The 72,089-nt window shown below is 33.2% G+C and overlaps 1 protein-coding gene across 1 annotated transcript; it reads left to right on the top strand.

The window, feature by feature from the left end:
- The first annotated feature begins 18,977 nt into the window (after positions 1-18,977).
- On the top strand, positions 18,978-67,883 carry LOC129231097 (uncharacterized). Its single transcript, XM_054865344.1, has 9 exons — positions 18,978-19,039; positions 21,384-21,624; positions 22,684-22,849; positions 26,634-26,767; positions 28,557-28,699; positions 31,068-31,164; positions 41,524-41,849; positions 63,966-64,131; positions 67,692-67,883. Exons 1-9 carry the CDS (start codon positions 18,978-18,980, stop codon positions 67,881-67,883), a joined length of 1,527 nt encoding a protein of 508 aa, XP_054721319.1.
- Positions 67,884-72,089: the final 4,206 nt, after the last annotated feature.

Raw genomic sequence — 72,089 nt, 5'->3', positions numbered from 1 at the left:
TTAAAAATAGTTTTTTTTTTTTTTTAAATTTAAAGCTGACATATTTTTGTGTGTATATATACACAGTCCAGTCACATTAATGTGACCACCACGTACTTTCCACGTCAGAGTTAAATAACCAATCACAGAAGGCAGGTGGCAGCACAGTGCAGTTGAGCGTATATAAAGGGTGTGTGAAGGCTTCGGAAAACATTTCAATCGTTGGCGTAATGCAAAAACGAAGCGATTTATCCGACTTCCAAAAGGGCATGATCATTGACTTTCGGGCCAAGGGTGGAAGCATTTCCGAAACGGCTGAGTTTGTGAACTGTTCGCGTGCCGCCGTGGTAAAAGTGTACCGTGCATGGCAAAATGGGACTGTCCAAAATCAGCGACGTGGCAAATGTGGTACACCACGGGCCATAGATGACAGAGGCGAACGACGGTTGCGGAGATGCGTTCGAGCAGATAGACGGGCTACCGTTGAGCAACTGACCACCAAAATGAACCAAGGGGCTACCAAAAGTGTCTCCCAAACTACTATTCAGCGAACATTGCTGCGTCTGGGCCTCCGAAGCAGACACCTGATTCGTGCACCTATGCTGACTGCTGTTCATCGACGACGAAGGCTAGAATTTGCACGCCAGTACAGCAGCTGGACGTCCACTGAGTGGCGACAGGTAGCGTTTTCAGATGAATCGCGTTTTATGCTCCATCGGACAGATGGACGTTGGCGTATAAGACGTGAAATCTCTGAAAGGAACCACCTTGCAACCATTGCTGGAACGGTCCAAGCTGGAGGCGGGAGCATTATGGTCTCGGAAATGTTTTCCTGGCATTCTCTGGGTTCACTGATCATTGTGGAAGGCAAGATGGATCAATACAAGTACGCATCTGTCCTTGCGGACCATGTCCACCCCTACATGCGCATTGTTTTTCCTCAGGATGATGGCATCTTCCAGCAGGACAATGCGAGGGGCCATACAGCTGCCAGTATACGTGCGTGGTTCGAAGAGCACCAGGATGAGTTTACCGTCCTCCCCTGACCAGCAAACTCACCTGACTTAAACCCAATCGAACATCTGTGGGACCATCTCGATCGAGTTGTTCGCGCCATGGATCCTCAACCGCGTAATCTAGCGCAGCTGGCCACGGCATTAGAGTCGGCATGGCTCAACATCCCAGAGAACACCTTCAGGGACCTAAGTGACTCTCTTCCTGCACGTCTCGCAGCAGTCCGCTCTGCGAAAGGTCACATTAATGTGACTGGACTGCGTATATACATACACAGGTGGACAATTGCTATGGACGGATGGCAAGGGGCAATGTGGGGCGTAAAAAAGTAAGTGTAATTCGATGCCAAGTGAAATAAACTGCCAAAACTCTAGAACATTGCAATGACGATAATTTACTTTTCTCTGAAATCCAGAAGGCTTTGAAAAATGTTCAAAGGACAAAACGGTCATTTTGGGCTGAATACGTAAAAGTGAATAAATGTAATTACCGCCCCCAGGCGTTCCGGCATAAGGCGTCAATATGGGATATGGCTACCATTTAGAGCGATAAAAGCTTCCACACGTCATGTGATGCTTTACACAACATTATCCAGCAGCTGTTGGGATAATTTATCTCATTCTTCTGTCAATCACAGATAAGGTTGTCCTCGCTTATTGGAGGGCGTTGTCGACCAGCAAGACTGCTCCCCAAAGCATCCCAAACATTTATAATATGATTCAGATCTTTAGAACGTGCTGGCCGTTAATTCGCCAGGGGCGCGAGACTCCATAGTTACGCTACTGTAGTCAACAGTACAGCATTGCAAGTAAAAAAGCCAACAGAGTGCTTAGGTTTATGAATAGATCTATCCTAAACAAATCTAAGAAGGTTCTTCTGCCTCTATATAGGAATTTAGTAAGACCTCATTTGGAATATGCTGCTAAGTTTTGGTCGACTTATCAGAGGAAAGATATTTCTGCATTGGAAAGGGTTCAAATAAAGGTAACTAGACTAGTAAGGGGACTTTCAGATTTACATTATGGTACCAGACTTAATAGGCTTAATATGTATAGCCTGAAGCAAAGAGTCAGATGGGACATGATTTATAGTTATTTAAATTAATCAAAATGAAAGATGTTAACGGATTAATTTTTTGCCCGAAGAGTAGGATGAGGGGTCGTTGTTTAAGCTGTTCAAATCTCAGGCTAACCTGAAAATTAAGAAACATAACTACTTTAATAAGGTCATGGGCACTTGGAACTAAAGCCTTGAATCCTTCTCTTAAGTGGCGACACACTTTGATCCATGCACTGCGCGCCGCTTTCGACTGCGATTGGAGGCGGGCAGTCACGTGGGCTCAGTCCGCCATTTTGTGTCGTTGCCTGTGTGATTTCACTGTGCGAAATACTAGATATTTTCTCTTTGCTATTCGTATTTTTCATCAAACGCTATCTTTAATGTGAAGATGCCTTGGTGTTTTGCATTAAGATGTTCTAAGAGTTCAAAATTACTATATCGAAATACATTGAAAGATTATTTATGTATTTTAAATTTTTTCATCAATACTGCTGTGCAATTTCAGATACTTTTTGAAACTCTTGTTAAAATTGTAATATTTTTTTTACTTTTCATGAAACTGTCTGATGGTTTGTTAATTTTCATGGGATAATTAGGACATTCACTCAAATCATCATAAATAGTTCCTTCAAATATTGTAAAGCTCAATTATGTAACGGCACCTAATAAATTGCTAGCAGTAGTAAAATATTTGCCCTGTTTTTAAAACTGATTTTTCTGAGTTTAAGATAACAAAGTCGTCAAAATTTAAATTTACTAATTATTTTATTTATTTTTAATGAAAATTTTCTATTGTTTAGTTAGTTTTAAAATGTCTCAATAACTGTAGCAAAATTATTTCAAGAACATGTCGTTTTGCTTTTAATTGTGTCATAGCCGTGAGTTTCAGTGTGTTGCCAAGTTAATTATTTATCTATTTTGCGCATTAAAATTAAGATATTAAAAGTATGAAATTATTCATTAAAAAAATTAAGCTTCTTTGAGATTATAGTAACATGTAACTCAAGCCAAGTTATATAATTACGTGAAGATTTTTTTTTTTTTGCCCGGAAAAAATTTGTTTTCGTTTAATTTTTATTTTGATTTGAAAAACTTTTTAATAATACAAATATATATATATGATTTATCCCACTATCTGTTAATTTATAAATTCATTATTACTACTTATAACAGTTCGTCAGAGATGTAATCTGCACTCTTTTATTTGAATTCCTATTGATATCAAATAATTCAATTATTATTATTTTTTAATATTGATTTAAAACTAGTTACATTTTAAAATCAGTTCGTTGAATTTTAAAGAACTAGTAATATCCTTAAAAATCAGGTTTAAATGAAAGGCATTTTTTAATGTAAAATCGTCATGAAAAACAAGAAAGTGTTGGTAAAATGTAAAAAAAACATGGATGAGTCCTGTTAAAAATAAAACCTTATTAGTTAATAGAAAAAGAAATTTTGCAATTTTTTAGAAGTGCATAATTTTCTATAAGAAAACTACACGCATTAGTAATATAAATAATACTGCTTTGCAAGAATAAGTTCAAACTGTTGCCCACAAATAATTTATGACATAATTAATTTAGCTCACTACTGTTGTACTAAGTAGTGGATTTAAGGGGGGAGCAGGCGGAAAAGGATGAATTTAACTATTTTATTCACTATTTTTTAATTGACTTCTCCATTGCATTTTTTTATATAGTTAATTAAACAGAACACAAAACACACATAGAGCATATTTTGAATAATAGCATTTTTGTTTGCTAAAGAAGTCATACTGGAGTCCTAGAGTGGCAGAATACATTTATACATTTCACTCGCTGGTTTTGAATTCAAGGGAACGTAATATCGCGATTCGTCCATTAATTTTTCTTTGATGGAATCAATAACTAACATTCTTCAAAAAATGTGCAGGCGTGCCTAAAAGAATTATTTTGATCCAGGAAGCTATTTGCGAAATAATAGCTTTTTCTTTTTCAGCTTATAAAAAATGCAAAATGAAAGAACTCATATCGTAGTTTCGTGAGAAAACTATGATATTAATGGAGGCGGCATGTAATATTAATATGTTATCTCAACTGTATCATGGCTCCAAAAACAATCAGCAACTGCTTTGAAATCCACACAGAAATTCTCCTGAATTTTTCAGCAAAACTTATATGTTTAATAGCTATGATTTTCTTAATTGAATAATATTTTATAGTTAAAATACTATAAAATAATATTAAAACCTCAAATGAGGTATAGGTATATTTTTTTATTGAATAACCTTAACCTAAAAAAATTTAAAAAAGGACATTTTAAAATAAAATAATGAAAACTTGGTTATGAAACATCGTATGTGGCAGGGGGAAGGAGGAGGTGTTATTCAATTTCCCGGGTCCCCTCCGAGAGATTTTTCTGTATCCGCCCCTGGTTCTACTACATTAACTTTCTAATCATAAAATGCATATTTAAAACACTTCAAGTAATTTGTAACTCAGAAGGTCTATATGGGGGGGGGAGAAATTATTCTTAAAAATGGTCGAAAATTTCTTCGAAACACCTTTTTACTAATATTCGGTTTAATAATAAAAAAAATATTTTACTAAGGTAAAATCCAACATTTTTGTATGTATATTATCAGTTACATAAGTTGCAATTAAAAATCTGTAAACATTCGTTGATAAAAAGATACTTTTCAATGAGCGAAACTCTGTATTTTTCTGCTGTTGAGATAGGGAGAAGACACAAAATGGCGGACGCTGCAGCGTGTCGCCACTTAAGAGACGGATCGAGGGCTTTACTCGGAACAGCTTACCGGAAGAGGCGGTAATGAAACTGACAAGGATGAGCCTAGCTCTGGGTCTAGAGCATGTTGCTAGTCGTCACATTTGCATTTGGTGACAATCTGACAATATGCCGCTAAATTTGGCAGAGCAAGGATCCTTTTGAAAACCGCACTCTTCTCCACAGAGGCGTCTCAGAATAGACCCCACCCCGACTTGACGCAAAACCTGATACTTGAAAGAAAAATCGCTTTCGCAGAAACAATCCTTTTACGAAATTCTCAGCATCTCAGCTAGGGGAAAACAATCTCCTTGAAAGTCTCAGTGTGAACGTGTGTTATGAAAAAGGGGTATCGTTGACAAAATAACGCATGTTTTGAGTATTTCATAAAGAGTGAAAAAGTTCTTGTAACTTGTAACATAATTTCAAAATAACGCTGCCGCAATTAATTTAAATTAGACTAGAGTCGTATTTGCGCTTGGATGGAAAGAAATATTTTTAGGGTAGCAACACTCGAAAACAGCCCAAAGATTCTACCCATGATTCTACCTTTTCCGGCAGGATCGCTGCAAACGTTTGGTAAGGTCATGGGTGTTGCGTAGTACAACCTTTCCTCCCACAGCGTTTTAAAATATTTTAATTTAAAATGCAATTTTTTAAGTCGGTACTCTCTGCTACCCTGTGTGTGAATCTGCAATATGCATAATAGTTATCAGGGCAATCTCATCGAGACCCACGTGATAACAGGCCAGACAACTCCCCTCCCCCCCCCCCCCCCCCGCTTCGTTACGCCACAAGTAGTCGATCTTTGAACTTGGCGCGAAACTTTGAAAGTAGTGCAGTCTACCAGTTAAACAATAGTGCTTCTTGGTCTGGTTGAAATAGATGAAATAGGAAATATTAACTTCGGCTGCACATTTTTGAATACAATACTGTTGGATTTATCTCATCCTTTCCACGTACCGGAATGTAGAGGCAATTAAAATCTATATATATAAAAATCTGGTGTCACGATGTTTGTTCGGGGTAAACTCCGAAACTACTCAACCGATTTTTCTCAAATTTCATATCTATGTGTCGTTTGGTCCAACTTAAAAGATAGGATAGTTTTTATAATTTTTTATTGCAAATTTCATATTAATTATGCAATAATAGTGTGAATTAATTGTTTAGTTCTAAAAATTCTTAATAGATGGCGGTGTAAGATAATTAATCGATATAACTCTAACATCGTATGACTTACTGCTAAAAACACCATGATAAAAAAAACTCAGAAATGTTGCTTAGAATTTCCATACAACGTTTCGGGATATTACAGGTTAATATTCACTTCCTGAGAAAACCAACTATATTTTTCAAAACGTTTCCTTGAATTGCTACAAATTGCAGATTTCACACAGTTGTGAAAAATATTTTTCTCCACCAGTATCAAGATTAACTAAACGTATTTAATAAGTGTATCGGTTTCGGAGCGATTATGGTTCGTCCAGATTGATTCAACACCCAATGAGTGCGAAAAGATATCTGGATTACGAAGCTTTGCAAGAGTTGCAGAGGAGTTACATTCGAGATACATGTTTGAGAGTCTGTCTTCGCGTTGGCAATGCGTGCGTTAATGCTTTGAGAGCTTTCTTAGAAAAGCAGGAAGGTTCCAGGCTATTATGTTAAACCTGCGTTAGGCTTCTCTGAAGGTGCCAGAATCATAAGTGCCTTTAACCAAGAAGTGTACTGAATTCTTCAAAAATATTCCAGGTTAATTTCAGGAAGGTTAATGAATTTAAGCGGAAAACAATTATTTTCTTTATTTGTTTCCCCAAGAATTTTTTAATATCATTAATTCTTGCAAAGATACGTTCGCAACAGAAAATTGCAGTGACAATTGCATCGTCAGGCATTGATGCTACTTTTTTTAGATGGTAGACAAACAGAACATTCAGCTTTAAAGTTGCCTATTAGATATTCATAACAAACAAAACGCAATGTGTAACATTAAAGAAAAAAAAACGTGGAATGGCTGTAGTGTTGCAAGAGAGTGAAATTAAAATTTGGGATAAGTGTACTATGGCTCATGAGTAAAAGCATTCATTCGAAGCACATCATAGGATTGTGCAAGTTTTGAACGGCAACGATAAACTTTTAGGCGAAATTGTCTGAGTACTGTCTGGTTACTCCCGGCAGACATTACCAGTTACTCCGATGAAATCAACGCATGTTTAAAACAATCGTTTTTATAGCGTAATGTCGAGATAATGCGATTGGCCATGATTATGGGAGTATAAACGCAAAATAATCTAATCCTACAAGTATTTTCTAAGCAATTGCTGGGTATTGGAAACAGTGAAATTGAACTGTATCAAAATATACAGTACAACAAACAGCCAGACCATTTCTACACTGTCGTTGAGACGAAAAGTGAACTAATTGAGAGTCTATTCCCAGATAAATTTAATTTTTTAAAAATCATATTTGCCTCTGTAATCGCGCTGGTTTTGTAGCAGTTTTATTTTCGGTAAACATTCCCGAACAGACAGGAATATTTGTGGATCGTCAATTGTCGACTGTCAAATACATATCCTGATGCATGTCGCAAATTGTATTTATTGGTCGTACAAAGTCATTGGGAGTTGACACTTTCTAATACAGGTTTGACATAAGGAGAAACAGTATTTGTCAACTGTTTAAAACAATTTTGACGACATACTATCCAACACACTCATCTTTTTTTAAGGAAAAACTATATAACGTTCACGTTTGAAGACGTATATCATAAAGTTTAACAAACACACAAATATCCAAATCCAGATTTTACACTAGAGATGAATATGAAGCTTTAGTTTTAACTGAAGGTTTTTGCGTTTCAATTTCAAATTTGCCACTTAGTTATTATGATATGCCGTCACTTGATAGTTGGGTCACCGACTTAGTTAACACTGATTTGCAACGTATAACAACAGAGCAATGACGCTGTCTTACCTACAATTATTGCGAATAATGAGCCATTACTGACGGCTGGAAAAAAAAGCTCCCCATTGATGCTGAACAAGCCTATACAGTTGTCGATGAAAACAAAGTAGTAAACATTCCAACTGAATTTTTAAATTCCCTGGATACACCAGGAATGCGACTACATGATTTCCGGTTGAAAATTGGCTCATCAATTTATTCTTTAAACCCACCTAAATTACGCAACGGTACACGTTTCTTCAGCAAAAGTCAACAATTTTGACGGGAAATTTTAAAGGAGAAATGATGGTGTTGCCACGTAATCCATTAATAGCGTCATAATTTTCAAACACATTTGAAAGGCTTCAATTTTTGATTCGTTTAGCTTTTGCAAAGACCATAAATAGATCTCAAGAACAAACAATGTCTTCTTTCGGTTTGGACTTGAAACATAAATATTTCTCTCATGGGCAACCATATATCGCCTACTCACAAGTGAAAAGTTATCATACTTTTCGTATTAGCAAAAGACTGGTTAAGCAAGAACATTGTGCACAACTTAGTGATTAGAGAGTTTTCAGTTTTCAAATAATAGAAACAATAGTTCGAAGTCAATATTATCTACTTCATTGAAAAAAATTAATTTTTATAAGTTTTTAATTTAGTTAGTGTATTTTGTAAAAAAGTTATTGATTACAAACTATAGAGAAAGTAGAGGTGAATAAAATGTAGTGTAGAATCTAAAAGTGTATGATGGTTTACGCTTAGTTTCTACATTCGTTTATTTTACAATCAGTTTCGATATTTACTATCACTTTCAAGTTATTTTTGCTTTTTTTTAGCCAAAGTCATACTTACAAAATTTACTAAGCGTAAGTATAGTGCTTTTTCCATAGAAAATTTAGTTAGTACTTACTGAATTCAATAAGTACTTTCTTCAGCCTGCACTGTAAAAAAAAAAAAAAAAAAAATCCGAAACGTTATTGAGTAAAAATTTTCGATACTTGCTTGCAGTTCTGGCTAAGCTTTGGCTATGTTTGCATAACTGCTTATAGAAGTTCCTTAATAAATCAGAAAGGTGCTAAGCTTTTTTTTTTTATTCCCTTCCTAAGTTTACACTAAAGTTCCAGAAACACGACTAGCTTCAAATGGAAAGATCTTCGAATTTTTCAAGAGGCTTCCGAGATAATTTCAGGAAGGTTATTAACTTTTATCGGAAAACTTTCCGGGTTTTGGCATGACATGTTACTGGCAGAAATTGGCCACATCAGCTGCCCATAATTTTCCAGGAACATTTAAGAATCATTGTTACATTGAATCACTCCCATTATCAATCTCATATGTTTTAAAATCGGCTATGCTATTTTAAGCTCTATTAAAAATATTTATTTGATTCTATCAAAATAATGAGTAAAAGTTTATTTTAATCCAACTTCTTTGCCACAGCAACGCGTGGCTGGGTCAGCTAGTATATATATATATATATAATATAAGTGTCTGCTGAGTGAATTTGAGTCAGCGATTTCCGCTTCCGAACAACCTGCATGTGAAGAAAAAAGCTGGGCGTCTAATGGAATAAATTTTAAAGTTCGGAGGTAAGTACTTTTCTCAGATAAACAAATTTACATTTTATGCAGTTAAGATTACTTACGTTTTCCTCCATTGCACGAACAATTGTCAGTTTCCTTTCTGATATCTTTGTCTGTAATTTGTAATTTCAGTATACTGCTTTAATATTTGAAACGGTTAACTTGCAACTTTTTATTTCTTTATTTTTTTCAACTTTGTACACGCATTTATTCGAAATGGATTTTCCAAGCTGACAATATACATATGTCAAAATTTTCTGCAAATATACTTGTTGCTATCAGAAGCAACGTAACTTGGTGTTGATATTCAGTTAATATGTAAACAAGTTTATTGAAACAGGTTTTTAACTGAACTAATCTTATATTTTCCGTTTCGATTAAATTGTTTCATACGCTAGCATGTGTTATTTTGATCAAAAAACATTCCTTGATGGGCTTCCGTAGTTCTGAGATAGAAGATTAGATTTGAACGCCGGAGGTCGTGGGTCCGATACTCAAACATTTCCCCCCAACTACGCCCCTGCAATGTTATTCAAACAAGCTGGTTCTGTGCGTAAATTAAAAAAATATATACGGTTTTTTTTCACTGTTGTCTTTAAGTTTTATGATATTTATGCACACATTGTGGTTAAGTTAACGGTATTCATAATTTCTGGGCTTGCGAAAGATTAGTTTTGAGCAGTGGATACACAACGTGTTTTTGCCAAATGCTCTGTGCTTGTTTGTTTATGCTTAAAAAGGGCAAAATATCTTGAACTACATATTTTTTGAACTCCTTGGGTTTTCTGTTAATAAGCTTTCAGGAACTCTGAAACTGTAACATAAATTGAATTAAGGGGCTGTCTATAAAGTATTATGCAAACTTTTGAACAAATTCCCCCCCCCCCTCCTCCTTGTTACATGTAACGCTGTTCAACATGAGCATATTGTTATAAACAACGCGTGATGTCACACTTCTTGTTATCCTCTCCCTTCCCCCTGTCACAAAACTGTCACATTGATTTCCTAAAAGAGCATACTCAGCAAAATGTTGATCTAAATTTAACATATATGAGGTTTTAAGTATTAAAAAAAGTTGCTAAAATGGTCATTCTATGAAAAGTTTTTTGAAAAAGGTTACTTTGTCATCAATTAATGCTTTTTAAAATAATTTTTCAAAAGCCTAAAATGATGAACTATTAAAGCCCCCCCCCCACACACAAGAATCATTAGCAGCAGAAAAAGCTGAAAATGGAAAAGTAGCCGAATTCCAAAAAAAAAAAGGCTGTTTAGATATTGAATACATTTTTTGGATGTACAACATACAGTATTCATGATGTTGTATTATAGATTCTTTAATTAACGTTTTTTAAGTTGAATTCCTGTGTAATTTTTCGAGAGTGCCCACCGAAGGGGGGGGGGGGTCGGAATCATAGTCTCATAGTAATGATAGCTTTTCAACGGCTATAGTTATAAATAACTGTGCCCTTGAAATTTTAAGGGAGATGGAGATGTTTTGGGTTTTTTTTTTTTTTTTTTTTTGAAGTTTTCATAATTGAAGGGGGTAGGGCACCGTCTACTTTGGGGGATGGCACCCAAGCATTCACGTCTTTTGAAAAGCATAAATTTGCTCAGCTAAGTTAACATTAATAATATGGTATTATGTACTTTAATTTGATGTTATGTCTTTGAAACATATTGCAGTCATGTTTCCCGTTTTCTTAAGTAAAAATGTTTATTTATTTTTTAAAATTTCATTTAATTCTTATTCAAATACAATAGTAATATTATTTTTTGTTTTGATGTAATTGTAAAATGAAAGTTCATTTATTTATTTGAATACTTCTTAAGACTTAATGTTTCAATACAATTTACGAGTAGTTAAAATGCGATTAGTTAAAAAACAATTTCCAATGAAAAATAAAACTGTGTTTATTTATCACTTTGTTTTAACATGATTGTAAAATAAAATCGTGTTTAGTTATTTGAATACTTTGTAATACTTATAAATGTTTTTATGTCAAATATAATGAATTAAGCTCAGTGTATTTTTTAATGTATGATTATCGGTTCCTTTTTATGTTTTCAAATGAAAAAGTAGAACTTGTAATGCTACTAAAATAACAGAAGTCAATAATAAATAAACCAAATAGTTTTATTTAACCAAAATATTAATCGAAGTGCTCACTTTCCAATATCATTGTGGATCGACAAACGATGACGTCATTTGCTAGTTGGATGGCCTTCCTATCTCGAAGGCCTCGATCTCATACCCAGGCAGGAGTAGCGCCTCCTGGAAAATTTTACATTTTGTTGCTTTACGTAAAAGCTTGGGTGCAAGATTCATACTGAAGTACTGTGCTGCCATCTGTAGTCGAGAAGTTACGCTGAACTATTAAAATTTCCTTTTAAAAACGCTGCTGCCATCTATCGAGAAATAATAACTACCAAGAACTTAATAAATTAAATCTCTGAATTCTTAAAAAAATCGAGGAGTTTACTTTCAAAACGGATTATATCCAGTTTTATATTTTTTTGGTAAAACGAAAAAAAATAAAAAAATGTTTTACGCACAAACACTAACTTAGAATTTCGAATTTCTCACAATGTTTTGGTAGAATAACAAGTGATTATTGGCATAAGTCTAAGAATTTTTCCTCAATTTTATCAGACCTAATTTACCAATTTTATGTTGGATATATCTCTTTTTGGTGCAAAACAATGGATATCATCCCTTTTGCCAAAAAAAAAAAAAAAACACATGTTTTCTGCAGAAATAACTTTATTAGATTGAAACAAAATATTTAACATTTTTTAATATAACTTTTTTTTTTTCACTCTACTTGATTCCTTCCTACTTAATTCTTTTCATTGAACATTGAAAAAAAAAAAAAAAGGCTCTTCGATCTTAATTAAGTATGAACAATTAAACCACCCAAGCCGATTTAAATAACAACGTTATATATTAATGTATCATAATTTTTATCACAATTAATCAATCACAATTTTTTCATAACTATTTAACTTTAATTCAATCATTAATTAATCACAATTTAATAGCAATTTTAATTACTTAATAATAGTGTAGTAATTACAATTTGAGGTCGCGCTTGCCTAACTGATAACAGACTTGAACAAGGCGATAGGTGCTGCGATCTCCAAATATGGACGGAAACTTGATTGGAAGTGTTTCGCTCCCGGCGCTCCGCTATTTTATTAGTAAACTACTTTTTGAATTAGAAGTGGCAAATTCAAATTTGGATATGCGCCCATTTGATATGAAATTGAGAGTGGTTACCCCATTTTGCTGTAAAAAACCTGGCGCGAAATAAGGAGATGGCGGATGGGATATATACACCGTTTAGGTGGTAAAAACAAATGTTTATACATTTTTTTTAACAGTAGATATGAAACACTTCAAAACAGAAAGAAATTCATTGATCGATAGGGCTTATATTAGAGATTCTGAAAAAAAAAAATGTCTTTTTTTTTTTAACTGGATATATAATCCGTTTTTGAAGTAAACTCCTCAGTTATGTTGTTAATATTTTGTTTATTGAGAATATAAGTCTGGGGAGGATCATAACTCATGACCTCCCCTTGACAGTTGGCCATATTATCAATTCAATACTATTGTATACGATCATATACATAATTGCATACAAGATGGATGGATGTAGAATATCGTGAAAACAGTGCCGAATTTAGGGGGAGCAAAGTCAGGGTCATTTCGCCGGCAACTTCTGAGGGAGGAAAATTTACCCTATTTCTGTGTGTGTGTGTGTGTGTGTGTTTTTCTTTGAAACTCAAAATAAATATGAAGTTATGAGATTCCGGGCTGTTGTGCCCCAAACGTATCGACCGCATCTGCGGCCGCCATCTTCAGTGTTTACGTGGTCGAAGCTTTCAGGGAAGCGACTTTCTAGCAACTAATGCAGATTTCGAAGTGTTGTCAATATTGATGTGGGAAGATGCTAGCTTTCCCTTCGTTTCGGATCAGGTTTGGCTGATTAACGTTCGTCCTTGTTTTTGGGTTGGCTGAAACTTGAGCGTTTTTCATTCTGGTTGGAGATTGGCTGCTGGACGTCCGTCGCTGTTTCTGGTTGGCTAAAAGTATCTCTCGGGGTAATCCGTCTAGACGGATTGTTTTGCCAGAATTGTTTTTATTTTTTAACTTTATGTTCATGAAAATATTTGAAAGAATGCTCCCTTTCATTTCTTCTGATATTATTTAATAACGTTTGACAATCTACAGGCGCCTTGTTGTTGGCCGGTTTGGTTCTTTTTATTGACACCCAAACAGTTCCAGACATTTTTCGTACCCAGAATTCCATACTTTTCACCACGACTCGCGCTAAAATTCAAGTCTATATCCGCCCCAAATCTCTGCCCTTAAATACACCACTCGTAACTTGCAGAAATTTTATATTTGTGCTGAGAAAAGATAACGCCTCCGCTGCTTCGCAAATTGTAGAATAAATATGTAGGGGAGCATGTGGGGATACTTGATCCCCCAGGAAACTTATTGCCCCTCCTGAATCTGCTGTAAAGCACAATCTTAATACTGGCAACATAGAGATTTTTTTTTTTTTTTTTTTGGATTTTGGATTAAAAATGTCGCTAGTTTTTTTTTTTTTTTTTTTTGAAGGAGCTAAACAGTGCATACATTATTTGTATGATATGATAGAATATTAAAAAAGATGTTAAGATTGTGAGAAGAACCAATTTGTAGCTTTTTTGGCTCTAATTTCGAAACAAGTTGGAAAAGTATACTTGTTGGGGATGCAGGGTCCTTTCGAACCAAAGAGACTTGATCCGGGAACAAGTGTTCTGTAATATAGTTAAACAGATAAGTATACGCTATTTATTCTTTTTTTCTATTTGACAAAAATGCCGTTGCGTTACAAAATATAACCTGCAGCTAAAGTAAATCCTCATCAATAGAAAAAACTTAAGAAAAACCGACTTGGGAGAAGTGGATCGTTACCACATCATAGAAAGATATCAACTCCATTTTTTAAATCTACTACTAAACTTATCGTATGCTCATGGAGTCTTTTTATCCATGCGTCTATCTCTATGCGTATGCTTTATTTCTCCAGAATCATTGTTGAAATTCGAAAGTTAATATTTTTTTTGCGAACCACTAATTTTAGCTAATTGTTAGTGTAAATTTTAAAACACTTTTACATTTTATGACGTTAAAAATCCAGTTTTGTTCGTCACTCATTGACTCATAGAAAATACTTTAAATTTTAAATACGTAATTGATCAAGACTGATGAAAAATGTCAGGCTCGTCATTTGTACCCCCCCTCCTCCCCCGTTGACTTTGGAAAATTAGTGTATTTGCATGTAAGAAGGTGTGGCTTTTGCTGCTTTTTGGTGTTTATATCCTTTATCATCCTCCCCCCCTATCCGGGGATAAATTTGGAAAAAGTATAAGTTTCTTTGGAAATGTTAGTTATATCCTATCACAGAGTTGATTATGTTTGTTAAATGTTAGTGTTAATCGCAGTGTTGTTTGATTTGTATTTAAAATACTTATAAGGTCACTCCCCCCCTCTCAGTTCCTGCAGATCGGATTCAAGTCTCCTTGTACAACTTAGATTTGATACCTTTTCCTGATTTTGGTTTTCCTTATGATTAACTAGCTTACGGTGCTTCTCAATGCAACATATCTTTTATATAATTAAATGGATGAATTCTATCTAAATGACAGTAAAAAACTGCATTCACACCACTCTAGGCTCAAATCTCCAAAAGACTATAAATAGCACAGAAAGTCGAGCATTTGCAGAAAAAATAGCATCAAGTAAAAACAAAAAAGCATGAGGCAAGTTATCGGGGTTCTGTCAACGTTATTCTTTGGTTATGTCGTGTCCACTGGCACGTTGTCTGCGGTTGAATCAGACGGGCGGTACATCCAATGTCTTAATGCAGAGACAAATTATTGTCTTGCACATCTTGTGGGACAACCTTTTACGTGATGCTTCGAATACGAAAACGGTTGTGCTGCCTTTGAAGGTTTTGTTTATCCCAAGACACTAAAGCATGCCATAGTACTCCTCACATACATTTTATTCTGGAAAAAAAAACCATGGAATGTCTTCCTAGAAAGAGTCGTGAGTAAAATTCAATGGCTTTTATCAGTTACAAATATATGCAAAATATGACACTGTTACAATATTTTCAGATATGAAAATCATCCTAAATGGCCCAAAAGCTTAACAGATAGTCCACTGTACAGAAAATAAAGAATTCAGTCATCGTTATTAATAGCCGTTAACATTCCGTTTTACGGATTTTCTGACGGTGTTTTTACTTTCAAGATTTCACGTAGACTTATTTTATAAGTTTTTGTAAGTGTTCAGGTATGCAAGCACATTCCGTAGAAAACGTTTACTTAGTATAAATAACTTCACAAAATGTGTCTGTTTGCCCTTTCTATGGCGATTTAGTGGCATGCCATGAAATATAATTAGATAACTGTAAGCTGCATAAAAAGACGTACGTCAACCACATTTTATGTTCTTGTCAAATTTCTATTTTCGTACGTAAAAATGACAGACATTAATATTGGTGTCTTGCAACGATTTAAAATTTGTCTAGATTAAAATTTTATTTCAAAATTTTAAAACCTCACACTTGCCGTAAATGTTGTACATGATAACTCAAACTGATGCATGTAGTAAGAGCACTTATTTAAGCTTGCTGCTCTAGAGAATTTCTTTGAAAATATCGAAATTTTAATTTACAGCGGCACAGTCGTCATGAGGGGTAGGAATGGTTCCACTGAATAATAGTTGCCTTAGATATAGTTACAGTTATTATTTTAAGTTACTAAAGCATTAAAAATGGAGTACGTGGAGACGAACTTATGGAACGAACTATACAAAACCCGTCAATTGAACTGCCTTATAGAAAAATAAATAGGCGTGCACATTTTGGTCACTATTCGCGTCATTTTTTTTTTTCATTATTTACAAGTCATGAAATTAAAAGAAAGAAAAAAAAAACGTCTTGTTTCTACTTACAAATGTATAATAGACAATTCTTTTGTTTATGTTTTACCAAAGCTTGTTGCACATTCTGTTCCCCTTATCCGCAGCTTCAAAACGAAGGAAATGTATTTCCACGTTTAGAAACTTAATCCAAATGCTAAAAAGTTAAATTATTCAAAATCTTCTAATTCGTAAATTTAACACAAATCTTGCTCCTAAATACAATTCTTAGTCCCCATTCCAGCAGCAAAACTAAATACATTTTTGAGTAAACCCAACCTTAAGCATGCAACATAAAGATATGGGAAATAGGTAAATTTCACATGCATTAAAAGTATCTAATCACATGCCCTTCTGACTTATGGATCGTGATACAGAACTTAAGTCTCACTGGAGATTTTAATTTCTTGAAGTTTAAAGAATGATGTATTGCGATTAGTGGTTATACATGAGATACAAATTGCTTCACCTTATCCCTCCAGTGTGAACAGAGTTTCTTCTATTACACTGATACATATAATTACGTATAATTACTAAATATACGTATAATATTAATACCTATCTCATTTTGGTATTTTCTGTGCTGTTTATATAGAAAATACAGACCAAAATTTCGTTTATTGTTAGGGTCATTCCATAGTGACTAACGTAACATTCGCATCTGATTTTCAAACTCTTTCTACTTACACCGGCAGTAAAAATGAATGTATTTTGGTTTAATATGCAGATTTAAAATGTACAAGGTGACTATTTTTCATTTCCACCAATAATTTGAAGCAAAATAAGCGCTGGCAGGTGTTTTTTCACCAAAAAAGGCATTGTGACTAACGTAACATTTTTGCAACCCTGAGAAACAATGCTTATGTTACGAGGCAAATTTTTCTGAAACTTACGCAGGCATTTAAAATTGGCCGTTATATTTGTAAGAGGTAAACAATCTATTTTTAAAAATGTACTACAGATTTGTTACAGATGAATCTTTTTTGGCCCTTAATTTTACTTTTACGAAAAACTGTGTGTGACTAACGTAACGTGACTAACGTAACCATCGAATAACAAACAATGAATGCACATAAAATACTTTTTATAACTGATTTCTTGCTCTTATATTACTTTTACACTTTTTAGGAACCTTCTTTGTGTTGCATTATGGTTCTTTCTTTACTTTTTTTTCTATAATAGTGTAAGAAATTGAATGGAAGGATTCAGTTCAATTAACTCAATTTGAATGTGCGAAAAAAATAAACAAATAAAAAAATGCTTTTACAAACTGGATAACATCATTCTTGGGCTAATTAAATCCTAAATATCTCTCTTTAAAAAAATTAACTTTATGCAAATTGACAGTTTCACCGAATTCTAGTATTCTGCCGATATACTAGTTATCGTCATAAGAAACTCCGCAGTACTTTTCAATGGCATATTATTTTTTAAGGTTTACTGATTCATCGAACGAATCGTGTTGTGAATGCTTTTGAATTAAAATGTAATATTGAAAAAAAAATATTCGAACGTTTTTGCAGAATGCATTTTAATTCCAGATATCACCGCAAATGTTTGAATTTCTAAATGATCATTCTTGCATTTTCTGAAATATATGGCAGCAGCGCTTATTGTCACTGTATCATGTAACATTTTCAAATGTTTTCCAACGAGCAGCCATTACTTCATTTTAATAATAGGTGGACATGTATTTTCTAAAAAATACAGACGTTCTTCTTTGTTAAGACTGTACTTCTATTAACTTAATTCTTAAGCTTGGATTCTTGTGTTGAATGCTAATTCAGCAGGGTACTCAATTTGCTTTACTCACCTTTTTTCTTTTTTAATAATTCTTTAAATTGGAAGTATTTTTATAAAGACCTTTAAAAAAGTATTTTTTTAAGTAAACAGAAGGTATATACAATGTAATTTTACTGGTATTTTTCACCCTTTATATTTTTAATCAATATAGAATGCATGTATATTCAAAATTGTACATGAAAATGTACATTAAATTAAATAAGTTTAAATATTAGCAGTCATTTTTAAAATGTTACGTTAGTCACATGCAAACTGTTACGTTAGTCACAGCTCAAATGTTACGTTAGTCACACTAATTATTTTATATCTACTGATACTGAAATAAATATTTTGCACTTTTTAAGAAGATATGATACAGATGTAAGAAAATAAAAAGTGCTGTTTGGTTCAATCATCTGGTTTAGTTTTTAAACAGAAAATAGTACATTTTCGTGACTAACGTAACGTAAATATTTTCAGTGAAATAACCAAACTAATTAAAGTACTTATCTTATAATGTATGCAAAAATAACAGTCAATTTTATTCGGTCAGCATCTAATCATTTAGAATAAATTTAGTTCTTTTAAAAATTTGCAAAAAATTTTACATTACACAAGAAAACGTAGACGCATGTTTTTTGCACATGCTAAGCCTTTTCTACAACCTCGCACGTTTAAAGCCAGATGAAAAATACCGAATGAAATTTTTGCAAACTATTACTGGATTTATGTACTAGAAAGTATGCTGAATGAAATGATAGGTCACAATTAAGGCTTTGGGGGAAAAAAATTTCTGAGGTTGAGGTTGACATTTCTATGGAATTACCCGTTACGGTATTATTACTTGAAAACTTATTAGCGAAATGCGCAAGCAAATTGAAGAAGAACCAACGACGATTTCGATGCATCCCTGTGTCTTTGCAGGGTGCAATTTAAGAACTACTGAAAGACAGCATTTCTTTTTCGTTCGGCTTTCTTGCTAAACATGCTCTACACTTGTCGCTAATCGACATTAACGGCCATTGTCGAGGATACTTTTTGTGTTGATTGCATTTAAAATATCTCCTGGTGGTTATATGTTGCTAACCATTTTCATTTACTTTGAACCGAGGTTCACAAATTTAACGATTACAGTTAAACTTTGAAGAAACTTCATTTCGGTCATTTTTTACAGCCTTTTCATTCAGACCAAATTCATAACTATACGAAAATTCGTTCGTGTCGAAAAGAGCAATTTTATGATTAAAAATAATAACTCGAACCTCTTTGGATCTTTTTTAAATTCCCATCCTATATGAATTCCTGAAAAACAATTCAACTCTCTGCCAAATTTGGAAGAAATCCAACTAAAACTGTAGATTTGTATAAGAAACATACACACACACACAAACATCCATCAGATAGATAGATAGATAGATAGATAGGTAGATAGGTAGGTAGGTAGGTAGGTAGATAGATAGATAGATAGATAGATAGATAGATAGATAGATAGGTAGATAGGTAGATAGGTAGGTAGGTAGGTAGGTAGGTAGGTAGGTAGATAGATAGATAGATAGATAGATAGATAGATAGATAGATAGAGAAGTGAGCTTTTACGAAGTTTCCTTATGTTAATCAACATATTCCGGTTACAGAGAATACTTTTACTCTAAGTCTTTAGATTTCAGAGTCTTTTCAACGTCATATTATATTTTTTGACATCGAGAATCATTTTGAATTTCAGAGGATCTATTCAGATTTTGAAAAAAAATTCAGAAATTTGATAGAAAAATATCTTCAGACTTAAGAATCTTAAGGTTGAAAGTATATAATCAGCTGTAATACAAAGGATTCGGGATGTAGACAATTTTTTGACTAAAATTGAAACAAAAATTTACACTATAAGATATTAAAATCATTAAAACTTCTTTTGGGTGGCAACTGCCCAGAGCAAGGTATATTCAATTGCAAAAGGACTGAAATCTAAGAGGTGAGTTATATAATGAATTGCATATTAATTGATATCAATAAGCAGGCCTTGACTATGAAAATTAGGAGAAGTAAGGAGAGTATGTGAGTTAAGTCACTTGCTAGGCTTGGTGTTTTTAGCGTTCTTTTCTAAAAGAACGCTTCCAGAGCCGTGTCCAAGGGGAGGGTTTTAGGGGTTAAACCCCTCCCATTGAAAAAAAAAAGTATGTCAAATGAAGAAAACGATCGGCTTAAATTAACATTAATGCGAAAGTCTGCGTTTAACGTCCCCCCCCCCTTTCTCTCTGAAGTTTTTCTGTAATTTTAACTCAGTAATTATGTATTTTTTTCCCTCTAATTCAACTCAGGTGGACCTAGACGCTTGCATTTCTTTCTCTTATAACTTAAAAAAATTTGCATAACATTCAAATGTTATGTATTACAACTGTTAAAGCTTTGCCGACTGAAATAATGTTTTGGAAAAACTGTGGTGGTAGAACCGTTGAATTATCAACCGATACAAAGCATTAATATTGCTTATTGTAAGGAGGTAATGATGAATTTGGCATGTTTTGCAGCTATGAAGCTGTGTTAGTGATGGTGTTTAGTAATGTAATTTTGCAGCTACAATAAGCTCGTTCTAAGCATTATTTCAGAACATAAAATCTGATATACATTCTCTTACATAAAAAGAATTCGTGGAGAGTTTTTAATACTTGTTAATAAACCGCATAGTTAACAGATTTAATTAAAAAGAAATAAACAAGGTTTGATAAAAGTGAACCTGTAAAATGAAGGAATACTTTGGTCACGAGCAGCCAGAATTATTCTTCTAAGGGGGGGGGGGTACAGCAGTACTTACAGGTGCATAAACGCCATACTGGGATCGATAATTTGTAGTAAAACTAATAAAGGTTGTGAGGGATTGAATTTCCCCTCCCCAGGTAAGATTAAAACCCCTCCCTTTATGAAAATCTGGACACGGGCCTGAACGCTTCTTTTTAGTTTTTATGAACAAGACTTATCAAATTGATTTGCAACGTACGTGAAGCTTGCTATCATACGTTACTGTAAATAAGAATTTTCAAACCAATGTTATCAAACGTTGACTACTTATTGAATTTTTCATTAACTCTTGAACACAAGAGAAGAGAAAAACTCTTGCTCTAACATGAAAAATAAATACATTTTTTAAATTAAAATAATGAAAATAACCGCATGATCATTTTGAAAATAATGTTTTCTGTGCGTTCGTTATTATAGCCATCATGACCTTTTTGTTTACTTGAAAGCAAACTACAGTGTGCCTTATTTATTACTAGGACGTTGGCTGCTGTCGAATTTCTTGTTGATAAGTATGGAACTCAAATTTTAAGTGAGAAAGATGAGAATGGTCATACTGCTGCTCACTGGGCATGCCTTGGAGGACATTTTAGTGTCGTCCAGTACATGGTGAACAAAGGAGTGTCTGTTAATATTCCTAGTTCAAGTCACATTGGTGCCTATCCCATACATTGGGCTTGTGTAGAGGGACATGTGTCTATTGTAGACCTTCTGCTCCGGGTAAGTTATTCTTAGATTTCAACTTTCAGAAGTAGTAGTTATAAAAAAAAAAAAAAAAAAAAAACACTTAAAAACTTTCATCAGCTTACATGCCCATTGAAAACCCAGATGCTAGTTTTATTTTATAAAGAAACAACTCTTACTATTATCTTTAAACTGAATTATTGAACATGTAATGGAAAAGTTATGTAACATCTCATCCTTAGATCAGTAAAACCATGCAACTCCGATAGCAGTTCAGTCGTGGGTGAATTTTGAGATGAGAAAGTCAACAACTCTTAGCACTACAACCATCTAGTATTCTTATCAAAAAGAGCAACTTTAATATGACTAGCTCAGGCTTAATATAAGTAAACTTTTTAAGCGTGAAGAAAGATTTTCACTTTCGCCACTTAATAAACCTTTAAGTGTTACTTTTCATTTTGGCTCAAAACTGCCTGTGAACGAACATATGAACTTTAATCCTTTGAGGCACAGTGGCTTCGCTTAAGGCCACCATTTTTTTTAATTATTTTTTTCGGTGACCACTGGCCGCCATTGAACTCGCGAATCTTGAAGTAAACGGGCAAAAACGTAAACTATGAGAATGCAACCACTGATCTCCAGTGAATGCAACGCTGTTTGCATCTTCGTAAGCTACGGCATAAACGTTTTGCACATGCGCCGAGCCATGCGCTTGCACATTTTTGGAAGCATGCCCGTTTACTATAGTGATCTCGGTTGCCCATGGAACCGGTGTTTCTCATATGTCTGGCAAATACTACATCTATTGAGGAGAAAGGATTGCCTTCCTCCTTCCCTTCTCATTCAGCATTGAGTTGAAGATTCAAAAATAAGAAATGTTTCCAAGTTTATGATGAATGTCCTCAGTAGCACTATCTATCCTTATGCATTGTTAATGTGCTAGAATGTACCCATTAAAACATTGACTATCTTACATTTTACATCCTGCTATAGGATACTGATATACACATATTTAAAACTGATACATTTGGAGAGAAAAAAAATCTTATTTTTGAATGCTCTGCGAATGAACATTTCGTATGTATTATCTCCTAGACCGGAGTACCAATGGATATTTGTGATATCAATGGATGCACTCCTCTCATAACAGCCTGTCAACATGGTAACAGTCACCTCGTTTGCTATCTATTGGGACGAGGTGCGAATAAATCTATCTGTGATCGAAACGGAGACACTGCACTACACTGGGCTGCGTATAAAGGCAAGTATTTCCATTTTCACTCTACTGAATTGCATATTGGGGAGTAACTGCACGGACGGAATTGTATTTACCTACAACTATATGACTACAACTCAGTTTTTTTCCTACTACCTCGAGGAAAAAAACTCCACATTTTTTTTAAAACTATTTTTTAGAGAAAGCGAAGACTTGACATAATTGGTTTTGAGCTCGAACAAAATTATCAATGCATGCATTTTCTTACGCAGAGGTAGTCTATTTATCTTATTATGATGGTTTAATGTAGTACTTTTAAAACATTGCGATCCATAAGTGTTCTTTTATTTTTAGGGACTGTAATTATAAAGTAAGACAACGTTAGAAAAAGCACACATTTGCCAATTACAGCAGACACGTGTTTCGACGTTACAGGGAACGCCTTTTTCAAAATATAATGAGCTTATGGATGAAAAGACATCCGAAAAAAGCTTTTTTCTGATGTCTTTTCATCCATAAGCTCATTATTTTTTGCATTGAAAAAGGCGTTCCCTGTAACGGCGAAACACGTGTCTGCTGTAATTGGCAAATTTGTGCTTTTTCTAACGTTGTTTGTCTTACTTTACTGTTCAGCACAAAGGTATTTATTTATCTTACTGTAATTATAGTTTGTTATTTAGTTTTAGAAATGTCATCTAAGTAAGTTTTGCTGTTTTGATTCAAGTATAGAATAGTAAGAGTATAGGTAAAATCATTTGTGCGCATTTCAGTTAAATAAAAGGTGGATTTTTTAAAATTTTAAACGTGGCACTTTCCTTTCTTTTTTTACTTATTTTTGCTATCATAATATAGTTTGGACTGAAATCGTCAACTCGTTGAAAGTGCTAAAAATTGCCAAAAGCCCTGTTTCAGAGGCTCAGTTTTGCTCTTTTTTTTTTTTTTTTTCAAGCTGCTGTTTGTTAACATCGAATGCAAGCTATTTTGAAGAATTAGTACTGAGAGGTTTTCGGGAATGGTGATTTTTAATGTAATTCAAAAATGACGCCGAAATTTCTCGCTATTGCATCATTTTAACATAAAAGCCGATCAAAATTACTGTGAAGTTTTGGACTGTTGTTCGGAAAATAAGTCTTTTTTTATTTTGTTATCGTATTTTCCATTTCTATAGATTTTTTCCCATTACCGTCTCTAGTCTATAGTGTTATTTTAAGAGACTATGTTTATACCTTAAAAATACCTACCCGGCGTTTTATCTCTTTTTATTATTTTTTTTTATTTCGTTCAATGTGAAATCAGTTCCTAAGTTGGAAGTTACTGCTGCGACGGTGAGCTTACTGGTAACTTTCATTAAATTTTTACCACGGGCAAAGCCGTGGCAGGTATCGTAGTTAATAATGAACATGTAGTGCTAGCATTTGACAAATTAATGATAAATGAAGAAGGAAAAGGTCATTCAAATTTCAGTGCGTAAGTTCCGTTTATAAAATTTCAATTTCGAATTTAAGCAAAAGAACGTATAAGTAACTACTTCTTCATGAATTAAAAAAACGACTGATCAAATTTCAGTATTTAAATTTCGTTACCAAAATTTCCCTGATTGTAGTTTCTCTGCACGTAATATTTTTTTTCTATAAATTATTCTGTGTGATATATAGAGTGGTCCGAAAATGGGCTTACCCTCCTTTTATTTTCAACATTATGTTGTCGGTTAAGGTAGAATTATTGTCATACGCAGTTACAACCATCGGTAGAACACCATTCATATCGTAACATAATCGATTCGGCAAAATTATCATCGTTCTGCAAAATTTTGAGTTCTATTCCGCAAAATTATCATCATTCGGTGAAATTTAGAGTTTCATTCGGCAAAATTATCATCATTCAGCGAAATTTGGAGTGCCATTCTGCAAATTGAGAATTAGCGCCCTCCCAAAAAATTGAGTTTGGGGCGCTCTTGCATCATTCATTGCGTTCAAATGAGTCCCAAAAGTGCCTTGGTGAAAGAAATCAGCCGTAATACACTTCACAAAATAAATGGCTTCTGAACAATGTACGGAAAAGAATACTTTTCTCGAACTTTCAAGTAAGTTAGAAAAGGTGTTGCAAAGACTGTTCTTTTTTTTTTTTTTTTTTTTTTTGGCATCGTTAGAGAACAAAGATTTGAAAGGTGTCCAATCTTTTCTCAGAGGGCTTTTCTGCCGAAAGGATCATCAACCGAATGTTATGTCATTTGGCGTTTTGAACATGTGCCCAAACAGTTTTTTTCCTCCGAACACAACCGCATTTTAACGTATTTATAATGACTAAGTTGTTTATATGTACATAACACGCTAGTCCGAAAATTAATGTCAGAGAAGTATTTATATTTTTTGTTAATATGCTTAGAAAAAGATAATAAATACATAATTTAGTTCTTTTAGATGACTGTAAATATTCATTAACCGAAACCATTATTAATATTAAGAAATATGGAAAAAAGAAACGAAAGGTTAGCGAACAGGATTCGAAGATATTTGGAGGTTTTAACGCGTTGTGTTTTTGCTATTTTTCCGAAAAATCATCTTATCTACTGCATACCTTGTGAATTCATTTATTTCATCTATCGTAATACTCTTATAGCCATTTAAAAATGCCTTATATCACAAAAAAAAGGAAAGAAAGAGAAAGAAACAGGTACTATAGGTTACGAAGTATTTTCAGTTAATAAATATTAATTGTCAACTAAAAGAACTAATATTATACGTTTAATATCTTTTTCTGATCATATTAACAAAAAATATAAATACAGGTATAATAGTAACTACCCCAGAAGTGATCAAGTAATCCTCGACCGCGACCAATGGATAATTCGGAATCACTGAATGTCTGAAAAATTTTTAATTCTATTTTGATATCCTAGAAAACGAAAATTGCATTAGGACTTGTCTCATAACTGATCAAACTTTCACCAAAAATTCAAATTCTGCCTGGAAGTTTTTTTTCTTCAAAAAATGGATCTGTGCATTTTTTGATCAAGAATTACCTTTTGTTTATTTAGTTAAAAGCTCTGCATTTTATGTAATTCTTATGATTCACTTAGAGATCAGTAATGCATTTAAAGTTTAAGTTAACATACAATCTTTGAGTCGATTACAATGAAGTGTAATCTTTTAATATTACATAGAGTGGAAATGAACGAGTACAGTTAGAGTTTTGGTTATGAAGTCGGAAAAAAGTACATTATAATTAAGACTACGATCAGAAATCAAGAAAACGTAATCGATTACGATTACGGAGTGGTTATTACGATTACAGTGTGTAAAATATTTAAAATGAAGGTACTTTAAAGGTACCTCTTGTTCAACAATACTGCTTACGCAAAAAATAATGAGAATGTCCGCAACTTTCAGCAGTTGAAGTCATTAATGTTATACACACAAGCTTATTAATAATGATTAATGTTTTTAATATTTTATAACATAAACGTCTAATCATGCTACTGCTTCACTGCTTGAACTGGAGGCGAAAAACCTTAAAGGAGCCAAGAGAGCCAAACAAACTGGTAGCTAATGTAGAGTTAGCACAACCTAACAGGTGCTAACTCTACATTAGCTATACCTGCTTGCTTGGCTCTCTTGGCTCCCTTAAAAGGTTTTTCACCTTCAGTTCAGTTACTTCCTATTCCGGGCTGATGAGTGCTAAAAAGCAAAAAAAAAAAAAAAAAACTGCAGTCCTCGGATGGAATGACTGAGCTTGCGGTGTATTTTATGCATTAATAAGTTGATTATAATAAGAAAATATAATCTTATACATTTAACATTTGAATAATTTACTAACTTCATCTCCATAGGTTTTCCAGATCTGATGCGGTTATTAATCTATTCCGGGTTTGACCCACGACTTAAAGATAATTTTGGTTACACAGCATTGCATTTGGCTTGTCTTAGTGGCAATCTGGTCGCCGTAGAGGACTTATGCGAGAAGGTAATCTCAGTGTTATCTTTTCATGCTTGAATCTCGTATATGAAATAATTGTCCTTACTTTCTCTTATTTTCGCTCATTTCCTTGCTAATTGTTCAGTTATTTTTTGACATTGTTGAAAAATCTCTGTAATAAAATAATTGAAGGCATGGAATAGGAGCATGGAAGGAACGGCCAATAACGGTCACTCGGATCAATAGCGGAGTATGTCATACGTTAAACAGACAACTAATTTGTTGTGAATGCTCTATAAATGTCAATCAGGGGCGGATGTAAGGGAGGGGCGATGGGGGCGATCGCTCCTCCCTTGAGGGACCTTGCAAAGGCAGTTTTTCCGAATTGGAAGCTCTGAAGCGAAAGTGTAGGCCCTTTTTGACGACATTCAGGAAAAGAATGGGGTTCAAATCTCCCTCTCAGAAACTTTTTGGAATTGAAGTTTAAAAAACTCAATTTTAGAAGACGAGCTTTGGCTATGTTAGGAAGCGTTTGGAGGTCTTCATCGGACATTTCGCAAAATTTAAGTCTTAAAGATGAGACTGCAGACATCTCAGGTAGTGTTAGTGGAAAAAATGGGTTCAGGAACTTTCTTCCAGAAATTTCTCGAAACTGAAGTCTCAACTATCGCAATTTTAGTCGATTTCCGATGATATTAGGGTTAGGGAGTTTCGAAACATTCCCGAAGAGTTCTAAAACGTAATTTTGGAATACCTCTTTCAATAGAAAATGAAAGGTAAAGGTTTGAGGACTTCCTTGGCAAGATCTCTGTATTTTAGTTGTTTGAAATAAAAATGCTGTTGCATCCCCCCTCAAGCATGTGTAATCAGATATGTAGTAAAAGGTAAGTTAAAAAATCAACCGCCCCCTCCTTGAAGCATTTCTGGATCCTTCCTTGATGTCAATATAATTTGTTACAGTCAGACTGTTTTTTTAAAAAAAAAATTTAAGACAGATTTGTCTAAATAAATAGCAACTGCATCCTATAATAGTCGTTGACTCGTTGGAATCCAGCTTAGGGATATATTAAGTTTAATTGTTTTCAACTCAATGGAGTTTTATCTACCAGTAGAAGAGTGAGAAATTTCTTTCTGGGTGGGGCAAATGAAATTTCTGGCTGTGTTATTGGTGGTTAGAATTCGATCGAATCGAATACGATGAATTGCGTTGGAGTTGAATATTCCCCTTAATCCAGAGACATTCCTCTGCTTTAAGCTGCATTTTGCTGCAAAATATATCTTTGCAGAGACCAGTAAAGGATTCCAAAAAATCAGTAGTGCTACTTACTGAGTACATTAAATCAATTCCATCTCAATATCGTGATGATTCAAATGATATTGTGAATCAAGTCAGTTATATTTCAATGATTCTCGAAAATTAGATGGATCCTGCCTGATTTTTCTGTCTATTTTTAACTCAGATCTCAGAATAGAGTGAGTATGCGATTTAACTATTTACGAGAATCTCTCACATACACTCACTACATCGTCGACATCTTTCTGAATTTGCATGATGAAGAACTGGAATTTTTTTTATTAGTTGCCTTTTATATTTGGTTAAAAATTTATGAAAGTCAAAGATTGCTGTCTTTTGCGCATGCGCAGTAAAATTATTCCTTATGATCTCGAGTTTGCTGAAATTTGATAGACAACTATTGTTCACCAAAAATATGAAAAAAAAAACTTTGGAATTTATGGAAGAAATGCTCACATTTTCGCGAAAATGTGTGCTGTTTTTACTATAAAATAATTAGAATAGTTGTATATAATAAGAAATTTCAAACATTGTCATTTATAGGACAAAATTGAACTTGACACTAAAGATAAGCAAAACAGGACGCCAGCCCAACTAGCTAAAGAACAAGGTCATAATGATATTGTTGAATATCTGAAGCAAGAAATAAGAAAAAGGAAATTCATTTTCTTAAATTTTAATATATGGTGAGAATTTTTTTCTACTAATATTATAGCACGAATCCTGCAAAATGTTTAAAATTTCAAGCTTGTGTGAAACTCTCTAATTTAGGAAATTAGTCTTTAATTTAGGAGTTTAGAATATTACTCTTGTTAATTTAAGAGTTAATATCTCTAATTCAGGAAATTACTGTCATTAATTTAAGTTACTGTCTTCAATTTCGAGACATTTTTGAAGATGTTGAGAAAAGATTCTACTAACAAAGCTAAGCATTATACATGAATAGTTTCAGGAAATACTATTACTGCCCAAAACCTCTCGTGAGATTTTTGTTTCGAATTTTAATCATAATGTTAATCCAGAATTTAAAAAATTGAATACAACTTGCCAACTACTGATGATCTAGTCCTAGGGGAAGCTGCTGTACCCACGGACGGTTGTACCTACGGACGTTGGCCGGGAAATTCCGGGTATCGTCAACAGAGATCCTAATTGGGGTTCAACGTGTGTGTCACAGCCCTCTCCAGTACCCCAGGAAGTTTCAACGCCATCAAACGAACATTTAAGATTCTATCATATTTTTGCGGTTTTAGTAGGATCTAACTAAAAAAAAAGGGCAATTTCTTTTTTTTTTCGTCCGTCGTGGATTGTATTATTCATTTTTGTTGTAGGTATTATGATTCCCTATATTTTGAAGGTTTTGTTTCTGATTTTTAATGTTGTAAAACTGTGGTCCTGTCGATGTGACTGGCTTGCAAAACCAAAATGGCGTACCTTTGTACCCAAGGACACATAACCATGTGTACCCACGGACGGTAATTTTTAGTCTTCTTGAGTCACACCTGAGTCTTCTTACAATGTGAAGTACCTCAAAATGGTGCTTTGTCATCAACGTCCGAAATTTGCTTTCAGCAATGCTGGTGTATTTGAAGTAGGGCTTGAAGATATGGTGTTGAAGTAATCACCACCTGTTGTAGGATCTACAGACCGTCAATCCCTCCTGTTTTCATTTGAAATCGACTTTTCTACATTTTAATTGGTTTAATCTAAACTGAGGTTTTTTTTTTTTTTTGTAATGGGTTAATTTTGATTAAAGGTTTCAATTTGCATATAAATTGAAGTTATTATGTAGCTACATAGAGAGCCATACTATCATGAATCTAGTTATTTTTTTGTTTAAAAACATATTAATTATTCATAACATCACAAACTCTCTTAAGAGTAATAACTTTTCTAAAGAGTTCCCTGATGTTAAAAATTAAGGAAAATTGAAAAAAAGGGAAAAAACTTCGATTAATTTTCAAAGTTTAATTTCTGTTGAATATTTTATTTAATATTATTTTCAATGGATGTTTGAAGTATTTCAATATAAAATGGCTTATGAAAATGTATTGAGTACAATTGAGTTCCTCAGACCTATTTATGTATTATTTTTTTACATGGTCCATGGGTACAAAGGCACCTGTCCGCGGGGTGAAAGGGGTGTTGTACCCACGGACAAAAAAGATGGTTTTTAAGAACCAGAATAAAGTTGAAAGCTCCGAGATTTTTACCTGACAAAAATTGCCAAATTAGATGGTAAGTTGTAGATTCTGCCAGAAAAATTTTCCGATCGATTATCCATTCCCAGAGACCCGCAAAAATTGAAAAGTAAATTTCGTCCGTGGGTACAGCAGCTTCCCCTACTGTTGAAATCTTTTTTCATCAAAACTAGTGCACTGTAAAAAAAAAAAAGTACAAAAACGTTCTTAGAAAATGATGGGCAGCATCAGCAACATATTTGGCGAAAAACAGGAAAGCTCAGCTGAAAGCCAGTAACATCCCTGAAATTAACCTGGAATCTTTGAAGAATTCAGAAACATTCCCAATAAAAGCCAGTTACGTTTTCGAAACCAATTTTGCCTTTCTCAAAAAAACTTAAAGTTAACTTACGTCCTTACTCTTAAAACTCACTTAATTGAACAGTTTAGAAGTCTGAGAAGTGCATGCTACACTAATTTATGTATTTCGGTTTCTTCTTCACAGAGTCGTATTCAATATTTCTTATCAGTTCGTATGCTCGTTTACTGGAAAATTCGTTCATAGTTTAAATCATTTCGCAACACCAATTTTCTAAGATAATTTATATTTTCAATAAATTTAAAGTTAGATTTAAGTTTTATGGCTATGTATTAGGTTAGATTATCGTACTCGTCCTTAGATTGGTATTTTCTTATAAATATTTAAACATTTTTGTCTTCACAAAATCATATCCTAAAATTACTACATGTTCATATCATTTTGTAACCCAGCGTAAGAGTTTAGAGCAATTAACGTAATTTCTTGATGGTAAGGAAAATGTAATTTGGGATAATATACTTTTGCACTATGTGCTTATTGTTTTATATATTACAGGCATCTAATTTTTGGTACAAATGGACATAGTAAAGGACCTTTGTTTTTCCTCCTTGGTACACTTTTCTTCTGGGGGTATCCAATATATATATTACGGGTAAGTAATTTTAATTTATCGTGTTTAAAACAAATAATAGTAATGACATTGTAAAATAAGCTATTTCATCTGTCATTTATTAGTATTACTTTTAAAGTACTAATTTAGGAATGAATTGTTGCAAACACCGCATTTCCCACTATGCCATGCGAGGCATATCTGCAAAAATAAATTGAGTGGTAGATGTAATTATATTTTTGAAAAAAAAAATCAAATCAAGCTCTGCTTCGGCTAGAAAATAAAATAGATTTATTAATTATAGATAAAAATTATGAAAATAAAATTCACAAAATGGCAGCAACTAAACTGAACTATGTTCAATCCAATTCACTAACGTCCCTATTAAGTAAAAAAAAAATGTTGGCCTGAATATATTCTTATCAGATACAATTTCTTCGAGTAGGTTGAAGAACTTTTCCGTTTTTGAAAAGTCAGAAGCAAGGTATCAACAAAAGATTTCTGAATAATTATGAGTAACTAGTTGTGAGGCTCTCTGTGGCGGCGTGATAGAAGTTTCGCTTCATATGTCAGAGGTCGAGATCTTTCCTGTGTTGTTTTAGAAATAAAACTGAGACTATATATGTATGTATTTATGTTCCCGATACAAATCCACAGTTAACATCGAATCTGGACCAAATTTGGCAGAGAGGTGCTTGGGCAACCGACAAGGAACGTAGGAGGATTTTCGAACGCCGAAAAACAACCGAACCGTTCGAATTTTTATTTTAAGACCTGAAAATGACATTGAATGGCTCTTTCTGCTCGAAATAATTATACGATTTTTTTATTTTAGTCTCTTTCGAAAGCTCGCGAAAAATATACCTGAAGTAGATATACTCCCTTCGAATTTCAAAAAAATAAGGCTGCAAAATCACCAGGAGAAAAGTTATTAATATTTTTAAGTCAAAGAACATCAATATTAAATCTGAAATTTATCGTCTGCCTCATGCTCAGTTTTAATTAGTGTGAATCAAGTCAACGAGAAGAAAAATCTGTTGCAGTTTTTTCCCCGACTGTGAACAATTAAAATTCTTACTTTTGTTTTGAGGCTTTTTCTGTAATCGGGGAATTTAAAATTGCTTCCCTTTTTGGTTATTTTTCCCTGATCTGCCGGGAAATTTTACAGATTTTTTTTTTTTTTTTTTTTTTTCAAGCCTGATTGTTGAACATGCTAACTTTTATTTTCGAGGTACATCGTGCAAAGACGGGCGATGCAGCTAGTATGTAAACAAATAAAGAAGCCCACCGTCTCGAGGCAATGATACCCCAGGGTGAAGGAAAAGGAGGGTGGGACCGTGTCTTTGATCTTTCAGTTTCGCCGCTTAGTGGCTAAAGGAGGGGGGAAACGGCCGTGTCTGACGTCATCCTGGAAGCACTGACTTGCGTATTTCCATAGCTCAATACTGGTTTGCATCTTCAATTTTAATTTTTCTGCTCGCACTGTTTATCGCACGGGCTCCCCTTGCCCGTGCCCTGGGCATGACATTTCCAAGAACCAGGAGAATTTTTTATACTTCATTTAAATTATTTTTCAAAAACTATCCTAGTGTTTTTAAATAAATTCTTTAATTCTTAGTATTCCTTCCTATATTGTTTTCCCTTTTTCGTTCGGTGAGGGGGGGGGGGTGTAGTTTATAATGAATTTAAAACACAGAAGCAAAAATAAAATAACTGATGACGAAAATTAAGAGCAGCTGCAACATAGGTTTTGGTATAATTGGAAAAAAAGGGGTCAGACAGTGATAGGGGCGGACGGGCCCGCCGACCGATGCGTCCTCAGTGTACCTTGGTTATTATTATTTTCTTTTTTGCACCCTCAAATTTGTGTGACTTTGGTTTTTTTTTTTTTCATTCATTCTTTTTTTTTTATTTTTTTGCACCTTTTCAATCCTGAGCCTCTTTCTTTTTTTTTTCCCCCTTGTTTCCTCAAACCTAAGCTCTGTTTTTCTTTCATCCCTTGAACCTGTGTACCTTCGGTTTATTTATTTTATTTTACTTAATTTTTTACGGACTAAAACCTGTGCGCTTTAGGGGTGTTTCCCCCCCCCCCCCCTAAACCTGCGGACTTTCGAGGGTTTTTTTTTCTTTTTCTTTTTTTTTTTTTTTTTGAAACCTTTGGGAGTCAAGGTTGGTTCTATCTTGGGGAATCCTGTCCGCCCCTGAATAGTTATGGATTTCAGAGTGGTTTTTTAAAAATTACCTTTGAATTCGAAATGTTATGCACTTTTTTGTTATTTCATAATCAATGATGTTTATTGAATGAAATTATTTAAGAATGTAAATTAATTGGAGATTAATAAAAAATATGCATATATTTGATGACTTGTGCATCTTTTCATTTCAATTCGGAGTGTGCTGTTTGAATATCTCTTTGAAATATAGTATGAGTTCTCAAAAATGTTTCATAGGATAATAAATCTCTTAATACAGCAGTTAAATATTGGAACAATGAGTGGTTTAAATGTCAAAGAATCAATATTTTTCCATTTTTAGTTGTTTTATCTATTTTGCAAATTTAAATATTTCATGGATTAATTTCTAGCAACATCTTAAACTGTTAAAAAACAAACGAACGAACAAAAAATCATTGGATGATGAACTTCAACGAATCGTTATGTGGTGTCATTTTCGGAGATTACATATTTTTATCATCTAGAGTTGTACATATATTCTACAAATGCAAACATTTCAGTACATTTATTCATTATAGTTTATTTCATTTATTTGTTCCATAATCATCAGTAATTACGTAGCTGATTATAATTTGAATTTTTATCATTGATAACCAGTTAAAAAGTCACAACAATAGTTCTTGGAAATATCTGTTTAAAGTAAAGGCAGTTGTTTTAAAAAATGATTCAATTGAATAATATTCCTTTGTGGGGTTATTAATAAAACGTTATGTGCCAACCTGTTGTGTCAGTTTCGTATAACGCATATTTTTCCATCTACAGTTGCGCATATATTCTACAAATGCAATTTTTTTGCAGTATATGTATTTATTATAGCTTATTTCATTTATTTCAATCATAAACATCAGTAATTACATAGTTGATCATACTTTGAATGTTCATTAGTGGTACCCATTTGAAAAGTCACAGCCAATAGTTCTTGGAAATATCAGTTTAAAGTAAAGGTTTGATCTTAAAAATATTTCATAGGATAATTTTTTTTTTTTTTTTGGGGGGGGGGGGGGGGGGGTATTAAAGAAACGTTATGTACCAACCAGCTTCTGATATTCCGTACATATTCCTCTATAGTTATTTTAATATTCTGCAAAAATAATATTTTAATATATGTATTTATTGTAGTCATTTATGTACACAGCTATTTGCATTTTGAATCAACATAGTAGTTACAAAATCTTTCCATTATACACGAGTAACAGTACTTGGGAAATATCTGCTTGTAATAACAGTAATTGCTTTAAAAATGCTTCATGAGGTATTTAATTTCTTTCATAAAAGACGTATAAATGAAGTATTACCATGTGGTAATCAGTTTCTGAGTATTTGTATTTTTCCCTCTATGTTGTTGTATATATTTTATAAATGTAAATATATAACTATTTTGAACTAATATAGTTACTATATATTATTAAATTCAATCATTATTCATTGAAAAATTCGTTTTTTACTTCTCAGAATTAATATTAATTTATTATATTATTAATATTAATAATGATTCTTTCTCTCTTCTACAATTTTTTGAAGATAAACTTTAAAGTAAATGAATAACAGTAATTTCTCTTCCAAATCAGGAAAAGATTTTTTGTAGCAGTTTACGAATTTAATGACTCTCATAGATTACCATTTTCTTCAAATAAAATTATTTTAAGTTGTATTCAAACTTGGTTTAGTTTCATAATAATTATCGTTTGACATCACTCATGATCAAGTTTTGTTCTTCCATTTTATTCGAATTGAAAATAATTCTCGTAAAATATGGGTGAGACACTAATATCAAAGAAGGTAAGTTAAGACACGAAGACTTAATTTTTTTTTTCTTCCGAATTATGCTTTTACGAGCAAAAATAGGAGCGAAGCAATGCCATTTCCTATTGAAATCGTCTTAAAGTGCTCCGCGAGTGCTTCCGGAGCTACGTCACCAATTTCATACCCCCACAACCTGTTTCGGGAGATGGTCCAACCCTAGTCTCCTCTTCTAAAGACCCTGATGATACCCCATCTTTCCGTGGTATTTCCTTCTTTGTGTTGTAAATCTTCCCCATGTTAGTCAGGAGGCACGGGCTCTTTGTGCGCGGTCTGTATAGATAAAAATAGTTTAGATTTGACAATGACTTTCGAAACAACTTTTATCAGCAGAAGAAAGAAAGGATAATACTGGGCAAGAAATACTGCACAAAAATCAAAAGGTAATTAGAAGGATAAGAGATGATGAGGCTATGAACTCTTTGTCTGAGAAAGATAAAATAATTACTAAAAGAGAAAGTCTGCTGGCTCAAGTCCATGATTTTTCAAGAAATGAAAAGGAGTGAATGATGCTCTTTGTGAAGCAATTTAAACGTAAGAGCAACTAAAAATCAAACTGATGGGCAGAGAAGCAGGGATATTGGCTGATGCAGAGAAGAATGCGGTCAGAAAATTAAGAGAATTCATTTTGAAGTTGTCATATCTGTACTAAGACTTCTATATAAGGGGAGCTGACTTATCCGACATTTTGGTTCCGAAATTGTCAGGTGAAAAAAATACTATTTGTACAAAAGTCTCTTTGCAGAAAACTGGTGTCCAAGCTTCAGACGTGTTACCTGATTGATGTGTGATTATTTTATTCTGTAGATGAAGACGATTTAATCAATAGCAATTAAAAACAAATAAGGTGTGAAAATGAGGTTTATTACAGTAAACATTTCCCGATACATTTTTGCTGAATTTGTGAGCTAAGTTATCTTTCTAGATTCACCTTAAGTGACATTTTACTCAACTTATTATCAATTGTTTTACGACATAGCAACAAGCGAATATTATAACGTATTTATAAATACTAGAAACGAGGTTGAATCCAATTTTGTCTTGGAACCAAAATGTCGGATAAGTCAGCCTGTCCTTTTCAAGGGGCTCTAATCTGTACCACAGAGCCAGACTAACGTTATTCCAAAAATTGCGATTTTCCGTTTATTAGTGCGTTGTATGTAGAAGCCTTTTCCGTATTGAGCTATGTGAACGTAATTCTTAAAAAAAAAATATTTGTTTCAATTTTTACCAGGGGAAAGAGTGCGCGTCCCACTCTTTGCATGCGCCAGAAAAACGTTTTCCCTCTCTCCTGTAAAATTACTGTAATGTGACTTACGTCCTTCTAGCTCTGAGGTACATATACTTCAAGATATTGAGCTCTCACCACTAGAAAACTTTACAAAAATCGATTTCTTTGATTTTATAATACATAGCAGCAATGCAAACATTCTTGATTTTAATAACTGTAAATTTAATGATTTTATAAATTTCGTTTTTGATATTTGTGACAGAAAACTGGGGAGAATTGATTACTTTCTGTTGAACGTTCGGAAAACCCTCGAACTGAAGAAGTAATGTTTAAATCCATTCTTAGGGGTTGTCCACAAATAATGTCACTCTTTGAGGAGGAAGGGTATTCGTGAAGTTGTGATACTTTGTGACAGGGGGAGGGGTAAAAAGAAGGATGACATCACACATCTTTTAAGTAAGAATATGTGAAATGTGAGAAAGGGGGAGAGGTGGTATGGCTAGGCTTGCCAGACGTCCCAGTTTTCAGACAAAATTCCGGTGTCCTGGCCGGTTTATTTCACGTCCCGGAAAATGATATATTTGACTATAGATGACCAAAAAAGTTTTAAAATAATTAACTGTGAAAGATTTTAGGGTAATTACTTTGTCCATTGTAACATTAACATGTATTCGATGAAACTCGTAATTTCAATTAGGCACAGTATTTTTTCATTTGTACAAAAGGTCTAACACTGCTGTTGGAAAAATCTATATTTCAGCATACAATGAAAATGTTTTTTTGCACAAAAAGGATTCCTTTGAGAAATGAATTTTTAAATTTAATACTTTTTTATGCTTACATTATGCTTAGTGGGCTGGACGGAGTCAAAGCTTTAAAAAAAAAAAAAAGAAGAACAACCTCCGATTAACAGTCAACTTATCTGAATGATAACTGTAAGCATGCATAAAGAAGTCGAAACGCCAAGTATCATTCCCATTGCATTTATTTTATTACGTGTGTTATCTGTTGTATGTTACGAGTACATGTAATGCGTAATATTAATCTAAAATTGCTATTATGTCGGACAACCCGGGCTTGCCCGAAGTTCAGATAGTTTATAGCCGAACGCTCTACCGAAAAAAACTTATCAATTTAACTAAAAAAAAACACACACACACAGGTTAATTTTTTTTTCCTTGCCGAAAGCGATGCAAAATATTCGAAAATTGTATTAAAACTTTGCTTTAAAAAAAAAAAAATCTGCATAAGAACTACAGGCTGCATCAAGGTGATGCAACAGCAAGGGGCGTTTCCGAAAGCTTGATTTTTAGACCGTAAGTCTAATTTTCGTCATTAGCCGGCCTGATGAATTTTAAAATGAGGGGTTAATTTCTTCAAGAGCTAAGAAAGATCTCTCATACTGACAGAAAAATAATCCACAGAAATAATATATAAGATAAGATATTGAAGCGAAGTGTGTTTTATTTTTGAAAATTTTTACAATTTGTTATCGCAAGCTGTTTGAACCGTTATGGCTTAGATGGCAGCACGTGTTCATCATTTAAAAGCACGGTTAAAATACAAAATACTTTGAACGAAGTTCTTTTTTAAGCGTAAATTTTAGAATGAAGTAAAAATGTGATAGGCTATTTGTTTTTTGCAAAAAGAAGGAAAAAAAAAGATATATTTTACCCTTCAAATGGAGGTAGTAATTTTTTTAATTCATACAAAGAGTCAAAAACTCATTAGAAGAATCTGTATTTCAATATACGATTTTTTATTTTTTTCTGAACAAAAAACAATTCCATTGTAGTCTGAAATCTTAAACCTAATTCTTAAATTTTCGCTTACATTACGTTTTATATTTCTGACCGGAGACAAAGCTTTTTTTAAAAAAAAAAGCATTACAATTAATAATCAATTTAGCTCCATGTTGCATCAAGTTTTTGTAACAGCAAGGAGCGTTTCAGTCTCATTTATTCTAATCCCTCATACTTGTTATTCATCGTTATTAAGTGTTCATGTAATGCGTGATATTTCTCTGATTTTTTGATGCAGATTGTCCGGACATGGGCCCGAACACTCATTCCCTGGTTACCAATCAAACGCTCTGCCAAGCGAGCCATTCAGCTCTGACGGTCAGGGTGCAAGTTAAAATTATAAATTTAACCGAAAACCTCATTCTGGTTTTTTAAAACAGATTTTTTTTTGACAGAAAAAACAATTTTTAGACAATGGGTCTATTTTTCGTCATTAGCATGCGCGATAAGCTTTGAAATAAGGTGTAAATCAAAGAAATCGCTCAAGAATTGAGGAAGATCTCGCGTAGAAACAAAAAACAGGCTACAGAAATAATATATAAGGATTCATTCATAGCCCGAGAATGAACAGTCCTCTAAAACACTAGAACCTAGCCAATGGATTGTACCCCTTTAAATACCGCGACACCGAGGGGGGGGGGGGCTGACATCACGGTGTCCCGGTTGATCATTTTAGAAATCTGGCAAGCCTAGGCATGGCTAAGTGTGATTGTGGGAGGGGTCCAAAAATGGTGAAAAAAGTGTGATACTTATGGAGAGCGCCTTAGTTTAATGTATTTCATCACAAAGCTATTCGACGTAAGAGAGAACTTTATGTATAGAAAAGGAGGAGGAAACACTCCTTTGGCTCCTTTTCATAATAACTTCACTCTTAAATTTTTTCTGATGTGAAGATTTTCCGGAAATTCCCATTTCTTACAAATTTATAAAATACCGATTTACAGAGGCAAGTTAACGAAGACTATATGTATAATGAGGAAGAGAGCTTTATTTTAGCACATAAGTGTCTGAACCAAAAGCTTTCTTTTCTATTCTTCTGTTTTCAGAAACAGTGAAAAATGTCTGGTTCTTCCAAAATATACTACAAGATAGATTGTGATTCACTTATCTATTCAAAAAAAAAAAAAAAAAAAGCATTAAGAATGATTACTTGACGAAGCACGTATTCTTATTAAAAGCTGCATGTGTATACAGGGCCGAATTTAGCTCCATGCCGCCCCTAGGCAAATTTGAAATCTGCCGCCCCCTTTCCTTAAAAGAAACAAAAACTCAAAAACACGCAAAAAAGTGTTTCCGAAATTTAAACTGTCAAGCTTATGAAGAAATGATGACGTTTCACATTCAGGGGCGTCCCGATGGGAGGTCACAGCGATCTCCCAAAAATCTCCTTATTCGGCAAATTTTTTCTGACGATTCGGAAAATTTGGAGACAATATTGCAACATATTCTTTTGTTTTCTTTTAAAGTTTCAAAATTGTTTTTTAATGATACCTAACGTTTCTTCTCATTAGATTCTTCTCATTTTCGCTTTTGGAAACTGCCCATTTGAAGGGAAAAGAAATGCATCACGTTTAAAAATATTTTGAACACTCTTTTTCGTTCTTCGGTTGTTAATTTAGTATGTTTCTTTTATTTAAAATCATTCAGCCGTTTTCGCTCGTCACTCATTTTCATTTGCCTCCGAGACTTAATATTAACAGAAAGCAATTTTTAAATATTAATAATGTAAAAAAGAAATAAACGTCAATTACTCAAGAAAGCAGTTCTGAATAAATTTTAGTATAGCGCTAAAAATCTTAGTCAAACTCCAATCTTGTTGCGACTTCTGGCCAAACGCAACATTTTTCTGAAATCGATCCCCGCCTTTCATCTTCACTTACTGTTTTACGCCAATCAATTACCATGATTGAAATACATTTCATTTTCGTAAGATGTGTGACAGTAATCATTATCATATTACAAGAAAAAATTGTCTCTGAAAAATGAAAGAATGCTAATATTTCACTTTCACTAATAAAAAATTAATTTTAAAAATCTGTGGGTGAAGCAAAATTTGCCACCCCTGAAAATTTTGCCACCCTAGGCAGCTGCCTACTCTGCCTATTGGGAAATTGGGCCCTGCGTGTATACCATAAAAACCTTCTATAGTCCACTGAAATTAAGATTATGTAGAACAAAAGTATAGCCTCCATTTCCACTTAACGAAGAAGGTTCTTATAACTGCAAAGAAGATTTTTTTACTGAACGCACCTATGCAATTTTCGTGTCAAATTTCTCTTTGCTAAGATAGTGTTCCCTTAATTAGCATGCATTTTATGTGTTTCCATCATAACTATTTTTCCTGTGTCGAACTATTTAAAACTGTGACTGTTGGAAATAATGATAAATAATTCTTCTGGGGAACTGGAAAGTAATGTAATTTTCTTTCAAGCTCTAAGTTTTTAAATATATTTTTATTTTGAATCGATGATGTAATTACCGTCGTCACCAATAACATTTTAACATCTAGTGTACAAATTCTCCTCCCTGGATCGGTAAAATCAATCGGGTTTTGAACAAAATAACTAGAGTTGTCATTTTGTATGTCGGCCAAGTTTTGAAATTTTTTGTCACATAGCGAAAAAAATCAAGTTGAATCAGATGCAATTTCAGGTGAGTTTATTCCAACGATCTTTGAACAGAAAAAATAGTTCTGCCCCCCATGATTATGATTTTGCAACAACACACTGTTCAAAAGAAACCCTGAAAAAAAAAAAATTGTGCGCCATGAATTACGAATATGTCCTTACCCATCAAACTCGCCCGACTTTGTGCCATCTGAATTCCTTTTATTCCCATTACAATGAGACAGAAAATTTGAAAATTTTGCGGATATTCAAAAGGCCAATTCTGGGCATTCCACTCCGAATCCAACTGATATTTATTAACCCGAATTGAAAATTTGAGCATTAGATGGCAAAACGTTGTTAATCCCAAGCAAGGCACCCCGATGGGAGGTTACTGTGGCCATCCAAAAATTTCCTTATTTCAGCAAAATTATGTCTGACGATTCGGCAAAATTTGGAGTTCTATTCGGAAAAATTATCATCATTCGGCAAAATTTTTAGCTCCATTCGGCAAATTGAGAATGTCTGCCTTCCCAAAAATTGAAGGTCGGGGTGTCCCTGATAACAAGGGTGTTTACATCACTGATTGAAACCAAAAACTTATTATAAATTTATTTGTGTTGAGAAAAAAAAGGACAATACTTTCCAGTCACCCTAATTTTTCATGACAGGAGTCGGTTTTTTATTTATTATTTTTTTAAATGTATCTTTTTTCTTTTATTCGGCAGTGCATCCCTCTTACTTGGAATACGTACACAAATATTCACTTTGTCTTCCTAATAACAAATGGGATCATGTGGTTAAGCCTTATTACAGCCCACAACTTAGACCCGGGATACTTAGCATTGGATACTGAAGACTATCACCGAACAATAAGCGAGCTCGCCAAGTTCGACAAGTTCCAACAAAACAAGCTTCCCATGCCTCAATTATGCCACACTTGTAGAACTGTACGTCCATTACGAGCTAAACATTGTCGTATTTGCAATCGTTGTGTCAGACATTTTGATCACCATTGCCCTTATATTTATAACTGCGTTGGGCTTAATAATAGGTAAGTCGAATTTTTTGTTTAGTGTTCACTTTGAAACTTGTTATCTACATATTTAGTTCAGATAGTTCAAAATCAATGATTCACCTTTCAGAGAATCAGAAACCTAAAATTGCTTCTGAAGTACCAAAAAAAAAAAAAAAAAAGGTTATTATAGTGGAGCATGTATGAGCTACAGGGGCGTGTATAGAAATTTTGGGGCCCGTCACAAATGACTTTTCTGGGTCCCTTACATATTGTTTACACCCACGTCCCTACATATATCCCCCCATTTCAAAAATCGCGGGGCCCCCTTCAGGCTCAGCCCCGGGCCAACAGGTGTCCCTTCTCCACTCCTGTGTACGCCCTGATGAGCTATAGGGTTTACTTTAACAATGTTTTAACTTCCACGGTTTTTTAAGGTTTGACTTATATAGTTTCTTGAAACAATTTCCAAAAAAAAAAAAAAAAAAAACTGTTATAGTGAGTCCAAATGTGTCAAACGATTTAAGTCCTCGAAGAAATAAAATTTAGTAGTTTTTGAGGTATGAAAAGGTTTTTATGTCTATTTGTTAGTTTTAAATCCCTCTTTTAAAACCTTAAATATTCATTTTCGTTTATTATTATCTGAATTCTACTAATGTTTATCCCATTGACGCTCAATTTATACCCAGAAACTGCTCATAAAATTGACAGCTCGTAAAATCGAATAGCATCGTTTCTGCACAGAGCGTTTCGGGATTGGTAAGCTTTTCGTAAAATCGTGAGTGTTCATAAATCAAAGGTAAGTAAAATCGAACGTCAACTATTTTCAAGTATTTCATTTCCCTTTCTAAGCTATGTAATAGTGTCGTGAACTTTAATATGACTTTTGCTCTCTAACCTAAATTTGAGAATTAAGATGCAGTTACAAACACGTTCAACAGTCATTTCTCTTTTCTGTGATGTCACATTATAATTTTCTTTTATCTTGTTTGCTCACTTCTACGATATTGGTTCAGTGAGCTTGACGTGTGTTTCTTCAGATAAAAATGCTATCCAATGTCTAGGCCCTCCCTTTTCTCTTTCAGATAGTTTCTACTATTATGTTAGTTTAAATGTTTCGGTAGATAAGAGACTGAACCTTTGTCAATCTTTGATGTTTATTTTCGTTTCTATATCTTAGAATTTCAAGCGTTTCGCACTGCTCAAGCTCAAATTTGACAGTTATACAGGTTTTTGTTTTCTAGAAAGCAATTTGCTGGCAGAGACTCGGGGCTTAATTTCTACTATGATGGTGTGTCCTTTTTACGCATATCTTTGAACTCTATTCCCGGAATTTTAAACTTAGGCTTTAATTGTGATGTATTTGAATACAGTAAACCATTGATTATCCGCGGAATAGGGTGGTACGGTAACTGTGGATAATCCGAATAATAGGTAAAAAATTATACTAAGTGTATACAATATGTAAAAAATATTAATAACACTCACACATACATTTAAATTATAACTAAAAACATTGCTACATTGCATCTACTGACATTAAATATAAAAAATAAGTGTAAAATATAAAAGCGAGCAATAACACAATCATCGGTAAAAAAAAAAGATGTGAAAAGACCTGCGGATAATCCGACCGCCGATAATGGAGAGTTTAATGTATAATTAAGTATCATAATATGAAGTATCAACCTTTTAGAAAAATAATTGTACTTGAAATGTAATCATTTGTACATGTCGCGGATATGATCGTGCGATCACGCCCGCAACAAACACAATTATTATTTGTTAAATACAAGAAATTTTATTTTTTGAAAGTTGATACTTCATATTGTGGTGTATAATGGCTCCCTATATTTAAATATTACAATTAAAAACCACAATTTAAAATTCCCAGGATAAAGTTCAAATATGTGTGTGAGAATGTTTCAATGAACAAAACAAAAAAAAAATCTATTATTTGCTATGTGATCAGTTAATATCAAAAAAAAAAAAAAAAATTAAAATTCCCCGAATCGCACAAAAAAAAAAAAAAAAAAAAAATATCAACACGTGTATCAAGTTACAAGAAACCCATTTGGAAGGGTGAGGGGGTGAGGCTAAGAATGAATATCGAGTTTATGGTCCTTTTGATAACTTTTGTATCGCGCTGCTGAATAAAATTTCCTTTGTTAAAAATTTATTGGCGCTCTGTGAGCAAAATGATTTAATATTTCTATTCCTAAATCAACTTCCGAAGAGTAACATAACTACATAACAACTCTGCTGATAAAAGCAACACATCTCTGTGACTTAGTAAAACGTGCCGTAGAGAAAAATGTGACCTTCAAAACACAATGGAAAATTCTCCACACTTTTTTTAGGACCTAAATTTGTTTATATGTGAATTGAGAAACGTGACAGACAATTTTCTTAACTTTCAAACGCTTTGTGCCTCCAAAAAGCGTAATATTTTTCTTTGAAGCATTTAAAAGCATAACATAGCTTCAAAACGCGAGTGAATTCAGAACATAAAAAGCATTTCAATACAAATTTTTATAGTTATTTTGAATCTTTTCATTTAAAATTAATTGAATTCAAATAGTGAGGAAATGTAAGGAATTTCTGCAGGAAATATTTTCAGTTAAGTTTTCTCAGTTGAGTATAAAATGGTGGTACTAAATCGTCATTACATATCAGCATCACAGACCAAGGGTCTAATTCAACTCGATTGTGTTTGATTTATCATTTTATTACTCTCTTAAATGAAAAATAGTGTGCAAAATAGTCGCCAAATGAGGAAAATAGTATCTAATATAGTCTCTCGTTTTTTTAAAAAAAGAATTAATATAAAATCATGCTACATATGCTTTGATGAATAGACATTCCTCTGCTGCATGGGATATGAGCGGAGTCAACTGGACAAGCGGAATTCTCTACAAGTTATACACAAATGGTGATCCCGTCAATGGTTTCATAATCATCTTATTTTAATGATAAGAATGTGAACGTTATGAGTAATATTAGAGACATTTATAAAACAATGAAAACATTAAAGCCAGTAATCAAACACTAGAATCAAAGAACGGGTCATTTTTACCCAAAACGATCGATGTTTAATTTTTCCCCAAGCGGAAACTAGTCCATTTGGCGGTTTTTCGCCAAATTATGTGCAATTTGGAAAGACCTGAATGATATCGAAATTAGAAAAATTTGGCCGATGATACTTGAATCTGAAACTTTTTTTTCTTTTAAAGTTCCTTTTTTTTTTTTTTTTTTTTTTTGCATCCGTTACATGTTTTACATTTTTATAGCTTTCAGGCTGAAATAGTAGCAGTTTTTTTTTAAATAGTCCTTTTTGTCTTAATTTGAGCTAAAATAGTTGCCATGGTCATCAGTTATTGAAAATAGTCGCAATAGTGGCTTTTTTAGTCGCCAATGGCAGCCCTGGTAGCGTAACGAGAAATTTCCTTTTGGGTAGGACAAAGTAAATTCCTGGCTCCGCTAAATAGATGCAATTGATTGTACTCGATTCGATCGAATTCTGTTAAGAGTTGAATTTGCCTCTTATTCTGATTTTTTTCGATTAAAATAAAAAATAAAAAAATAATAAATGTTAAAATGTTTTAAAAGTTAATGAGCTTCAAAAAATATGTAAATGTTAAAAGTAACAACAGATATTCGGATTTAGTTTGTAGACATTGGTATTTAATAATTTCTACGGCCACTATTAGTCAGTAGTTCCAGTCACGTCATTTAAAGAGCTTGTGGGGGGGGGGAGGGGGTCCATTTCTATTTTTTCTTAGACATAAGGCCCTGGTTGATAGCAAAGCATGCTGAAATGTTGAAATAAAATCATCAGTTTCGTCTTTAGTGCAAAAATATTTAAATTTAGGTATAAATTTTGGACCTAAATGTAGCAACTAATTTGGAACGGAATGAGTGCTAAAAAATGACAGATATCAAGATTTTCGATTCAACTGGACCAAGTGAAATGAATGAATCAATTAACCAACGTTTTGAAGCACAAAAATTGCAAATTACTGCAGACACGTGTTTTGGTGTTACAAGGAACACCTTTTTCAATGCAAAGAAGCGGAATCTCACACTTCTTTGCATTGAAATAGGTGTTCCTTGTAACACCAAAACACGTGTCTGCAGTAATTTGCGATTTTTGTGCTTCAAAACGCTGGTTAATTGATTCATTTAATTTTCAGCACAAAACTATTTATTCTTTAACAAGTAAGATGAGTTGATTGATGTAGCCGGAAATAACAATTTGTTCTTTGATATTTTTCCTGAACATGAGACTATATTCGTATTATTTTTAGCGCTGATCTGAATAACATTCATCAAACGCATACACAATTGTAAACACTCAATTATTTACACTTGTCTTCGAGGTTAATGATCATGTTGCTTGCGAGATCCGCTAACTACACACGCATGACCTCACGAAGGCTAAAACTATGATTCAGAGTAAGGTGCAATTTCTAGCATTTCAAAATCCCGCTACAATCTTTGATTATTTTTTTTTTTCCTTTCATGTGTTGTCATCCTCACAGAACCAAAACGAGGTCAGGAAAACCCTATCACCTCAACCCTTGACTTTGACCGAGTAGACGGTATCACGTGCATTATCGCACGTCAGTGAGCGTCTTTGTTTTAGGAGTTTTACGCGCCAACTCAAACGACGTAAATTATTGCCCTATGTTTGCTTATTGGAATTTCGTTTTCTTTCCGGTAAAAGCGAAAGACTCAGCTCTTCTTATACACCGGAAATGACGCAAATCGTAGCTGCAAATTTAGCTTGGGTTAATTCATAGACAATCGGCGTTTTCTTTCAGCGACAAAAATTTTGAGGAAAACTTATCCAATTTTTTTTTGCTTCTAAATGTAAAATCAAGTGCAGTATTTCAAACTAGCCAACTGAAATGTGCGATAGCTTGAATATTTAAAAAAGTAATGTCAAGTTCTCGGCTACATCTTTGTTAAAAATATGTTTAGTAACAGTTATTGACTGCTGCAAATTGTTAATATTTTATGTAATGTTTATTATTCAATGTTATTTTTATAAACTAAACTTTTTTTTCAAACATTTTGGTAGAAATACAACTGTCTTATTTATATTTTTTTCAACAAAATTAAGTTTCATGTTTCAACATTATTTTTCATGGAATCTATTGGTGAAACTAAAATTAATTCCGTGTCAGAGCAATGATCATTATGTTGTTTAACAAATCAAAACATTCAAGAGGAATTTTTTTACTCAGCCCTTTTCTTTCTTTTATTTATTTTGTTAAACTTCAAGCAAAACACATTATTTAAGACCAGTTAAATCTCACCCTAACAGTGCTTATCCTAGAAACTCTACGAAAGTGAATGCAGTATAAAAATTGGGCTGCAATATGACTGATTCAATGTTTAGGTAGGTACAGTGCCTAATTATTGATTGCAGTTTGGAATAATATAAATTTGTACTCGTTCAAATTTAAAAAAAATGCATTAATGCATATAATACAATAAACAACTGATAGATTACAGCGATTGAGTATTTACATTTGGAATAATGATAATGAATTATGATGCATTCTGTAAAATTATATTATTCACAGAATCACAGGCATTCTACTCAAAACAGATGAAATAAGCATTCGATCTAAATTTTAATTTAATTCAAACTTTTATACATATTTAAAAGGTATCCGACTACGTTGAAAAGGCGATTTTCGACCAAAATTCACTTTTCTCAAAATAGTTTTATTCAACACCTCCATTCTTTAAGATTATAAAACTTTTTGGTTTCTTAATCTACGTGAATTAGAACTTACGTTATAAGCGTTTGAATACTAAGTGTCTGCAGTATAACATGTGTTAAGTCTAATCTTTACTTACGTTTTTTGAAGAATGCAATTTTTGCTCGATACTGGCTACGAAAAACATGATTTTGCAAATTCTATTCAGTATTCAAGCATGAAATTTCGTATGTCTGTCTTGTAAGTACATGTGAGTGGAATAGACCGCAGATTATGCAAATGATGAAATATTTTTTGATTTATAGCTTTTTTACCAAAAAAAGGTGACTAAAGTTTGAGAAATTTCTGGATAAAGTCACGTAATCTGTCATAAGCCTTAAAATTCTTGAAATATTTCTTAACCTGCGGTCTGTTTCATGTGTAGCATTTATACATGTGAACTACTATAAGCAAATTGTTTGTGGCTAGTTAATTTTTATTGATACAGTGTTTCTCCTAACTGGTAATTTTCAGTCATTTTTGCAAAAAAAATCACCCATTTAAAAAAAGTTATTGATATTATGGTTCATTTTTAAGCAAAAAAATGTTTTAAGATCATTCTGCTTCTAAAAAAACATTAATATTATTTCATAATAGTGTTTAAAAAAAAAAAAAAAACTGCTCCGAACGTAGTCGGATACCTTAATGGTTAAACAGCACAATAAGGCTTCTCTCCTTCCATCTAGTTAAAATTTAAACACAAAGATTTTTTTTATAACAGAAACTAAAGAAATTGTACTCTAATCTGCGTCAAAAAATGTTCCCCCATTTATTATTTTGTACGTGGTTTTGTGTTTCGTTAGTGTTCAATTTGAAATATTTCAATTGCTTAAGAGTGTAAGTTCTTCAGGTATCCCTGGGAAGTCTTTTTTCTTCTTGGAGGGAAGGGGGGAGACAACTGTCGCATCAGTTCAGTTAAAAAGTATCGAACTTTTTTTCATTGACAGAAATGAACGTGTATAGTGTAAGTAACTTTTTGCAGTTTCAGCTGAGCTATTTTTGTATCTGCATGGATTCTTATAAATTAAATTCACAGGAACCACTGCTAAATAACTTACATCCGTAAAAGAGTTTATTTTCGAGAAGTTTTAATTTTCGCGAGCCCGTCGTAATCGCGAATACTTGAGCCTCGCGAGATTTTTTTAAGTGTAAAATTAATTTTATACATGAAATTCGCGAAATTTTCAGCTCACAAAATCACCGATATTTTCATTTTCTCAAAAATTATTCCACGCGAAAACAAGTGCTTTTACAGTAATTTAACTGTTTCTACTTTTTGAATGCAAATTTTAAACATTAAAAAAAAAAAAAATGATATTTTCAACTTTGCGCACAGAAAAACACTTAGTATTTTCAAACATGTGTCTTCATTTTTATAACACATACTAGCTTACTACCCGGCGTTGCCCGGGTGCTTTTCAATGGAAGATATCTTTTGGATTATCAAATGAATGAATTCTATCTAAATGAGCGTAAAAAAATACATTCACACCTCTTTCTAGGCTCAAATCTTCAAAATACTTTAAATAACACAGAAAATCAATCATTTGCCGAAAGCATAACATCAACTTAAAGCGAATAAGTATGAGGAATATTGTTTGGGCTCTGTTAGTGTCCACTGGTACGTTGTCTGAGGTTGAATCAAACGGGCGGTACATAAATTGTCTCAATACAAAGACAAATTATTGTCTTTTGCACGTCTTGTGGGACAACCTTTTAAGTGATGCTTTGAAAGAAAAGCGTTGTGCCGCCTTTGTAGGTTTTGCTTTCCCCAAGACTAAAAAAAAAATGCAACAGTACTTTTCACGTACATTTTATTCGGAAATAAATCATTGAATGTTTCCTTAGAAAGAGTCGTGAGCTTACCAAAAAAAAGTCAATCCCTATTGTCAGGCACAAATACGAGGCGTGTTTTTAAAGTAAGTTCCGTTTTTATATAAAAAAGGAACGAGTACAGATAGAGCTAAGTAATTTAGTGCACAAAAATCTACCACCCTTACGCTATTTTTCGACATTGCTCCCGTGATTTTCCAAGCATTTGTCATAGCGTGGTACAGGTTTTTGTATACCTATTCGTACAAAGTTACCGCCCGTTTAGTCAACCATGAGGACTCTTACAGGGCTTTGGCTGGGGCATTTTTGAACATCCTCTGGTCTGCCCTCACCTCGCTCGCAGCATCTTTCATTTGTTTCGGCATCTAAAGTCTTTCCAAGGTGGTCTGTGGCACAACAGCAATAATGAGCTCAGAGAACATGTTATCCCATGGCTGACTACACAGGCGGCAATTTTCTATGAATAGGTATACAAAAACCTGTACCACGCTATGACAAATGTTTGGAAAATTACGGGAGCAATGTCAAAAAAAAAAAAAAGCGTAAGGATGGTAGACTTTTGTGCAATAAATTTCTTTGCTCTATCTGTACTCGTTCTTTTTTTATATCAAAACGGAACTTACTTTAAAAATACGCCTCGTACATACAAAATAATCTTCAAGGACACAGTCATAATATTTTCAGATTAATTTAAAATCATCCTCAACGTCCAAAAGCTAAACAGATAGTCCATCGTACAGAAAATAAAGAATTCAATCAGTGTTGTTAATAGACGATAACACTCCGTTTTACGGATTTTTTGGCGGTGTTTTTCGAATGAAGGTATCAAGTGATAGGTTATTTTGTATGTTTTCAGGCAAGCACATTTCGCAGAAAAAGTTTGCTTAGTATAAAAAAAAAAACTTTACAAAATGTGTCTGCTCGTTCTTTCCAAGGTTATTTAGTGCCATGCCATAGAATAAAATTGGATAAGTGTAACTTGCCTAAAAAGACGCACGTCAGCTACATTTTATTTTCTTATATTGACGTCAAATTTCTATTTTCGTAGGTAAAAATGACAGTTAGACAGTAATATTAATGTCTTGTAACGATTTGAAATTTGTCGAGATTTAAGTTCTAGTGCAAATTTTTAAAACGTAATACTTGCCTCAAATGTTATACATGATATCTCCCACTGATGCAGGTAGAGAGAGCACGTACAGATATTTAAGTTTGTTGCTTTAGACAGAGTATTCTTTTGAGAACATCAAAATTTTAATTTATAGAGACACAGTCGTTGTGAGAGGTGGGAGTGAGTCCACTGACTACATTACAGTCATTATTTTAAGTTATGTAAAACATTAAAAATGGGAATGGGTGCATGTGAACTTATTGAACACACTATTTAAAAACCGTCAATTAAACTGCGTTATAGAGAAAGAAGTAAGCGTGCGCATTTTGGTCACTATCCGTGTTAGATTTTGTTTTTTAATTATTTGCATTCCGTGAAATTTTTTGAAAAAAAAAAATCTTGTTTGTACTTACAACTGTATAATAGACAAATCTTCTGTTTGTATTTTACAGAATCTTGTTGCATATTTTGTTTCCGTTATCCACAGCTTAAAAGCAAACGAAATGTATTTCACGTTTCGAAACGTGGTTTTAAAATTTAAAACTTAAGTAATTCAAATTCTTCTAATCCATAAATTTAATTCAAAACTTTCTCCTAAATAGTGCTCTTAGTCCCCCTCCCAGCAGCTAGAAGAATTTCATTTGTGAGTGAAACCAACCTTGAGCAAGTAACATAAAGCTATCTATATCGAAAATAGTTACATCTCAAATACATATATAGCACTTAATCGTCCATTATGGTAACACGTGAGATACAAAGTGTTTCACCTTATTCCTATACTGTTAAAGAGAGTTAAAGCTATTACAGTGATAATTTTCCATTCATATTAGCAATTTTTTGCAGTTTAAAACACTTTTAAATTTAAATTAATATTTATTTGCATTTTTTCCAAACTTAAAACTCCAACCCACCCAACCTGTATATGAATTCCGCCGACTTATATTTCCGTGTGATTTTGCGGGTAAAAAAGGTGCACAACCTTTAATTTTAGCACGCATTGGCAATCCTAGTATGGTAGTTTATTTGCATGTAATAAGCGTCATAACCATCCCCCCCCCTAACAAACAAATTCCAGATACGCTACAAATTCCTACGCCCAAATATGATTATTTTTCAATTTCTTTGCAAAATTAGTATTTTTTACCCTTGTTCTTTGTTAGCATTCAGCGATTAAACTTAGTTGAACCGAATTAGGTAAAGATCCGACGTAAATCATGGAATAGTGTAAAGAACATACGCATATTGGTTTTGAGTACCATCCAACGTTAAATTGTTGAACAGTTGAAGCTTGTACATGGATAATGAATGAATTATTGATACCGAGATGATTTTGGTATTTTCTGGGTACTGATCTATAATTTCGTCTTACCATTACTGCAACGGAAATACCAAAAGAAAGCATGCAAAGTAAGTAGAAGTGCCGGAGACCGCAATGCATTCCTGCTTTGCAGGAAAAAAACGCCTAACAGCAGCATTTCGATTTCGTTTGGTTTTCTTGCCAAACATGCTTTCCGCTTATTGCGAATTGGCCTTAACGACCAACTTTGAGAATACCTGTAGCTTTGATTGCATTTAAAATATTTCCTGGTGGTTATAAGTTGCAAACCATTTTTATTAGCTTGGAATCAAAGTTTCTAAATTTAACGATAGTAGTTGATCTTTGAAGAAACTTCATCTAGGGCAGTTTTTTACGGGCTTTTCATTTAGACTAAATTCATAACTATACACAAATTCGTTTATGTAGAGAAGAGCAATTTTATGACTCAAAATACGAATCTAGACCACTTTGGGTCTTTTTAAAATTCCAAAATCCGCCTATATGAATTCCTGATTAACAATTTACCTTTGTGACAAATTTCGAAGAAATCCGAAGAAAACTGGATTTGTAGAAGGAACACACACACACACACACTAACATACATCCATTTTTATACATATAGATACATGTAAGAAAAGCCTTGACCACATCTCTCCCCTTTGAAAGATAAATTCCGAATGCGCTTTTGTGCATTACTATGATTATTTTGCAATTTATTTGCTTTATTAGTACTTTTATTTCTGTCTTTTAACATTCTGGAGCGACTTCTATTAAACCGAATTAGGTTATCGGTTATAGTTGAACCGAATTACTTAAAGATTCGACGTAAATCAAGGAATAGTATAAAGAAAATTTATACATTGCAAATTGGTTTCATAAGGATCATAGAACATTAAATTAAATTTCTGTTGCAAGAATGAAATAGATGAGGGTTTAATAAAAGTATTCTAATGCTGAAATAGTCGAAGATTGTACGTCAATATTGAATGCAATATTATTACGTTATTCATGTTTGTATTTTCTTTGCTATTAATGGGGAAAACACTGATCAAAAATTAAACGCAACCCTTACTGTTGTGGATTTTATAAGTAAACAATATTTAAAAATTATTATTTAACGGTAGCATTCAAATTAAGTTGAACCATGAGCAGCATCGATGGACCCCTGGGGCTTCGTGGTCGCAGTTTAAGAAGCGATGTACAGCATCATTTCTTATATCTACGGCGTTCTCGCCAAACATGCTTTAACGCTCATCGCTAAACAGCATTAACGGCCATCGTTCAGGATACTTTTTGTGTTGATTGCATTTAAATTAGCTACTGGTGGGAATATGTTGATAACCGTTTTCTTTTGCTTTGAACCAAGGTTCCCAAATTCAACGGGTAAAGTTAATTTTTGAAGAAACTTCTTCTAGGGCAGTTTTTTACGGGCTTTTCATTTAGACTAAATTCATAACTGTACAAAAATTTGTTCGTGCAGAAAAGAGCAATTTATGATTCAAAATATGAAATTAGACCTCTTTGGGTCTTTTTAAAATTACAAAAACCCGCCTATATGAATTCCTGAGCAACAATTTACCTTAGTGCCAAATTTGGAAGAAATCCGACGAAAACTGTGGATTTGTATAAGGAAAATACACACATACCCACAAACATACATCTATTTTTATATATATAGATTTATCTACTGGGAGTTATACTGCTAGTTTAAATTCATTCAAACAACTACAATTTAATACAGCAAAAGACTTAAAGCTATCGCATTTTTCTAATGCTTTCTTTTGTGCTTGTATATCACGCTAATAGAAATAATTCTTTTTTTAGTTTTATGAAATGATATTTATCTTTGCTTAGTGCTGCGTGAAGTTACAAGTAATACGGGAGTTGATCTTTTTGTTCACAGGCAAAGTCAAGTTTCATTCCTGTGATTACAACAAATAGGCATGCAGTTTTTTTATTAATCCCAAATTAATCTCGTTAAAGCTTCACTCAAGCTCGTTGCTGATTTTTTTTTTTTTTTTTTTCATTTTATTTCGGTATTATGATAAACTACAAAACGGAAAAAATCCGATAAGCGAATTTATTTCCGCTAAAAAAGGCCACCACAAAAGGGATGCAATATGAATGACATTTTGTGAATGTTTATCACTATTTTCTCAGTGGTACATTCAATTTACAGTATACTGTATTGTTCACCTTCATATCTCTCGGTTACAAGCATTGTTTATCAATGAAGGCATCAGATCATTTGTTAGAACAGGGGTTCCCAAATTTTTCCAATTTGCGGTACCCTTTGAAGATTTACAGTTTTCTCACAGCATCCTATTCTAAAACTAGTATTTTATACACATTGCTCAATCCAATTGCAGGGGTGTGACATTTTTACTCATATACTTGCTCTTTTTTTCCTGAAATTTTTAACTTTGACTTTTAATTGATATGAAGCAGTGAGCAACAAAGGGATGTAAGTGGCAAAATTAAAAATGTGGAGATTACCATTACAAATGATAGGTGAACCTCTTGTTTGTCTTGGGACAAGAGATGGTACTAATAGCCCTAGTAGGTACTGCTGTACAGCATGAAGAAAAAAAAAATCAATGAAATCCTACCTAGGATGTTATCTTTAAACGCGTTTTACTCAAAATTTGAAAATGTCCACTTACATCCCTTCGTTTCTCACTGTCTCATATGTATTTGAAACTATTAATGTATCATAAGATGAGTAAAATTTGTTCTTGAAAAATTATGAATTTTACATTCTGCGTGTGTGACTGCATGGTCACGCCCGCAACATGTACAAGTCATTATACTTTTTCAACTACTACAAAACATTATAAAGTTGATGCTTCATCTTATGATACATAATGGTTCGTTATATTCGAATATATATCAATTAAAGCTGAAATTTGAATTTCCGGAAATAAAGTACGTACAAATACGCTCTTAAAAATGTCTCATATATGCAAAAAGATCGAGTTACATGTTGGTTACCGTGGATATTTCGCGGCATCCTATCTCTGCGGCACCCAGTTTGGGAACTCTTGCGTTTGAAAGAACATGAAACCTCCGGTACGTTCAGGACCGCTCCGAACATAAATTTTTAGGAAAGAGGAAATTCTCAATGGCCGAATGGAAGTCTAAATTTTACCAATGATTAAATACGAGTATGCACACATATGTAAATCTAATGAAAAGGGACAGTGGTGTCCTGGTGTCCACCAGGATGAAAGAAAGAAAAATCTAATGCTTATAATATAAATAGAAGCAAATATCGGAATTTTACTTTAGTTTTCAATTTAACACCAGCCAGTCATAGATGCATAAAATTGATTAAATAATGAAAAAACATTTTTTGAACACAAAACAGTAATTTTAATTTTCACTATAGAAGTTTAATTTTGAGTTTCAAGGGAGGGATCGGGACCCGGGGATCATGGCCGGATTAAGGATTCGGAGGCTCATAGGCATAATAGAAGTGATGGGGCCCCCTAGAGCCGGCGCGAAATCCAAGCGTCTAACTTTTTCACACACAAACGCGAACGCACGCTCATATATTTTTATTGTATACAGACAGAAAAAAAGTGTTCCCCCCTTTTTTATTGAGGAAAATATAACATTTTTTATCGTATTTTCCATTTTAATATTTCTCCGGGGCCCCCTCACAACCTCGGGGTCCTTAGGCTACTGCCTACTTTATCTATTTAGTAATCCGGTCATGCCGGGGACCAACCGCTTACCTACTTCACTGGCTCTGAACTCCTCATATTATTTTCTCTGCTGAAGCCTTCTTACATAAGCAAGCTCTATATTCATTTGTTTTCTAAGCTCATTCAACATTTTCGCACTCATATAGCATAATTCAATGGGAAAAAATAGTGATATGATTCAGCTATTTGCCCTTGAATACCGTAAATTCTTTGAAGAGTTGGACTGAGATTGTGACATGCTGTTGAAATGTAGCGCAGTAAATAGTCGCTTGACAGTTTCTGAAGATATTGGCTGCATCTTTCGACAGTTTTTTTAAAACTATTTTTATTGTTTCGGGAATATGTCAGTTCTCATTTCTCTATCTAACATTATATTCCATAAATTATAGAATTTTCAAATGTCAACTGGATTTAAACCACTCGATATATTAGTATTCCTGAGCTCATCTGAAGTCTTCTTACATGTCTAAGCTCAACTAAATGGGAAATAATTAAATGATGTAATCTAGCTGTTTGTCCTTGAAATGCCGTAAGGTCTTTGATAAAGTTGGCTGAGTTTGTGACAAGCTGCTGAAGTGTAACAAACAGCAATCTTGATACTTTATGAAGCTCTTGGGAAATGATACGAAAGGAGAATTGGATCATAAAACAGGTGCAGCAACTTTCTTTTAGCCGTGACTTTTTTCTTCTTTGCTTTCTTATGTAACACTGGCCTGCAAAACGAGGTGCACACTGCACAATTCTAGCGCGAAATTTGTTCTACGGAGAAAGTGTTAATTAGGTTGCCTCATCCATTTGCGCGCTTGAATACCAGACATACAAGTAATTTTATGCTTCTAAGATGAATTCACAAAATATTTTTCAAAATACGAGGTTTTACTCGATTTTTTTTTTCAAATATAGGGTAGACCAGGGCACGTTTACGCGGATTTGTTTCAATGAATTTTCAAAATTTTATGTTTTAACCCCTTTAGTCGGAATTATGAAATATTGGACCAAAAATGTTGATATTCGGTACACAGTGTACTATGGTAAAGGGTATCTTATAGACAAAATTTTGAGTTTGTAGGAGAAAAATTAAAAGAATTATGTCACGTCCAATATTCCAGACTTATATTTTTGAAATCAATATTTCATATACAAAAACGATAAAATACTGAACAAACTTCATTATAAAATGTTCTACAAACAATTATAAAACATAATATAAGCTTTTGAAACGATTAATTAAAAATTATATATTTTTAAAAAAATCAGGAATAAAACCTCGCTTTTCAGATGAAAATCCATGGTTAGAAAAATGAGCCACTCTCTATCTCTCAATCCTTATATGTCAGTGTTGTTAATCCCAAAACGAAAAATTATTTCACAGATTATAATAAGTAGAATGTAAAGAGCCAACTACAAAAAAATAAACTAATTAAATCAATTATTAAATGATTAGCAGCTGTTTAAAGTGTATGTGCGGTATACCGGACACCAGGTCTGAAGGGGTTAACTTAGGAAATTTTAGACATTGCGGTTTTATAAAGCAGTTAATGGAGTCAAAATCGGTATATTCAGTTGTTGCTCAGTTTGTGTTTTAACCGTTAAAAAGATATTTTTGAGTCCAAGTCGAATGCGTAAACTTGCCCCGGACACGGAGCACGTTTATTCATACTTATTTTGACAGCTAACGTGTTTCTGTTAGTTTTTTTTATCAGTGGCGGCTCTAGATTTTGCGGGGCTCTGGGCAAAGACTTTTTGTAAGGCTCTCAATTAAAAGTATTAGTCATTGTATTAGTTACAGGGATGTCCATCGCAAGAGTGATGCCGCCCCCCCCCCCCCCCGAACACGACCCTTCAAAAAAAGTGTGAAAATATCTCTAGAAACAGCCCCTGATTTCAATGACACAATTTTAGCCATTCCTCCCGTCAGGTGGGCACCAAAGTTAATTTATAAATAAAACAAGTCTATATTAAAATAATCTAATCCTAGTTATACCAAATTAAAATTAACAAAATATTTTTTCTCGATACATTTCCCACATACACTATATAACCAAAAGTATTGGGACACTTCAAAAATTCACATTTTTAAGGATTTCTCTAGAAACTACTGACTGATTGCTTTGTAACTTTTGTCACATAAAAGGTATGCTCCAGCCGTCATTTTCCAAAAAAAGTTATTTAACCCTTGCGTTTCGGGGATCAGTAACAAATTGAGCAAAACACATATGTTTTTTGATCATCATTCATCGTAAATAACTGAGAATAAGCTGTAAATTTCAGAAATTAGTTAGCTTATTATGTGCACTTTTATTACATACTTTCGGGACAATATCCCTGATATTCAAGAAGATATAAGCATTTCTTTCAAAACTATGAATTTTACTTGAAGGTTTTTGGCTCATGACACGCAAAGTTTTCCATCTAAGTTTACCAAACTTTCTGAAAACTTGACAGCATACAAAAGAAGTATAATACTAAAGTTAGAAATTAAAATGTTGAAAATGATAAAATATAGACATTTAAAGAAGTTAATTTTTCACTGCACATGCGCGAAAGATAGCAATTTATAACTTTCATAATCCAAGCCTCAACTACTAGATTCTCCAACTTATAATGAAATTCCAGTTCAATATCTTAAAAACTCAGAAAGTTATCAGTGATCTAATGAGCCGAATTTGAATAACTCTTGTTTAGACAACGAAACGTGAGGGATCGTTTGCAAATAACCTGTTTTTATCATGTATCGCCCTGAGCAATTGCAAGCAAATGTTGCAAACTTGCGAACGAACCCTAACGAGTCGTCACCTATGAAAGAGCTATTCGAATTCGGCTCATTAGATCGCTGATAACTTTCTGAATTTTTAAGATATTAAACTGGAATGTTATTATGAGTTGGAGAATCTAGTTGAGGCTTGGATTATGAAAGTTATACATTGCTATTTTTCGCGCGATGCGCAGTGAAAAACTAATTGCCTTAAACGTTCATATTTCATCAAATTTTCAACGTTTTAAATTCAAATTTTAGTATTATACTTCTCTTGTATGTTGTCAATATTTCTGAAAGTTTATTAAGTTTCGATGGAAAACTTTGCGTGTTATGGGCCAAAAACCTTCAAATAAAATTTGTAGTTTTGAAAGAAAGGCCAATTGATGCATGAATATCAGTGATATTTTCTTGTAAGTATGTAAAAATAGTTCTAAATATGACTGTAACTAATGTCTGAAATTTGCAGCTTTATTCCCAGTTATTTACGATGAGGAATGATCGAAAAACCGTTTGGTTTTCTTCAATTTGTTGCTGGTCCCCTAAATGCGTGAGTAAAGTAATTTTTATTGGAAAGTGACTGCGGAAACATGCCTTTTATGTGACAAAAGCTGCAGAACTATTAGTCTCTTATTTCTCGAGAAATCTATAAAAATATGATTTTTTGAAAGTGTTCCGATACTTTTAGTCATATAGTGTATATACATTTTAGGATTGACCTTGGGGGGGGGATGGGAATTTCAAGAGGGTGATTCCAAGGACCACTTTATATGCGATATAGAATATCCTCAGTATGAGGGTTCTGGAGGTTTCTCCGGAAAGGGGGAACTTTTGAAAAATAGATATAAAGTCCTGTGTTTTGAGGCCTTATAAAGCATAATTCGAACTAGAAAAATATTAGGAAAAAATTGGCAAACCAAAACTTTTTATAAGTTTTACTCTTTGCAAATTAAGAAAAAAAAAATTTTTTTTTTACTTTGATTCTACAAATCGCCGACATTGATCGACAGAGAGGGAAGAAAAGACATCGCATCGTCACTTGCTTACATCGGCCTCTATCTGCAACCTTATTGCGCTATCGATACATCGATATAAGAGAGAAGGATTTCACTCTTATATCGATAATCGCTTTCACTCTTATATCGATAGTCTCTTTCATTTTTATATCAATTCATCGATAGTTCGGAAACTTTGTATACATAATTTGATTTCATTGTACATGTACTGGCATCAAATTTTGAATACTCTTTAACTGCAAAAATAAATCATTGCTCTATGTTGTCAAGTAATCATTTCCTTAATGGCTTTTAAACCTATACCTTTACTAACTGTCGCTTTTCTCTTTCTGGTTATAAAACTAGGTAGATGAATTTCCATGGAACAACCCAGTACCGTAACTATTCATGTCGATTTATTTTGACAGACTCGTTTTTAATGCTGATGCTGTAAAGGATGCATAATAAAGGATTAAAAAAGCTTATTTATAGTGTAAGATCACGCGAACGAGAAAACTAGAGCATTCCGTTTCGTGATTAGTGAACATAAAGAGTTAGTACGATTTTAGCATTTATGGTTCTTCGAAACAAACTCTAAAGATTCAGGTGCTTTCCAGCATAAATGGGAAAATTCATATGAAACTAGTCGTCAAGAATTAGGTGCTGTTGGCTGGATAACTGAAATATCAGCTTTTTAATTTATTTCCTTGTGTTTTCTCTTCTGCAAGTCTTACTTATTCTAAATTTATTCACTTGTTCATGCCTAGGATCTACCTATTTAAAGCAATAATTTTTGAGCTTCCATACTTTTCCGATTTGGGAAATATGTTAAACATCGTCTTTTGAAATTTTCTTGTTTTCTATCACTCCTACTGTATTATCAAATTCAGATGTAGATCGATTTTCCCTTTTTTTCGAACTTTGTGATGACGAATTTAGAACATTCCGAAATGAATTAAATGTTTTAAAAGAATTTCCATCCTTTCTTGGAGAACTCTAAGATTGTTACAAATAACTTTTCCAACGAAAAAATAAAATGTTTATTTATCGTTTGTAATTTGTTGTTAACATCAAAAGTTATGAAAAGTGGGCGTGGCTAACTTTGATGCTTGATGAACAATTCTCCATTAAATTGAACTTTTAAGTCCTTTTGTGATTGCTCTAAAAATATTGTTAAAATAGTTTGTTAGCGTAGTTTCATAAGATTACAGATTTTATTTGAAGCGAAATTACTGCAAACTTTAATTTCTTGGTTGTTAAACATAGCAAATAATAATATTAAAAGGAGAGTGGCAAAATAGATTATTGAACCACTTTGCTTCAATGGGCATAACATTTATTTCGTATGATTACATGTTCTAAGCCATTTATGTCGGCAAAAATTATGATAAAAGTACCACATATAATATATAAGGTCATGCATTTGGATATTATATGTGGGATATAAACCACATATAATATCCAAGACCACACAATATACAAGGTCATGCGGAGTCTTTCCGTACCCGCTTTTAAATTGCGGTAATCAGGTTAATTTTATAATAAACAACAAGATGTAATCTCTATCTATGAAAAAAGACTGCTCCAGAAAATATATGATGCATTTATCAGTTTTACTCGTAATGGCTATCCACTTCTTCCGCATTAAAAAATCACCTTTCCATTTATGTAAATTCGATGTCATATGATTTTTGTAGTTTGAACAGTGTTAATAAATGAAAATGTACCTCGATGTTTGTAGAATGTATACTACAAACGGATTTAAAATAATTTTTAGGGTTGGCTATTTTTGCCTATGTACTGTATAATTTTTTTTTCGAAATTGAAACTGTCTAGAGGCAAATATTGTATCAGTTTTGAAAAAGTTGATAAATAAATACAATGCAGGTGGCCACTTCTATGATGTACAGGTGTCCACCTGACTTAATACCTAAGATACCGGGGATGTTGATCAACTTTGGTAGTGCCTTGAAACTAACTCTGAAAAGATTTTCAATGACCCTAAAATGACTTAGCAATAGTCAGCAATAACTGTATCATTGTGTGAGATTGTATGTATTTTTATTTATTCATTTATTTTTTTAGTTTAATATTTTTCTCAGTATCGAACAAAATATTTTCACTCTTTATTGCTTGTTACGATGCTAATAGTCAAGCTGATATTGGTCTTCACTGTCTGGATGACAGTAATTGAAAAAAAAAATCAAGAAGTTCCTGGAAAAGTCTAGGCAGCTAGTGTGCCTATTTTCTGCCAGTAACATATCTGGCAAAGCAACACAGAAAAGTTTCCCGCTAAAAGTCAGTTACTTACCTAAAACTTTCCTGGATAATTCAGAAACCTTCCCAATAAAAGCCAGTCACGTTATTGGAACAAATCAGAAGCTTTCCAAGAAAATTTAGAAATTGTTCATAGTAATCGATTGCCACCTTCCTAAAATATCAAGAAGGTTCCTAAAGCATTTTATAGATGGTGCAAAGACTCGACTGCAAGCAAATACCGAATAGCTAGCTTATTTGCGTGCACTTCATGCAAAGCTGCAGTATCCAGAGACTGCATTTGGTCCTCGTTCGGGGCTTAGTCAATTTGGAAGAGCAGGAATAGAATTGTAGGCGAAACACCCTATGAAGAAGATGACCATATCTTCATACTGGTAGCTTAAAATATTTTTCGAAACAGTGAGAGGCATGCAATCATGCATATTTTAGCAATTCAGAAAACAGAATGTTTTTTGCAAAGCCTGTTTTTCACAGTAAACTGTTGGAAACCTGTGAAATCTTGTAACGTTACCGGGAAATAATAGGTTACGTTTCAGACTTTCTTAGTATTATACAACTCAAATTCAAAATAATAGAATATCAGAACTGTTTGAACAAAACTTGTCCCTGAGTCGAAAAAAATGAAATGATGCAAATTGAAAAGAGTAAAACTCGTTACTCATGAATGGGTAAAACGATTTAAGCAACTTTTCAGATACTATTTTAACAACTGATGGATCATTAACACATTGGAAAATTAGATAGATTTTTTATATGGGTCAAAAAATTAGAATAATCTATTCATTCAATGTGAATTTTAAAAAGTAGCGAAAATATTTGTATGCCTGTTAACCGATAGTTTGTCACAAGTATGGAGCGTGGTGCCCGGTAAATGTTACGCTCTTTTAAAAGCCCCCCCCCCCCTTTTTTCTTGCTCAAAATGGGTCGTCAAGGCGAAAAATAGGAAGAAAAACGAAGTTACATATTGTATCAATTCTTAAAGTTAGAAAAAACTATCCAACTCAATTCAAATGAACGTTTTACAATCTATGGTATGTAAGATTTTAAAGGAATATAGAAGTATCCTGACCAACTAAAAAGTAGCCCAAGTAAACGAGGCAGAAAAATTGTAACACCAGGCAGAGATGAACCCAAATTAAAGTAAATCGTCCAAAATAATCGTTGAAAAATGCTTCTTACGTCCATAAATGTTGGAAAGAATTTCTAGTTATCTTGTCCACGCCAACTACACTTGGGTGGTTGCATAAACTGCAATTTTAATTGCGGATCTACGAAGTAAGATCAAAGATAAACATGAAGTAGAAACGTACACGACTCTTCTGGAGCAAAGAGAAGCTCATACAGGGGCAACAAGGTTGGAAAAGTATTATATTCACTAATGAATATTTTTTTGAAATATTTATGAAGAAAAAGAGGTGTTCGGGTGTGACATTTAAAAAGAAAAGCGTATGAGAAATCTTGCGTAAGCCATTCTCTTTTTTGGCTTGTGGGTGCATGAGGGCTGCTGGAATTGAAAAATCATGTATATCTTAAAAAAAAAAAAACAGTGCGCGACTTCCGCTATTTATCAATCACACTGCATCACTGATACTTCATCTGAGGCACAGCAGTTACACATTTAGTGACACATATTATTTTTCAGCAAGATTCTACTCCGTGTCATGTCTCTAATAAATCGACTCATGGATTTTAAACAGAAAGAGGAATTTCGGTACTAAACTGGTCAAGCAACCCTGCCAATCTTAATACGATTAAGAATTTGTGGTACCGTCAAATCTAAAGAAAGCGGTTCAAGACCTGGTGCCCGCCAACAAAATTAAGCTCGTTGCCGCATTGAACAGGGTATGGAAACAGTGTCAGAAACGATTAATGTAAACAAGTGGTAGAATCCGTGTGTGAAAGGATTAAAGCATTGAATCCAGCAAAAAACGACGCATTTTAGTATTAATATTGTTTTTTTTTTTTTTTTTTTTTTGAAAGTGCTTTTCCTCCCTTTAATTTGAATATTCTAATTTTTTGACTCAATGTAAACCTTTATAACTATAAACTTTTGGATTATTCTGTCTAAGATTATTTTTAACTGTGTATATTTGAAATGAAATGCACACTTTAAGGTCTAAGAAAAGTGGCACGACCATTTAAATACCTAATTTGCAATTATATTTGGTTAGAATAGACTTTTCCCCCCAAAAGTGAGAAGCATTCTATTATTTTGAATTTGGGTTGTATTAGGACTGCAACTTTTATTTCTTTGTTATTATGTTGTTTTTAATATGTTCCCCTCTTTGGCGTATAATTTTTAAAAAATGGAATTGAATAATTCAATTGAACTATGCCAGTTATTTTGTTGAGATCTATGTTTACTATAAACATCCTTTTCTATTTTAGAATATGGTTCCTAGTATTTTCACTCACTATTGCACTAAACTGCACAGTCACGGTGTTCTTTGCAGCAGCGTGTATATGGGAAGATGGATGGCAATATGCGTACATAATAGGACTGTTGGAAGCAATAGTGTTCTGTGGTGTCGGCTGGGTACTTTCGGGTAGCACAGTAAGTAGATTTTTATTTCTGAAAATAAGCATTGCTGCTAATTTTTAAATTTCAGCACGTGCTAAATTGAAGTGCTGCTGTATCTATTAAAAAACAAAAACGCTTGAGAAGTAACGATCCTTTGAAAAAGAGGTTATTTTTTTACCTACGTATTTGACGCACATTTCATTTTTCTGTGTAGCTGTATATTTCACAGAAGTTTGATTTGTGCAAATACCATTCGTGTTAGCAAACACTATTTTCTGCGTAGTCATTCAAAAAAAAACCAGCATCATATTTTCTCTATTTCAAACTGCCCCACGCCTAATTGAACAATACTGTTTCATCTTTTGGCATAAAACCAAAGAAAAACTACTAAAGAGAATTGCGTAATTATCCAAAAGTAAGAAATTAAAATTATTTAAATCGTGTCAAACGAATTATTAACCTGGCTCAAAGATAGCCTTACGCTCTGGGTAACTTTAGCGAGAAATGCGATGAGAGAAAAAAAAAAAGAGTATTGTAGTTGTGGAACTTAAAATCAGAAATATATACAGTCGACTCCCGCTACAACGCGATCCGACTTCCCCGAAATGGCTACAACGCGAGTTTTTCAGTAGCAACGAATTTTAGAGCTAAAGCGAATTTCTCGCTCTCAACACGAAAACATTTGGAAAGGAATGGTGATGCTAAGTTTCGGCTTTGTTATTGATTACTAATCATTGACTTCGCGAATGTACTTTTATCCTTTCAGCATCATTAACTGCGCAAGTTTCCACACACCGCACTATACACATAGTTTTATTAGTGTGTATATCACCGCTCCTCATATTTTTGATTTATTTATTCTAAATATGAAAAGTGATGAAATATTGTAGCACCTAGGCACGCTGTTTCGTCTAAAGTTTGAAGATGGAAGCAAAAAGCGAAAGTATGCGGCAATTTAAGAAAATATAAAGATTTTTGATACGCACAAACCTTACTTTTAATATGAAACTCGCAGAATAGCGTTTAAGCAAAATGCAAACAATCTGAAATTGGAGTCAGCTCTTGTATTGTATATTCTAGGGACCCTAAAAAAAGAGATGATGTTACCATAGGTGTAAATATTATTAAAGTAAATGCAAAGCTGCTGCATTTAAAATTATATTAGAATAACGATCAGATTGCGCAGCATAAATCATCATCTTCAATTTGTAAGTTATAAATGTATCTTATTGTATCTCATGTATAATATTCTTACAGTGCAGTCTTTTATTATTACTACATACTGTACGTACCGTACTATTTTATTTTTATGTCTCTCTTTCCCATTGATCATTGATTTTGTGCATCGTAACAGTATTTTATGTTGAAATGCAGCTTTTTTAAAAAATACGGGAAAAATTCAGCTCTTTATGTAAGAAACGGTAATATATAGTTAAAAAATGGTCTAAAATAGTTTAACAGGTGTTAAAAAATGTCTAAAATGATTGGGTATGTTAATAAAAAAACATATGTACAACACTTTTCCACAACGCGAAATTTCGACTTACGCGAGAAGTCTTGGAACGCATCCCTCGCGTAAGTCGGGATCCGACTGTAGTTCATAAACACATTCAAAAAATCGCCATTATTGTTGTGTAGAATTTTTGTATATGAGTAAAATTTTGTTAAGTTTCTTAAACCAAACCGATAAATACTTTTCTTACATACTTCAAAACTTAATTACTTTGTCAGTATATTTGTTTATTTAGCTTAAGTTAGCAGGAAAATTTATTTTTCTGTAAAACATCCTTTCTACAAATTACTTTCCAAATTCAAAAAGGGATGAAATTTCGGTGTAATTACTTCACGCATATTGATGTTCCGAAGTAAAACTTAGATAAAAATAGAGGGCAGGAAACTTCTAAATCCATTTCTTTCTTTATTCTACCCTGGGCAGGTTATCTACAAATTTTTCGGTTTTATTTATTTATTTATATTTACCCATTTATTTATTTGTTTATATTAGTTATTCATTTATTTATTTATTTATTTATATTTATTTATATTTATTCACTTATTTATATTCATTCATTCATTCATTTTTATGGATTTATTTATTCATTTATTTTTATTAGTTAATTTATTTATTTATGCATTTTTTCCTTCTCTCTTATGTTCTAACGTACAAACATGCTTATTTAGTTTTCGCTGAAAATGAAGCATGAAATGAACTTAAGATTTCAATATTTTACTAATGTTTGTAGGAAATCAAAAACACGCTTCTTCAAAATCTCGAAAACTCATTTTTGTAGATACCGCTCTCTGCCTGCTCAAAAAGAGTACTCCTCTATGCTAGCATTTATTATTATTATCATTATTATTTAACTTTTATTTTTGCGAGACAACAATGACATGAGAAACATTTTAGTCATAAATTGCTTAATAATGTTGTAAAGTTGGCATGCACATGGGACTGAATGCTGATGACCTTTCATTCACAGCTTTGAGTCCTACTTTCATAATGATACATCACGGCGGTCATTTCAGCATAATGAACTTGTGTGTAGATGTAAAAGAGCACATCAAATGAGTTATGATCATTAGTTCATTCACCATAATAAGGGATAAACAACGACGAATGGATTTTTTTCGTCGGGGGGAAAAAGGAATGCTTTTTTTTTCTTTGCGGGGTTTTTCTTTTTTGTGAACACACACGTGTGTGATCAACATTCTGCTATAGAATTAACTTTCGGTCATACCATATTTTTTACGAACATAAATGTTTAATGGAAAATGGTGTACAGTTTATTCCCAGTTGTGTCCAATTATTTTCAAAACGCATGAAGTTCTCAAAGAAATGAAAGAGCTAAAAAAAAAGCATAATTGCAAATATGTATGTGTGCAAATATGTTTACAAAATGTTTATTTTTACCTTCCATTATTTTACATGAGAAAGAACCAAAACTTTACGATGAAGAACGATACATCGGAATCTTCTTCGTAAAAAATGAGTAGTAACTTAGTAAAAATAAATATATATATATTTATAAATCTATTTTATAATGATTGCAATGATTATTATTGACAGCAATCATTTAACTTTCTTGGCATCGTACTATTATTTTAATAATTCCACATAGCTACTGAATGTTTTTTGATTCAAATAGACTACACCCACTGTCTTCTAGGATCTTATGTTAGGTGTTCATTACTTCAGATTCTGTACGTAACTTACAATGCTACTATTAACAAAGCATTTTGTTACCATCGGTATATGCTTGCAAGAAACGACGACCATTACCATAATCCGTTTAGTTGTAGATTTCTCGAAAACATCAAAAAGTTCTTCACTCTACCGTAGTATTATTAGTATATCTGCATATTGGTGACACTTAACCTCTTCATGTATTGCCCGCTTTTGGAAACCTTATGCTACTAAGTTAAATGTGATTAGTAGTCTGGTGAGTCATATTATATAAAAATCAATTATTGCCTAGTTTCACATTATTATTTATTAGTAATTTTAATAAATCCCCTTAACTATTGACTGTTGGGATGGGGTATGTTATAATCACCGTCTTCAAGGGTCTAATTTTAGATATTCATTATTCCAGGTTCTGTACGCAGCTTACAATCTTACGATGAACGAGGCGTTTAATTACCATCGTTATCGATACTTGAAAGATAGCGACGGCCATTACCACAATCCGTTTAATCGTGGATTTCTTGAGAACATCAAAGAGTTCTTTCATTGTACCCGAGTATGGGACGTGCATGATGTCATCAAAGTGGAAGAGACTGTATAAGCTGAGATATTTGCAATTAAGTCAACGGGCGTTGTTAAAGAGCATTTAGTATTATGTTAACACATTGTATATTAGTTGAATGGTGTTTTTAGTAGTACAGTAGTAATATATGTTAACAGGGTCGTAAGGATATTAAACACCTTGAAGTGGGCAGTTAAATTGCAAATCATTTTGCTAGAATCATAGTTTATACATTTGCGAGAAGTCAAAGTATTCTTTATAGTAAAAAATTTAGAAAATAAGATGTTGTCGAATAGAAATTTTCCATAGTCAAATGAGTAGCATATACTGAATGGATAAAATCTAAAGATCGATAGCCGTCAGGCTGAAACATTCAATATTGGCCTGGCACTCAAATGTGAGTAATAAAATTGACAACTTTACAAAACAATTGTTTATTGTAAAATTCTGTTAATGTTCATGTTTTTGTCATATCAAGGCGTCTTAAAAATGATTGTATTAATCATTATATTATCCTTACGATTCTGAGGATATTATTTGTTTGTTCAAGCTTAACCTATTATGTACCAAAATCTTCAACAGAATAAGAAAAATATGTGGTACCTAAAAGGTTAAAAGCGTAAAAGGGCATACGAATAAATAAAACATGTCTTTTGGTACAAAATGACTCTCGAAGTCTAATCAAAGATCAAACTGGAAAGTTCAAATATTTGAACATGCTCATTTGAGGGACCACACATACTACATACACTTTTGTACCTTATGACAACTGTAACGCTTGAGACGTTTCTCAATGGTGAAGTGTGAATATGGTTCATATAACTGTACTGTGCTCAAACACAAAGCTTTTTAAGGGAAAATTACTTGTGGTGATAAATTTTTCAATCAAATTGTTACATGCGGGTAACGCTTCATCTGTTATCCTATCATTCAGAGCACGAACCACGTATAGAAAATCGAACTTGAGATAGTATTTTAATATAATTCTTGATATCACTGCTTACCACACAGTTTGGTTATTGTTGATTGATGTTTTATTCACTATTAATCTATTCTTTTATGGTATTATTAAGGAATATGGAACAAAATTTGTCTTATTCATATATATGCAAAAGCTAATTAAGCTAGATGCAAGTGATTCTTGCACTGAACGGATTTAAATAATGCCGTTTTGCTTTAAAACTGTCGAAGCGCTTCTGCATAAAGGGCATTTAATAAGTAAACTGGTAATGCAATTCAACATACAGGGTGTCCTAGAACTAGATGTACAAATTTTCAGGATGTGTAGAAGACGCATTCACAATTTGGAATCGCATTACATTGCATGGTGTGTAAAAACTCCATCATAGGGTATACGGGAGTCCGAAAGCATAAACATATTTCTCTTTCGGATACTGAATGCATAGAAACAGTTTGAATGTACTCATAGTCTTTCTGCTAGATGCTACGAATGTAAAAAAATCAACTTCTTTAACGTTATGAGACAAGCATGCTTTTTTGATCATTACTGCTTCGCGTCGTTGGCTCAGGACTTTTCTGCATAGAAAAACATAATTCCTCAATGGTGAAAAAATATACCTGCACGCAGCATTTTTTTGTGGTTTTACAATGTTGATTATATTTTTTTAGGTAAACTGTTTCACGACATTGAACCTGGTAGCAGAAACAACCTGATGCTGCAACTCCCGTCGCAAGTTTTTGATGAGGTTTGCAGACTATTTAGGAGTAGGAACGATTTTTTTTTTCGCTTTCTGTCCGAATCTGTCGGCATCAAAATAAAAACATGCAGTTCAGTATGAAACAGATGGAAAAAGTAAAAAAAAAAAAAAAGTGGCATAATTTATGCAGGAATCCTCAGTGGCTGAGCGGTCAAAAGCACTTTCTCCAGCAATTATCTGCACCACAGTTTTCTGTTTTAATTTTGCAGCTTTTTAGCCTACTTTTTGTTCGTAGCTTTTAAATTTAGAGTGTTATTTTCAGAAATTCCTTGGTGGTGGTTTATAGTAAATGTTGCGATAAATCTAATGATGCTTCACCTTGCATACTATTTTTGGGATTTTTAATTGCGTAGTAGACTACTGAAAAATATTCTGCTACCGGAATATTGAGTTCCCAAAGAAAATCTTTTCGACTTTCGAATTCTCGCAGAACGCCCTCTTCCGATTGAAAGCGCTGTTTCCGACCATGAAATGCTACGTGATTCCGAATCGTCAATGTGTCCCCTGCACCTCCTGCAACTTTGTACAAATAGCGCAGGGACACCATGTATATGATTAGTATTAACAGCGCATTAAACGTGATGTTTTTTTTTCTAGACTATTCTGTTCTAGAAAATAAAACATTCCAAGTACGAATTTTTCGCTAAAATTCGTTCATGACGGGTAGTTAAAATAGGTTTGAGCGTCAAGGCTCCTATGCTGTACATTATTAGAATCCAGTTTGCTGAGCACAAAGGTTGAGTCTTGCAGTGCAATTAACTCAATTTTTAAACACACACACACACACACACACACGAAATTATTAAACTCCTCTAAGCAAAGTTAGTGAGCAAAACAGTTTTCCTAATAGTGCATTTAAAGTGTTATTCTATGAGCACAACTTGCACAATTTTTGCAGATATAAAAGTACTAATTGACTTTGTTTAGAAAGTTTGTAACTCTATGCATATCTTACGGGTAATGAAAGTGACAAATATTCTAATATTTAATGTCTAACACTATTTGATATTCTTCCGAATTTTGCATACATTTCAAATTAAAAACGAATTTGAATTTTCTCTGTAGATAATTTTGCATCAGCCACTACCTCAATGTGATTAAGAGCAAAAATTCATTACTGCCAAATGGAATAAAAAAACGTTAAAATGTTATTTGTTAGCAATCTTTAAGAGAATTCGAGATGATATTTTACTCATTAATTATGAGCTTTAGAAATGAAGCATGCCACATAAATAGATATATCTTCATTTGTGATAAATTCTTTTTATAAATACGCTTCCGCTTGTTGGTTTCGTTACAAGCAAATTACAGTTTTATGTAGGTTTATAGCTTCAGATCAATTATTCGATACTATTGAAACACTAAGAGTTTCAGAATAATACAAAATTAAATCTATTATTTTCATGATATTCTCAGAAGATGTTTAAATTTAAGATAAATAAATAAAATAATCTCAGGTTTTCCGACATTGTTAAATAATTTTTGCTCGTCGATTTTACTATTACAGACACAATTAGCATTATTTAAATAATATCAAATTAGCTAATTTTCATAAATAATTTTTCTTTACCAGGTAAAGACCTGTACATGTACTATGTTGTTAAAAAATGGAGTTATGTATTCTAAATTCTTTTCTTTGGTTTACTCAATCCTCTAAGTAATTAATAGTTTTATTAATTACTTAGCAATTAAGAATAACTTTACAATAATAATTGACGTTAACCCTCTTGGCGGTAAGCCCGAATATACTCGGGCTGGTCTATGGAGCTTAACATTACGTGGGCGCTGTTACTGTCACCATCAGGGTTGAGAAATTTGATTACAGGATCTATGCTTCTTTTTTTATGATTGTCATAAAATTAGGAATTTTAGGCCATAAATTATTGAAAAAAAGCATGCATACATGCAGTAAACCTGTATGAATTCTAAGGAAATAGCAATACTTGATGGTTCTTGCAATTAAGGTTTCCTTGAATGAACTACAACTTTCTTCACCTATTGTATCGTAAATGGTGCTAAAGTTACTCAAATCTTATATTCAATATTTTATATTTATGTCCTTTGAAATCAAGATATTTTCTCTATTTTGAGAACAATACTTCCAAGATTGCATTCAATTCCTATTTTAGTCTTGTTCGCTCTATAGCAGGACTACTTATAGTATAATTATCAACTGTTTCACTAATAAATAAAATATTGCTCTTTTAAACAAAACATTAATATTGTATTGTAATTACATTAACATTAACAATTAAACAAAACATTCATATGTCATGACATTAAAATAGATTCAGGTTTTGTAATACGATTAAATGACTTAACGTTTTACTCAAGCGCTGAATATACCGAGTACCAATTTAAAGTTAAATATTAAAACAGATGAGTATGACAAATAGACATTGTTACATACTTGCAATAAAAATACATTCTCAATCGTCTCAATCTCAGTCTCATATCGTCTCCCAACCCCAAAATCAAGTTTTTATTTTCTTCATATTTCATATCAAAGCTGCTAAAATCCAACACT

This window comes from Uloborus diversus, chromosome 10 (assembly GCF_026930045.1).
Source record: "Uloborus diversus isolate 005 chromosome 10, Udiv.v.3.1, whole genome shotgun sequence".
Taxonomy (NCBI): domain Eukaryota; kingdom Metazoa; phylum Arthropoda; class Arachnida; order Araneae; family Uloboridae; genus Uloborus; species Uloborus diversus.
The sequence above is the reverse complement of the archived record's forward strand: the minus strand, read 5'-3'. Positions and strand labels throughout refer to the sequence as shown.

Excerpts from the sequence above, each read along its gene's own strand:
- LOC129231097 (XM_054865344.1), top strand. The coding sequence starts at position 18,978 with ATGCGCAAGCAAATTGAAGAAGAACCAACGACGATTTCGATGCATCCC. Across the intron at positions 21,625-22,683 it reads TTGTAGACCTTCTGCTCCGG|ACCGGAGTACCAATGGATAT; the intron begins GTAAGTTATTCT and ends ATTATCTCCTAG. Across the intron at positions 31,165-41,523 it reads ATCCAATATATATATTACGG|TGCATCCCTCTTACTTGGAA; the intron begins GTAAGTAATTTT and ends TTTATTCGGCAG.